This window comes from Papio anubis, chromosome 10 (genome assembly GCF_008728515.1).
Source record: "Papio anubis isolate 15944 chromosome 10, Panubis1.0, whole genome shotgun sequence".
In the NCBI taxonomy this organism is placed as follows: domain Eukaryota; kingdom Metazoa; phylum Chordata; class Mammalia; order Primates; family Cercopithecidae; genus Papio; species Papio anubis.
The window spans coordinates 30,358,320-30,430,408 of NC_044985.1; positions in this window are offsets into that span (position 1 = coordinate 30,358,320).

The window sequence follows — 72,089 nt, forward strand, 5'->3', positions numbered from 1 at the left end:
CATCCCTGAGAAAGAGAATGCTCCCCTGAGGGTAGGCCTATGAATGGCCCTCTTGGAGGCGGCTGTCTTTTACGGTTAAAGCCGAAGGGATGAAATAAGTAGCGCTCCAGTAGCGCTCCCAGGCTTATTAGGATGAGGAAACTCCCACCTAATAAATTTTGGTCAGACAGGTTGTCTGCTCTCAAACCGTGTCTCCTGATAAGATGTTATCAATGACAATGCGTGCCCGAAACTTCATTAGCAATTTTAATTTTGCCCCATCCTGTGGTCCTGTAATCTCGCTCTGCCTCCATTTGCTTTGCGATATTTTATTACCTTGTGAAGCATGTGATCTCTGTGACCCACACCATATTCATACACTCCTTCCCCTTTTGAAAATAGCTAATAAAAACTTACTGGTTTTATGGCTCAGGGAGCATCACAGAACCTGCCAATATATGATGTCTCCCCCAGACATCCAACTTTAAAATTTCTCTCTTTTGTACTCTTTCCCTTTATTTCTCAAACCAGCCAATGCTTAGGGAAATAGAAAAGAACCCACATTAACTATCGTGGGCGGATTCCCCTAATATCCACCCTTGAAGCAAACTTCTGCCTGGGCATCAAGGAGTTTCCATACATCCTCTGAAATCTAGGCAGATGTTCACAAACCTCAATTCTTGACTTCTGTGAACCTGTAGGCCCAACATCACAAGGAAGATGCCAAGCTACCTGGGGCTTTCACCCTCTGAAGCAATGGTGAGAACTGTACATTAGCCCCTTTTACCCAGGACTGGAGCAGCTGGAACCAAGGGACAGGGCACCAAGTCCCAAGGCTGCGCACAGTGGGGGGGAGCACTGGGCCCAGCCCAGGAAACCATTTTTCACTCTTCGGTCTCTGGGCCTGTGATGGGAGGGGCTGCCATAAAAGTCTCTGACCTGCCCTGGAGACATTTTCCCCATTGTCTTTGCAATTATCATTCAGCTTCTCATTACTTATGCAAATTTCTGCAACCAGCTTAAATTTCTACCCAGAAAATTGATTTTTCTTTTTTATCTCATGATCATGCTGCAAATTTTCCAAACTTTTATGCTCTGTCACCTCTTGAATGTTTTTCTGCTTAGAAGTTTCTTCTGCTAGATACCCTAAATAATCTCTCTCAAGTTTAAAGTTTCAATGATCCCTAGGGTGGGGCCAAATGCTGCCAGTCTCTTAGCTAAGGCATAGCAACAGTAATCTTTGCTCTCCTTCCCAATGAGTGCCTCATCTCCATCGAGAACACCTCAGCCTGCTTTTTATTGTCCATATCACTATCAGCATTTGAACCAAACCATTCAACAAGTCTCTAGGAAGTTCCAAACTTTCCTAGATCTTCTTGTTTTCTTCTGAGCCCTCCAAACTGTTCCAACCTCTGCCTTTTACCCAGTCCCAAAGTTACTTGCACTTTTTTTGGTGTCTTTATAGCAGTGCCCTACTACCTTGGTACCAATTAACTGTACTAGTCCATTTATGCACTGCTATAAAGAAATACCTGTGACTGGGTAATTTGTAAAGGAAACCATTTTAATTAATTCACAGTTCCACATGGCTGGGGAGGACTCAGGAATCTTACAATCATGGTGGAAGGTGAAGCAGGCACCTTCTTCACAAGGCAGCATGAGGGGCTGAGTGAACACAGGAAAAAACTACCACTTTTAAAACCATCAGATCCCGTAAGACTCACTCTCTATTATGAAAACAGCATGGGGAATACTGTCCCAAGATCCAATTGCCTCCCACTGGGTCCCTCCCTGGAAACATAGGAATTACAATTTGAGATGAGATTTGGGTAGGGACACAGAGCCAAACCATTTCAATGATGTTGAGTATTTTTTCACATGAATATTTTCATGTTGGCCACATGAATGTTTTCTTGTTGGCCACATGAATGTTTTCTTTTGAAAAGGGTTTGTTCATACCCTTTGCCCACTTTTTAATGGGGTTGTTTTTTTGCTTGTAAATTTGTTTAAATTTCCTATAGATTCTGGATATTAGACTTTTGTTAAATATACAGTTTGCAAAAATTTTCTCTCATTCTCTAGGTTACCTATTGTACTCTGTTGATAGTTTCTTTTGCTGTGCAGAAGCTTTTTAGTTTAATTAGATCCCCTTTGTCAGTTTTTGATTTTGTTGCAACTGCTTTTGGCATCTTGATCATAAAATCTTTGCCAAGTCCTATGTCCAGAATGGTATTTCCTAGGTTATCTTCCAGGGTTTTTATTTATTTAGGTTTTATATTTATATCTTTAATCCATCTTGAGTTGACTTTTTTACATGTAGTGTAAGGTAGGGATCCAATTTCAATCTTCTGCATATGATTGACCCATTATTCCAGCATCATTTATTGAATGGAGAGCCCTTTCTCCCATTGCTTTTTATCAACTTTGTCAAAGATCAGAAGCTTGTAGGTGTGCAGCTTTATTTATGAGGTCTCTATTCTGTTGCACAGGTTTATGTGTCTATTTTTGTATCAGTATCATGCTGTTTGGTTAGTGTAGCCTTGTAGTATAGTTTGAAGTCAGGTAATGTGATATCTCCAGCTTTGTTACTTTTGTTTAGGATTGCCTTGGTTATTTGGGCTCTTTTTTGGTTCATGTGAATTTTAAAATTGTCTTTTCTAGTTCTGTGAAGAATGTCATTGGTAGTGTGATAGGAATAGCATTGAATCTATAAATTGCTTTAAGCAGTACGGCCATTTTAATGATATTGATTCTTCCTCCTACCTATGAGCATGGAATGGCTTCCCATTTGTTAGTGTTATCTCTCATTTCTTTGAATAGTGTTTTGCAGTTCTCATTGTAGAGATCTTTTACCTCCCTGGTTAGCTGTATTCCTAGATATTTTACTGTTCTGGGGGCAGTTGTGAATGGGATTGTGTTTCTGATTTGGCTCTTGCCTTGGAAGTTGCTGGTGTATATGAATGCTACTGATTTTTGTACATTGATTTTGTATCCTGAAACTTAGCTGAAGTTGTTTATCAGCTCAAGGAGCTTTTGGGCTGAGACTATGGGGTTTTCAAAATATAGAATCATGTTTTCTGCAAACAAGGATAGTTTCACTTCCTCTATTCCTTTTGGAATGCCTTTTATTTCTTTCTCTTGCCTGATTGCTCTGGCCAGGCCTCTCAATACTATGTTGAATAAGAGTGGTGAGAGAGGGCATTCTTTTCTTAAACTGGTTTTCAAAAATAATGTTTCCAGATTTTCCCCATTCAGGATAATGTTAGCTGTGGGTTTGTCACAGATGGCACTTATTATTTTGAAGTACATTCCTTCAAAGTCTAGTTTATTAGGGATTTTTAATATAAAGCAATGTTGGATTTTATCAAAAGCCTTTTTTGCATCTATTGAGATAATCATGTAGTTTTGTTTTTACTTTTCTTTATGTGGTAAATCCCATTTATTGATTTGTGTATTTTGAACCAACCTTGCATCGTATGGATAAAGTCTACTTGATCAGGGCAGATTAACTTTTCGTTATGCTACTGGATTCAGTTTTGTTAAGAATTTTTGAATCTATGTTCATCAAGGATATTGGCCTGAAGTTTTCTTTCTTTGTTGTGTGTCTGCAGGTTTTGGTATCAGGATGGTGCTGGCCTCATCGAATGAGCGGAAAGGAGTACCTCCTCAATGTTTTGGAATTGTTTCAGTAAGAATGATACTAGCTCTTCTTTATACATCTGGTAAAATTCAGCTGTGAATCTCTCTGGTCCTGCACTTTTTTTTTTTTGGTAGGTAGGCTTTTTACTACTGATTCCATTTTAGAACTCATTATTGGTCTATTCAGGAATTCAATTTGTTCCTAGTTTAGTCTCAGGAAGTTGTATGTGTCCATAAATTTATCCATGTGTTTCTTAGATTATCTAGTTGGCATGCATAGAAGCGTTCACAGTGGTCTCTGATGTTTTTGCTTTTGTTTGTATTTCTGTGGGGTCAGTGGTAACATCCCCTTTGTCATGTCTAATTTTGTTTATTTGGATCTTCTCTCTCTTTTGCTTCATTAGTCTAGTTAGAGGTCTATCTATTGTATTTATGTTATCAAAAAATCAACTCCTGAAATCATTGATCTTTTGCATTTTTGTGTGTGTGTCTCAGTTTTCTTTAGTTCAGCTCTAATTTTGGTTATTTCTTGTCCTCTGCTAGCTTTAGAGTTGTTTACTCTTGCTTCTCTAGTTCTTCCAGTTGTGTTGTTAGGTTGTTAATTTGATAGCTTTCTAACTTTTTGATGTGGGTATTAAATGCTATAAACTTTCCTCTTAACACTGCATTAGCTGTGTCCCAGAGATTCTGCTATGTTGTATTTTTGTTCTTATTAGTTTCAAATAATTTCTTGATTTCTGTCTTGATTCCATTATTTACCCAAAAGTCATTCAGGATTAGGTTGTTTAATTTTCATGAAATAGAAATTTCCATTGTATTGTTTTGAATGATTTTATTAGCATTCATTTATATTTCTATTGCACTGTGGTCCCAGAGTGTTGTTGGCATGATTTTTTTTTTTAAATTTGCTAATATTGCTTTGTGTCTGATTTGTGGTTGATCTTTGAATATGTGCCATATGGCAATGATAAGAATGTTTATGCTGTTGTTTTGTGGTGAGTAGTTCTGTAGATGTCTATTAAGTCCATTTGATCAAGTGTTGAGATCAGGTCCTGAATAGCTTTGTTAATTTTCTGCCTCATTGATCCATCTAATACTGTCAGTAGGGTGTTGAAGTCTCTCACTATTACTGTGTGGGAATCTAAGTCTCTTCACAGGTGTCTAAGAACTTGCTTTATAAATCTGGGTGCTCCTGTATTGGCTGCATATATATTTAGAATAGGTAGGATTTCTTGTTGAATTGAACCCTTTACCATTATGTAATGTCCTTCTTTATCTTTTTTTATTTCTATTGGTTTAAAGTCTGTTTTATCTGAAATTAGAATTACAAATCCTGCTTTTTTCTGTTTTCTATTTTCTTGGTAGATATTTCTTTATCCATTTATTTTGAGCCTATGCGTGTCATTGCATGTGAGATGGGTCTCTTGAAAACATCATACCATTAGATCGCACTTTTTTATTCAGCTTGCTACTCTGTGCCTTTTAAGTGGGGCATTTAGCCCATTTACATTCGATACTAGTATTGATATGTGTGGATTTGATATTGTTATTGTGTTGTTAGGGGGTTATTATGCAGACTTGTTTATACTGTTGGTTTATTGTGTCACTGGCCTGTGTGCTTAAGCGTGTTTTTTTGTGGTAGCTCATAATGGTCTTTCCTTTCCATATTCAGCACTGCTTTCAGGACCTCTTCTAAGGCAGGTCTATTGGTAACAAATTCCCTCAGCATTTGCTTATTTGGAAAGGCTCTTATTTCTTGTTCACTTTTGAAATTTGGCTGGATACAAGATTCTTGGGTGGCCAAGTGCAGTGGCTCATGCCTGTAATCCCAGCACTTTGGGAGGCTGAGGTGGGTGGATCATGAAGTCAGGAGATCAAGACCATCTTGGCTAACACGGTGAAATCCCTTTTCTACTAAAAATACAAAAAATTAGCCAGGCGTGGTGGTGGGCACCTGTAGTCCCAGCTACTTGGGAGGCTGAGGCAGGAGAATGGCATGAACCCAGGAGGTGGAGCTTGCAGTGAGCCTAGATCGTGCCACTGCACTCCAGCCTGGGTGACAGATCGAGACTCCATCTCAAAAAAAAAAAAAAAAAAAAAAAGATTCTTGGGTGAAAAAATTTTTTGTAGTAATACTAAATATAGGTTCCCAATCTCTCTGGCTTGTAGCATTTCTGCTGATAGATCCACTGTTAGCCTGATGGAGCTGCCTTTGTAGTTGACCTGCTGCTTCTCTCTAGCTGCCTTTAACATTTTTTCTTTCATTTTCACCTTACAGAATCTGATGATTATGTGTCTTGGGATGGTCTTCTTGTATAATATCTCACAGGGGTTCTCTGAACTTCCTGGATTTGAATGTTGGCCTCTCCAGCAAGGTTGAGGACATTTTCATGTACTATATACTGAAAGATGTTTGCCATATTGCTTGTTTTCTCTCCATCTCTTTCGGGGACACCAATGAGTCATAGATTTGATCTCTTTACATAATCCCATATTTCTCAGAGCTTGTCTTCATTCTGGTTTATTGTTTGTTCTTTATTTCTGTCTGACTGAGTTATTTCAGAGAGCCCATCTTCAAACTCTGAGATTCTTTCCTCAACTTGGTGTATTCTTCAGTTAATACTTGGGATTGCATTATGCAATTCTTGAAATATGTTTTCCAGCTCTGTTGATCAGTTTGATTCTTTATTGTAATGGCTATTTTGCCTATCACCTCCTGTCTTGTTATATTGTGATTCTTAGCTTCTTTGGATTGAGTTTTGATGTTTTCCTGAATCTCAAGGATCTTTGTTCCTATTCATATTCTGAATTCCATTTCTGTAATTTCATCTATTTCAACCCAGTCAATAACTTGCTTGGAAATTAGTAGAGTAATTTAGAGAAAAGAAGGTGCTCTGAGATTTTGAGTTGTGAGAATTCTTGCATTGCTTCTTTCTCATTTGTGTGAGCTAATGTTTCTTCAATCTTTGCAGCTGCTGTCCTTTGGATGGATTTTTTTTTTTCTTTTTTTTTTCTTTTTTTTTCTTTTTTTGCCTTTGTGTGTGTGTGTGGATGCCCTTAGGGGTTTCATTATGGTATAAGGATAAGGTAAATTCAGTTGACTGGCTTCTATTCTCATCCACTCCTGGGTCTTGAAGGAGTCCCCTGCAGTTACCTTCTCCATGCCTATCTTTCTTTTGTTGGGTGTTGTAGTCCACAGGGATCCCTCAGGCAGAGGCAGCAGTTGGCAGACAAGCTGCATCCTTACCAGGTCAGCCCTATTCTGCTGTTTGTGTGTTTCCTGGGGAAAACGGGGTTGCACCCACTTGCAAAGTTCAGGCAGAAACGAGGCCCCTGGGTTGTAAGCTTTAGTGGGTGTGACCTGTCTGGCTAAGGGAGGCAGGGATGGAAGGACTTGCGGCCCTGCCACCTGGGTGTTTCCAACGCAACAATAGGCTGTGCCCTCAGCAAATTCAGGCAGAAGCAGGGCTACTGGGCCAGAAGCTCCAACATCTGTTGCCCACCTGGCTTTTGGTGACAGTGGTGGGTGGGCTCATGCATCCTGCTGTCCTGCTGTCCTGTTTCCTAAGAAGCTATTTCCTCCAGGTAAGTTCACACAAAAGTGGAGCCACTGGGTGGGAAGCTCTGGCAGGCATTGCCTGACTGGCTACGAGTGATGGGGTGGGGAGGTGGTGGAGTAGCTGACTGAGTTTGGGCCGAAGCAGGACTGCTGGGACGGAAGCTGGTGCCAAGCTCCATCCAGGAAGGGGGCATGGAGGAATCTTACTGCTCTCAGGCACCGCAACTGCGGCCTGTGTTGGGGCTATGGCGCGAAGTACTGGAGCCGCGTGCTTGTGGGTATGGAGCAACGTTAATGCTCCCAGGCACTGCAACTGCGGCCTGTGTTGGGGCTATGGCGCTAAGTCCTAGTCTGGGGTCTGGAGCCCTGTGCTTGTACTGGTCCCTTTGGACTTGAGAATTACCTCCGTAAAACATCGAGGTGGCTCTGTGCCTCAGTCTAGAAGCATGGTGGGAGAATGCGGAAGCAGGGGTTGGCAGTGGATTCTCTCATCCGGAGTCTTGCACAGGTCCCTGTGGAGAATGTGAAAAATCCTGGGGGCTTTCACTCACTCATCTTCCCCGTTTTGGAAGGGTTCTACTGGCTCCGCACTGAGCCCAAACAGGCTGTGCCCAATTTGCCTTCTCTATACTACCTGTGATTTCCTGCTGCCTTGATGGATCTCACTGTGGTTTCTCAAATGATTGGCCTGCAGGATCAGTGTTCACTAGCCCTTTCCTTCCGCCCCATGAGAGCTGAGAAGATAAATTGCTTTCATTCTGGCATCTTGGTCCTATCCTCCCATGTTAGCATTTTTACTTATTGCTGGAAACCAATATTGCTTTCCTCCCTGAAGTATCTGGGACATGCTTGTCCCAGTATCTAGAATGGACTAGACTGTTGCATCACTAACTCCATCTTTACCTTGAGGTCATTTATTCAAAGAAGTTTTCATTGAATATTCTACTTTAATAGGGTTCCTCTATTATTCTCTCAGTTCTTTTTCCCTTTATAGCATTTATTATAACTTAAATGCACTTTGCATTGTTAACATTTTGCTATATTTTGTATACTTCTATGCCATTTTATTACATGTAGAGATTCATGCAACCACCATTTCTATCAAGATAGAGAACTAGTCCATCACCACAAGCATCTCCTTCAGGATACCTCCCTTCCTTGCCACTTACCACACCTTCCCTAACTCTTGGCAACAGCTTATCTGTTTCTCATACCTATAATTTTTAATCCACCTTATTTTTAGTTATTTAATTTTGGCATGTCTCCTCTAACATAAATTAAGCTCCACAAAGGCACAGACATGCCTGTCTTATTCACCATTTTACCCCAACTTCTGAATTTTCTAGAATCCAAAATTAGTCTATTGTAAGATTATCTGGTGGATGTCCCTAATCAAATTTCAATGCTCTATTTAAAAGCAAGGTTTAAAAAAAAAAAGAAAAAAGAAAAAAAGTAAAGAAGAACTCTCAATCAAGGCAGTGCCCTGCCAAAATTTTAATTACAGCTCTTTTTATTAATAAACACTCTATTATTCACTGGCAATAGGCAGCAAACTTTATGTGATAATGCCAATCGATGTACTGAAAAAAATGCATCATAAGTGAAACACAAAAGTTAAGTGGCAACTATATTAATATGCAGAGAACCATAGGGCTTTATTTAAACATCTATCATGTTACAGTGTTTTGGAAGTATTATTTGTTGTAAAACTTGCACAGTTTGGGAATAGCTATGTAAAATTAACAGCTAAATCGAGTTACGGAATCATTTACTAACCAGTTGTGTCTCATGAACAATTGCTCCAAATGCATTGACTTGATTTTAAAAGAGATGCTGACAACTTTGTGAAGACCTTAAAAAGCATTTTACTCAGAAACAACTCTCTTAAGGCTGTATATGATTTCTGTGTTTATTTTATGTGCCTTTTATTGACAGTGTATTTTTGTTTCTATTGTTAACTTCAGAAATATTTACCATTCCTTAGAAAAATGATTTGCATCACAGTAGCCTGTTTAGCTGTTAAGACTTCATCTGTCCTGCTACTTACTTGTCTCTTGACATCATCTTTTGTGTCAGAAATCAGGGCCATTTGAAATTGGAATGACTGTAACTTTATACACTGTGAATAATTGGATAAAGATTCCAATTTGTTTTACCAACTTTCAATTCTATTCCTAGTCTATTCTGCATTTGTAAAGCACCCGTTGACTTACCCTAATGATCACTCATAAATTCAAGTTGTACAGGCATCTTTATTTTCCTCAACAATCCTTGTAAAGATGCAGAAACTGAAGTCATAATAAACACTTGGGTTATAAGCAACTTCCATTTTTTACAGCAAAAGAGGAGAAGAAAGTACCAAAAATTATTCTCTCATACTTAACTAGCAAGAAAGAATGCAAGATATTAAAATATTTTGGATATAAATGGAAATTTCCAAGAAAAAAATTGATAACATTTTCCTTTGTACATAGTTTCATTTATGCAATTTCAACAAATATTGACAAAGAAAAATTTTAACTTCTAATGCTATGAGAAGAACTATGATAAGAGTGTTAGCAAGTCAAACTCATGAGAACTTTATGAGAAGAACTGAAATATAAAGTAAGACTGCGTGTAAGCCATACCTTTAGAAGATATAAGGCGAATTTCACTGTCACCTATTAATCATTTATAGTAAAAGCAAAAGCATCATAAATTACGTATTAAACACCATTAGGTAATATTACTATTATCATTTTGTTCAAATACATGATTAAGTCTTAGGAAGATTTATAAGCCCTATTACTCTGTTTCTTTCCAATGTGTTTCTAATAAAATCTCATATTTGTTCTGATAATATATCTAGATAAGTATCTAGATGGATCTAAAGCTAAAGACAGATAAGTGAAAGAAACACTACTGAAAAATGAATACTATATTTTTAATTGTTTCAGAACTGACACATGACTCAAATAGAGCAGTCTGTTTAGGTTGTCAAAAGGTTTTTCATCGTTGCTTCTGTTATATGTAATGATATACAAATAAAAGAAGTTTTAATTTTTGTTTACTTCTCTGAATCCTTTCCTAGAATCTCCAGTTCTTTAATGTTAATACTTCACAGAATTTTGACTTAATCTTATTCTTTTGTCCATCTGTATTTTCTTTCAGGAAATCTCATATATTTCCATAATTTCCATTATTAGTAAAGGTCAAAGTTTTGTCTCATTTCTCTCGACATTATGTCTCTTCTGACTTTGTTTCTCCTTACTTTTAGCTAATATTTCTGAATGTCAGAAGCCACCTCAAAATGATCATATTCTGACACATAATAGTGATCACATTATCACTCCCCAAACTCACTCTTCTCTCACTAGTCTATATATCTGTTGTCAGTAGCACCATTTTCTCTGTCAGCAAAACAATTCAGAAACACTCTCTTTTTTGTGTTGCCTTCACAACATTATCAGTTTGCCTCAATCCCATCTCTGGGAGGTTTTTCGTTCCTGTCTCTCATCCACATCACTATTTCCAGTGCCACAGTTTAGGCCCTCCCTCATCCATTCTACAATCCCACTGAGCCATTTATTATAAAAGCCATATTTTTATTATTTTAACAATCTCTCTCCATAATCTACAGAATGAAACTGAGATATAAATGACCCCAGTGTGGCTCATCACCCATCTTCACTTTGAGGATGCTCTTCACGCAGATGCCACGTTTGCTCTTCTGTTTTACTAAACGAATCATTTCCTTTTCTTTGAAAGTGATAAGCCCTTCGCATCCTTCCAAGATTAGCTGAAATAAAGATGATTTTCTGTTGTGAGAAGCCTTGATGGCATCTTACATACAAAGTTAGTTTTGTTCTCCTTTATTCTCCAACAGCAGTTTTGAAACATTTACATTATTGCCCTTTCCCTATTGTACATATTTATTTGTTTATGGGTTTATATAAATTATATATTCCTATATTTTCTCACGACTTGGGTAGCTCCTTAAAGATAAAGCTTTGGATTTTATTCATGTTAAGTCACCTCTGTAAACTATACTTTGGAAAAATAAGAAGCCCTCAGTAAATGATGTTCATAAATGAGTTTTGTGGCATCCTCTCGGCCTGACATGCAGAGATACTAAATAAATGTTTCTTGACTTTAAATAAAATGATATAATATTAAGAAGGTTAATTTCTTCTTATGGGCTACAGAATTTTACGTACCAGGTACCAATTTCCATTTATTTTTTAATATGTGTTTTAAAACTAAAAATAAGTTAGCAGTTTGTGTTATCAATAAATAATTTATCATCCCCAAACAATCTGGCATATTTCTCAGAACTGCATTTTACAATATATTTCCAAAATAACCAATATATTTTAAGCAATTTTCCTTTGAAGAAATCCCTCAAAATGTGACAGAAAAACATTTTCCTTGTGGATTTTTATATACCTTTGTTTTTCAAATCAAACACTGTATTCAAGCAAAGCCTAACTTTGGAATCTTATATTAAGTAAAACAGAAAAATCCCAAGCTGCTACAGAGCTCCAAATGCTTAATCCCCCTTTCTGCAGCCCAGCTTCTCCCCATCTGCTGGCTTTCCAAAAGGAGCCTCACAAAGCACCACTCTCGAAACAGGATGAATAGTGTTGCAACGCTCTGTTCTAAGAGACCACTATCCGTAGCAGATGCTCAATGATTTCAGAACTAAGAAATTGGGTGAGCAAGGTAGGTAGAACTGATTTGGTCATCAGTTAAATTTGCATCTCTACTATTTTTTTATGCAAAATTTTTCTCCGTGATATTACATCTTCAAATTTGTATCCCCTCTTGTGCCAAGTGGCTGTCCAAAACCTTCAATTAGAATCTATATTAATCTAGTTTGTTTATGAGAAGATGAGTGGCCTGCCGACGCCCATAAATGCATTAGAACATGTCCTGGAAATTTTTATTATTTCAAAAATGCTAACATGGTTTTTATTTATGACCTTGATTTTATCTCAAATTTGGGCACACGCTATGAGGACATGACAAACAGGGAGGATAATTTGTGTATTATCAAGGACAGAGGAACATTGAAAGTATTCAGAAAAAAATGGAAAATTATCTATTGCAAGTTATCTGCAGCTCTGGGAGAGAGAGAACATTTAAAATATTCTTTTTGGATATGAATTTTTATTTTATGGGTTAATACTGCAATATTTCATAATTTTTTATATAGATTTCAGAATTTTCTTTATTCTTTTTTCAACAAATGATGTTTGCTCTGATTTAGGCACTGTTCTGATTCCTAGTGGTACAAAGTGTACAAACAAAATCTCTAGCCACACAGAGCTTATATTTCAGCAGTGGTAACAGACAATAATTGAGATAAGTACGTAAAATATAGAGATTTTCTTGTTAGTAATAGGTGGTACTTATAAATTGCTGTCAATATCATACTAAAATATTTTTGTATTTCCCACCTTTGACCTAAAACATTTAATAAGCTTTCAGTGAATTTTTCTTGCTCTTTTATTTTCCAAACATTTTAGGTTTTCTCTTTATGTTCCCTACTTTTAACTCTGATTCTTCAGCCCCTGCACCCTATTCTTCCGAACAATTTCTCTCTCTAAATGATTTGTGTTCCACTGGCAGCTCAGTGCTAAAGAAAGTGATATATCCTGATGAAGCCATTAAGCACTGTACTATGGACGTTAAGAGGATGATATAGGCGTGATTTCAATCATGCAAAAGGAAACTACCCTCGTTCTAAGAAGGAAAAGCACCAGAGAGCTTAACCCACTGTAGTTTACATTTTCATTTCATTAGATTCAAATCTGGGGATGTCAGAAGAAATTAACACTTTTCCCCCACGAGGCAATCACTGTAAGTGTCATCATCATCAGACGTGTGTTGCACACCCTCAGAGAGCAGGCTGGGACTTGGAATGCATAGCGCACTGAGAAGAACCAAAGTACAAATGGAGGAGAAATGGGTTGATAAAATGGAAAATGTATTAAAAGAAAGTTGGACTCTTCACCTTGTGCTGTCAAGATTTTCTGTAAAAATCACTGTTTTACAAAAGTCATAATATTGTTTCCAAGCTCTGTTATAACCCTAAGTTATGTTTAAGTATCTGTTTAGTTACCCTTGCACTTAAAGTGTTACAGTACTTAATTTTCTTTGAAATATAGATGTAACCTGCTTTATGAAATAGATCCTTAAATGGCAAACAGAAATTATGTATTTGGGGTAAATTAAGTTTCAAATTAAGAACAGGTCATAGAGCTAAAGTAAGGTCTATGAGAAAATGTGTTTACCTAATGCAAAATTAGAGTAATTGCGCTTTAATTTGATATTATTATGGGGATGAATATGAAATAATAGGATATTGAAGCCACTTCACCTATATTGTCTATTTTGTTAAGGCTTAATTTCATGTTTATTGAAACATTTCTTGATTATATGATACATAGTATATATACCATTTTGGTATACACATGGTATCAAATTAAATTCTATAAAGTATATAGTACTTTGATTAGATTATTAACAAATCCTTTCTAACAGATCAAAGATATTTGCTCTTAAGCAGGGCCAGCCCAAAGTAAAAAGAAATTAGAAATAGCTTTAATTCCTTTAGCAAACACTATTTTAACAAAGCCTGCACTGTCTTTCATAATGAAAAATTCTGGATAATGAAATGTATATAAGTATTAAAAACAAAAATTAAGCATTTAAAATTAAAATTATACTATAATATAAAACTCACTGATATTTTTACTGGCAATTCAAACTAGTTAAATACCAAGATTTTTTTCAACACAAATCTATTTTCTCTGGAAAATATTAAATATATTTCAATCTTTTTTTGAAAACTAGGTTCATAATTAATAATATCAATTATTTCAGTGAGCTATATTAAAAATAAAACCTTAGGGCCTGTGGAACTATGAAGGGCCATTTACCTCTCTAGAAAATAACACTGTTTAAAGCTTTAAATCATTGGCCTGCTTTTCTTACCTTATTTTTCCACCTCTTTCTTTCTGTTATATCAAAAGATTTTAGTTTCTAATGCCATTTCTGTAGCTGATAAAAGCATTTCCTCTCTTTGGGATTATCATTATAAATTAATGTGACCTTGGAAAGTAGAAATCAATCTCATTAGAATTAAGTAAAAACTAACTATATAGACCTGAGTAAGAATTCTAGGGTCTTTTCTGTAAAAAGTATAAAGATAGTGAAATTGCCTTAAGCCAATCATTTTGGGTGTGTGGGTGTGTCTGTGCATGTATGTGATGCATTACTAATTTGTCGTATCTTGATAAAAAATAGAGAGCTTATTATTTGGAAATACATGAACTAAAACTATAATTTAAAAATCTATTTAAATTTAAAGAAGCACTCAGGTCTGCTAATTGGTTGATCTGTGCAACTTGTTCTCATAGTTACTCTTTGGAAATTATTATTATTAAATTTGAAAATATTTTGTTGCTTTTTAGATAGGTGGTATCTCATACTGGTGAGGTATTTTTATATGTGCTCAACACCAAATTAAGTTATTTTTAGTTTTTTTTGGAGAAGAGGAGACAAATATAATCAATGGGCTCTTTCATAAAAGATCTTAGATGCTGCCCGAGGCCATGGGAGCCCACCCCTTGCATCAGCACACCCTGGATGTGAGACAGGGAGTCAAAGGATATTATTTTGGAGCTTTAAGATTTAATGACTTCTCTGCCGGGTTTCAGACTTGCATGGGGCCTGTAGCCCCTTGGTTTTGGCCAATTTCTTCCTTGTGGAGTGGGAACATTTACTCAATGCTTATAGCCCCATTGCATCCTGGAAGTAACTAGCTGGCCTTTGATATTACAGGCTCATAGGCAGAAGGGACTTGTCTTGTCTCAGATGACACTTTGGACTTGGACTTTTGAGTTAATGCTGGAATGAGTTAAGACTTCGGAGGACCATTGGGAAGGCATGGTTGGTTTTGAAATGTTAAAAAGAAATAAGATTTGGGAGGGGCCAGAGGCAGAATGATATGGTTTGACTCTGTGTCCCGAACCAAATCTCATCTTGAACTGTAATCCCCACACACATGTCGGAAGAGGGGCCTGGTGGGAGGTGATTGAGTCATGGGGCAGACTTTCCCCTTGCAGTTCTTGTGATGGAATTCTCACAAGATCTGGTTGTTTGATAAGTTTGTAGTTTTTTCTCCTTGGCTCTCTCCTCTCTCACCATGGTAAAGACTTGCTTGCTTCCCCTTTGCCTTCCACCACGATTGCAAATTTCCTGAGGTGTCCCAGTCATGCTTCCTATTAAGCCTGTAAAATTATGAACCAATTAAACCTCTTTTCTTTATAAATTTGCCCAGTTTTAGGTAGCTCTTTATAGCAGTGTAAGAACGAACTAATACAGATGCTAACTGGGGAATAGGGAACTATGCAAGTGAAAAATGGAATAAAAATATAGGAAGACACTATGAAGAGTTGGTGTTTTGAACTATGTGTGGTTCCTGGCCTAGCAGCATCTACTTCACCTGGTAGCTTGTTACACAGGCAGACCTGAAGCCCCACCCCATACCTGCTATATAAGAATCTACATTTTTATAGGCTCCCCAGGAGGCCCATTTGAACCTTAATATTTAAGAAATAGTTTCATAGTACACCACTGTAGATTTATTCTGATTATAAACATTTTTGAACTACATGGAAGATACCACACAATGCACAGCAGAAACACGGAAAGGAGTACACACCATAAGAGGCTCTGGATCTCAAAGACCAAGTAGCGCCAACTCTATATCCAAGAAAATACACACCTAGGGAGACTACTGGGAGAGGAAAGGCTGAGTAATCTCTCAAATTATCTCTTAGTGGTAAATTCTTGATAGTCTACTAAGTTCAAACCTTTTTCTTTGAGGACATAATCCTTTTAAAAAGAAAAATACACCCTAACTAAATTCCACTTTACCTGTCGAAATCTTACCAGCCCTAGAAACCCAAAGTGAATTCCCATCTAGAAAATTTTCTTGATACTGATTTTCTTGATCTTAGTGCTAGATAGGGCTATCTGCATGTGTATGACCGCATATGCTTCTGTGTATTTAAGGTTAGAACATAAAGCAAATTATAAAATCCTTCATCAGAGCAGATACAACATATGATTCCTTGCTTTTCTATCAGCATAGAGCATAATGTGTGTCCCACAGCAACAAGAAGGAGAGAGTTGAGTGTCATAAAGGACAGCTAGAGAGACTACATGCCTGGGACTGGGAGGCTACAGAAAAGAAGATGGGGTTTCATGGCTCTCTATTTTGCCCAGGTATGCTCCGGGGTACTAACAATCTCACTCTTCATACAAGTTTTTTTGGGAAACTATAAGAACGTTGTGAAGGGTTAGCACAGCTATTGATTTAGTTGGCAACTGTGGAAGTATTCAGGGTTAAGTGTAATCCTTGCATCCCTGTTAGTAACCTGCTTGTCTTCTAAACCATCTCCCAATGAATGCTTGCAACCCTGGGCATTCCCCAAATGCTTTGGCATCAGTATTTGGCATTCACTGTTGTTTCATAAAATAACATCCTTCTTGAAACCAGATTGGGAAAAAAAAAATCAAGGGAAATCCTTGGCAATTTGCCTTGAATCCCAGTAGATCTTACACTTTTCTACAGAGAGCACAGGCAGGTAGACTCAGAATGAGTCAGCCTTGCTCAAGGACCAGATGCAGGTGAAGAGAGAGCAAGAGTCCCAGGATGAAGCCTGTCCTTCCTCAAAGCAAGCCCTCATTTAATTTACCTCTTCCATTTGGTGGGAGTAAGAAAATGAACAGGCTTACTAATGCCATCATCCAGAAATAAAAATTTAATATGTCTAAAATTTTTGCATTGAATCATCTTATTTTCATTGTTCACATCTAGGTAGTTTAGTAAAAGCAGTACAATTTTTAACGTGATTGACCATGTGATGAAAAGAGTAAGATTCTGATTTTAGAGACATTCTAGATAGAACAAATCCTCTCCTCTACTTAAGCCAACATTTAAATGTATATGGTGGCTGGGTTTGGTAGCTCACGCCTATAGTCTCAACATTCTGGGGAGGCCAAGGTGGAAGGATCTTTTGATGTCAGGGGTTCAAGATCAGCCTTGTGAACATAGCAAGACCCTGTCTCAACAAAAATAAAAATAAAAAAATAAAGTGGGCATGATGGTGCATGACTATAGTACTAGACACTCAGGAAGGTGAGGCAGGAGGATGCTTTGAGACTAGGAGTTTGATGCTGCAGTGAACCATGATCACTGTACTCTACTCCAGCCAGGGTGACAGGAGACCTTGTTTCAAATAAATAAATAAATAATGTACCTGTAATCCCAGCACTCTGGGAGGCCGAGGCGTGTGGATCATGAGGTCAGGAGTTCGAGGCCAGCCTGGCCAAGATGGTGAGACCCTGTCTCTACTAAAAATACAAACATTAGCCGGGCGTGGTGGCACACACCTGTATTCCCAGCTACTTAGGAGGCTGAGGCAGGAGAATGTCGTGAACCAGGGAGGCAGAAGTTGCATTGAGCTGAGATCTTGCCACTGCACTCCATCCAGCCTGGGCAACAGAGCGAGACTCCATCTCAAAAAAAAAAAAAAAAAAAAAAAAAAAAAATTGTGCCTGAGAACCACTTGGGGAGTATATAAAAATGCAGAATCTTGGGCCCCAAATCTCAGTCATTCTGATATGCTAGGTCTAAAGCAAGGCATCAATATGAATTTTTAATGAGAACCCTTTGTCATTCTAATAAAGAGAAAGACTACCTGCCCCAGATCTTTGTTACAAAGATCTGTGAGTCAAAAAGCATAATTTTAGCTGCCAACCAATCCTTTAGAAATCAGCCTACTTCCTTTTTTAATGCTTTTTGTGTTTCTGCAAGTTTTTCTGTTTGTTCCTTACTCCTGGAGTGAGCAGCAGAGAAGGTAAAATACGAATGTATTCACAGTCTGTTGATATGTATTCAAAAATAATCTTCTGGAGAGGGTGCCCATATGTTCTGGTTGCCCAATTTATGCCATTTGTCCCAGCAACGCATCCTGTATCACTCTCAAAAGTGTTCAAGTTTGAACAATGAGTTTCATGGTCACCTTAATCCTAAATTACAACTATAAGTGAGAAGCATGGAGAAGTGCATTCGTATCTAAATAATTCTATTTTCTGCTTTTCAAAGCCATTCCTTAAGTAGAGAGCATGAATGTCATTCAAAATGTGTTTTTTAAAAGGGAATAATTGTATAAGTTTTAAAGGGTTTATTATGGTTTCCAAAATATATGCTGAATGACAAATTCTCTACTCTTATCCTTTTTTTGGAGGGATTAGGAAAACTTTCTAATGTCAACAACTGGGATGAAAATGTAATGTCAATAAAATGTCAAAACATAAATCTAAAAATACTTTTATTTAAAACAAATGAAGCCATCATTTATATAATTCCATTAGGTTTTCTGCCAGACCCTAATTCAAAATGTGTAAATTATTAAGCACATTACATTGTATTCAGTTCTTCATTTTTCACTAATAGGTGGCTGCCTAAATTTCTACAGTTGCTATAATTTTTCTTGAGAATTTATAGAATTTTAATATTAGATTACATGAAAAAATACTAGCATTTTTTTAACCTTACGTTTTTACTCACCCTTTTCAACTACTGAAACTCAATTTATTAAAAGTGTAAAAGCAGCCAGAGGAAGGAAGGAACTCTGCTGCAGCTGCTACAAAACCAAATTTCTGAAAACTGGAAATCTCTTGCAGTTCCTCTATACCTCAAAATTAATCAGAAAATAAACTTGCACTACAAATGGGTACCCTTTCTTCTTAGAAATTCAGGGAAGTGTCATTACGAGATCACTGTGATTCTAATTTAAATTCAGAATTTCTAACAAGCTTCCTGCCAGCCTTCAGAACTTATTTGTCTGTCCATCCCTCTACCTACCTGCCTGCCAACCCGGATGTTTTGCCATCCGCCAACTCAAATTCTCTTACCGGGATCCTAAATATGTCTACCCCCTGTAAAGCAAGACCTTATGCCTCAGTTCCCCCATTTGAGCTGACTTTGCTTCTTTAACTCTTAGCATGATGTCTCATCTTAATCAAAACCCTGCGTCCGACTGTTACTCCTCCATTCTTGAGAAATAGCACAGGAAAGCACCATGTTAACTCACATGCAACTAAGCATGCTGGAAACACTGTTTGCCAAGGCTGGAATACATTAATAGATATCATCATGTAGTGAAAGGCAGCACTGAAAATCAAGTTCCAAAGCTCAATGTGTAGATGTGGTTTCAAGTTACTCCAACCACAGCAGCATCAACAGAATGAAGATCAAAACAAGGTGATATCTGCTGAGATAACTACTCTGGAACATAAAGTTAGCTCCGAGAGTGAAAGGCAGGACTAGTTCACTCCTCTTTCTAGACTTCAGTCCCAAACATTGTCAGCATCAGGGAACCAGAGTTCATCTGCAGCCCATCTTCCATTGTCCTGCTTTCAGGTTCCTAATCCACCTGGTCTTCCTGCATACAGAGATTCTATCTTGTGGCCTACAGTAGGTCTTAAATTATACTCAACAATCTATAGGCTAATCCTTCTATTTGGAGGACTATGAATCTTACTTGACTCTAACACATCACCAGTTTCCTGGACTGGGGGCCACACTCAGTTACATGGGAACCAATGCAGGCACCAGTCTCAAGCTTGAATTTTAACTTGAGCTATTGAGCTTTTGGATTCAAATGATCAGTCTGCCTCCTGGAAGCTTAATTTCAATGCTGACTGCTTGAATCCTAAAGATTAGATATCTTTGTGGAAATTCCAGGTTTTGTAGACATCTCTACAACCCCATTCTGTGGGTTGTTTTAAAACATATTTTGCTGGACATTCCAGGTTTCACCAGGTGTTGATTGAGAGAATAAAATACGATGATGTTCACACTCACCAGATCAAAGCTCCAGGCAGGCAGAGAAGGAGAATGAAGGACTCTAAAAGGGCTTTGCAAGCAGCCATGAGAAATGGATAAGCACGTCTATTTTAAATCCCTGTAATTGTTTTAGATAATCAGTGGCTGTGATTTGTAAAGGGTTTAATATAAAGATCAGTGTGCAACTAAATACCATACAAAATCAAAATTGGAAGAAAAAGGAGAAAATGTCATGACTTTTTGTTTGTTTGTTTGTTTTAGGACAGTGTCACTCTGTCACCCAGGCCGAGTGCAGTGGCGCGATCTCAGCTCACTGCAACCTCCACCTCCTGTGTTCAAATGATTCTCCTGCCTCAGCCTCCAAGTAGCTGGGATTACAGGTGTGCCACTATGCCCAGCTAGGTCATGACATTCTTAAGCAGAAGTCTTGCAACATTTTGACTGAAACTGGTTTGAATCTTAAGAATAAACAATGTGTCAAATTTATTCATGGTTCATGACAAACCTCTAGTTAGCACTGAAAGAAAATTTCAGGACAATGTAAATTGTGCAACTAATTATCCTACATGGCCTACTTTACTTTGAAAATTATGCTCATGAGGGACTCTATTTCAGAGAACATCAGTGTGTATCAGATAAAAGGTAAATCTATGTTGCCATTTAATTTGTGCCAGACCTCAAAACTGTGATCTTCTATATTTTACAAAACCTTGAAATTCACCTCAGCAGGGATTCTTCTGTGATTTTAGGTTGGATATAATTATAAACAAATTTTAGAGCAACTGAGTACTTAACAAGAACGCTAACCTTGGAGAGAAGCTGCACTAAAACTACAAAACAACTGTGAAGACAGGGAGTAACAAAAGAGAGAAACAAAGAAGAGAGAAGAGAGAAACAAAATAACAATTCTGTGGTAATTTGCTTGAATAAAATTAGCAGAAAAAATGGCCTCATCAGTTGCTCTAACCCTCATGAATTTACAAACTGAGATAATTGTTTATACTTGTTAAATAGAATACATGTGTATATGTAAATCAAACTTTTCTGCCTGGATTTGGCTAATGTTAATAACTATCTATAAATGGTTCTAGCATAAAAAGAAGCTTGTAACTGGTAATTAAAATCTCAAAATTGAAGACCATAAATTAAAGACATCTTATATAAGTCATAGAAATTATAGACCTCTCCAAGTTGAGGTCTATAAATTAAATCTTACATTTTTGAGTTGATTATGTTGTTGATAGGACTACATAGTATGAAATATTTTAGTAACAGTTATCTTCCCAATTACCTTTAGATTTTAACCTAATACTAAAACATTTGGGTATTGCCATTATAAATTATCATAAAAAATCATTTGCTGCTAATAATGTATTTGCACAGTGCTTATTTGGTATTTAAGAAATATTTACATTAATTGATTGATCTTTTTGAATCAGATATCCTTTACAGATGAGGAAACTGAGCTTTGAAAGGCCCTTGTGATTTACTCAAAGTCATAGACAAAGTCAGACAAAGGACTCATAACCTGGAATTATGCTTAAAATCTAGATACTTCGATCAAGTATCTCATTGCATGAATTAGCATTAATGACTTCTTTATTTATTTTGGACCCTATTGATGCTTGGAAGTCTAAGAAGAGTAATACTGATAGATACATATGTACCAATACCTAAAAGAAACACTAATAGCAATAATAATAATAATAGAGGGAGTAGAAATGTAAAACAATGAAAAAGTAAAAAATATAAATGACTACATGTAATCAGAGTTTGTACTATCATGAACTATAAGAACAAATAAATTATATTTAATGCATTAGTTGAATTTAATGCAACAAGTAGTCATTTTCAAAATATCTATTTCAATTTAGGCAAATTTTAGTGTCCGTAGCTGCTCCAAATATTTTCAACATAAAGTTCTAGACCTCAAAACTGTGATCTCTGGTGTTGTACTCAACCGTGAATGCCACCTTTGTAGGAATTGTTCTGTGATTTTAAATAGGATATAGTTACAAGCAAAATGTAAATAATTTTTACAAGTTTTTGCGAATGGACAAAATAATGAGATAATTCATCCAGAGCAACATTGTCCAGTAGGATGTCTGCATGGAAATATTCTACATTTGGCAACTGAGCATTTGAAATGTGCCAAATAAAACTGAGAAACTGGATTTTCACTTTTATTAATTCAAACCATTTAAGTTGAAGCAGCCACATGTCGTAAGTGTTGGACAGGACAGGTCTAGAGGCTTCCCACCCAAAGTGTGATCTGGGGACCAGTGGCACCACCATCACCAGGGATCCTGTTAGAAATGTAGAATCAGGATGCCCTGAATCAGAACACTTATTGGCAAGCTCTCCAGTTGATTTCAAATGAACGTTTAAAATTTGAGAAGCAGTAATCTAATGGCATTGTCTATGCTGCATAGTTTCAAATTTTATGAAAAATAAAAATCATGACATTGCTTTCAAGAGTACTGTTTGTGACTATATATACAGAAAACACAGTATTTCCATGAACATTAAAAAGCCAGGGAATGAGTGGGAGATTTGCAAATATCCAGATATTTGGCATCATGCTTCCAAAATATCCAGCTCACACATACCCTTCATATGAAAGTTTGCCTCTGATGTCTGGCATCATGTAGGTGCCCAGCACTTCCCTCAGAGCTGCATACGGCTAACTTGCTCACTGTATACTTGTAAATTCTGATGATCTGAAAAAAAAAAGTAAACAATTTCCAGAATAGTGTCTGTCGTTAGACAATTAAAGGAGGGTAGGTACCAAGTGTGAAGGATTGTGCTTCTCAGCATTTGCCATTTCCTACACACAGACCAGAAACTCCAACTCACCAGAGAATAAGTATTAACACTGCCTGAAAATAAAAAATGTTATCACCATCTAAACCACTCTATCTATTCCCTTAATGTTCTAGTTTGGAGGTGTTTTAAGCTTAGGCAGCTGTAAAGTAGACAAGTAATTGCTGACTACTGGCCTCCTCTGACATGTCAAGGAATAGGAAAAGAATGTACTGTGCAAGAAAATGAAAAGCACACCATGCGCATTAAGAACCATAGTTAATGTTTTTATAAAGACTTTTCTTGCTGTTTATTTTAATTTCCTAGTATGCTAAATCATTCTAAGTAGAAAACATTCTGATTTTATCAATTTAATTGAATTACCAAAGCAAGATAATCGGTAACATTAGGCTCCTTGGGATTCAGCTTTACAGCCACTGGACAGAAGCAGAGCCGGTGGCCCTTCACTATTGTCATTTGAGGCATGTCACCATATATCAAACAGGATGCCACCGGCTTGTCACTTTTTTCTGTAAGTTACAAAACTCTGTTAAATTTGAAAAGTAGGTACAAAAAGAAAAATGTAATCTGTTATCCTCAGCCATCCTTCAGAAAACAAATAATCCTTCTATCCCTCTTTCCTTGACCTCCTAACATAGATTGTTTATTCAGTTTATTTTTATTTTGGGAGGCTTAGAAAACCAAACCTGCTTCTAATGGGGTGATATTGAACAAGAAGTTCCAAATAGAAAAAACTGAAAGGAGGGTGGCGTGCACATGGTTGGGAAGCACCCTGTGCACATAAGAGAAGCGTGAATCATTGAGAGGACTCCCAGCAGGAGAAATCGGTTCACTGCGAATGTATAGTCTCAGACTGAGCTGACCCGCAGAGGTACCTGCAAATATTTTATTTTTCTGTTGTCAGTTTCTTCACCCATTCTCCATTGGTGTAAGTTCAGAGCTGTAGCTCTTCTCTAGGACCACCACCACCCCAGGCTCTTCCCTCTTAAGAGATAATTTAGAGGTCATTAGGTGAGAAACCTTTTAACTTGCTGCCCTCCAACCATACGTGCTTCTAGATAAAATCCCATTTTTCTCTCCATTTCTCCCATTTCAGTGGGCAGGCGTTTCATTTTCTGTCCCAGGGTAATTGTTCCACTTATTTTCTGGATAATATACTCCCTACTTTGTCAAGGAAATCGATGTATTAACTAGTCCCTTTCACTTCAAATACTTAAGTGTATTCTTTAGTAATACTTTCCATTCAATATATAAAGAATCTTGTTAAAAATATCTATTAAAATATAGCTCCCTTAATATTATGTTTCATCCTGGTCATGCTTTATTTTCTGTATTTTAGGCAAACAAATGAAAGAGAAACCTAAATTTATAATACTTTCAAACACACCAAAATTCTACTTTCCTCTAAATATTTTTTTGCAAAACTTTCTCAACATATTTTCCAGTAGTCTATCGCTACAAACTGTGTACTTCCATGTGTGTGTGTGTTTTGCTTTTAATCTTAGCTAACCTGTCCACAATATCTAATCCTGATAACTACCTGTTCCATCTACATACTATTCCTTATGTAGTCCCCATGAGTACATTGCCTCTGATTTTCTTCCTGTTTCCGTCGTCTACTCAATTGTTATAGCCTCCTCATTCTGAACTCTATACATTGGTATGCTTTTCTTAGCCCTCTTTTCTTCTCTTACTTACTTTCCCCTGGTAGCCCATCTTACCTTTGCTTATAAGTTCACTTACATCATTTACACCGATGATGTAATAATCTCTCTCTCCAGCCTTTTCTTTTCTGAAATTAGCCCTATGTATTCAACAAACTATAGGGCGTTTATACTTTATCTTTACAAATATTGCCTTTTAAAATCAACATATCCAAAAAAACAGGGCATTTTCTCTCTCCCAACATTCTAGAAGTCCATTCAGTGAATTCTCAAGCTTAATCAATAAAAATAACTATCCCATTCAGGAAATGAGGAGAACTCTTCAAACCCCCATCTCCTTTGCCTCTCATATCTAAGAATTATTTTACTTCATGGACTCTATCTCCCATATCTTTGAGTCCCTAGTATATCTCTTTTCTTAGAGAAAACACAACAATTATGTGTATGGTATTTTAATTCACAAATTGTGAAACTGATTGTAAAATATTTATTGTATACTATTGGTATAATTCTGCCTGAGTTATGAAGAAAGAAAAGATGCCGTGTGTTCTAAGAGACACTGTATCAATCTTAAGTTTCTTGAAATTTTACAAAATTAGGTACCTTCATGTCTGTTATGTACATGTTTGAGGAAACAGGTGATGCTCTGTTCTCTTTTGTACTCCTAAACTTTGACACATGGCTCATTATTAATACACATATTAAAATTCACATTTATATAAATAACCAGATGACTAGGACTTTGTATATTGATAGAATTGATCTGTGCTCTTTAGTATCCTGAAAACCATAGAAGTAATGAAGAAGGTTTGACTTTCTCAGGGTTAGGGTTAAGGTCAACTTAGCTTATTTTGGTAGTTATTTTTCTCTTGTCAGAGGGTATTTTCTTATTGTTAGGTGTTATTATTATTATGTCTCTAAAAACTCTCACATGAACTCATTTTCTATATATCTCCATATCCTATCCATTATTAAGTCCAATATTTTTCCACTCCTAAATATTTCTTAAGTGTGTTCACTTCTATCTTTCTTAATTACAACCACTCTAATCCAGGTTGCCATCATTTCTGTCCAGATCTACTAAAATAACGCATGAGAGCACAGGTATCACTTTGATATACTGATTTCTAAATTTATCCACAGGTAAGGAAATACTTGTGCTCACATGTTTATTGCCCCATTATTCACAATAGTAAAGATACAGAATCAACCTAAGTGTCCATCAGTGGATGAGTGGATAAAGAAAATGTGGCCTATATACACATTGGGATACTATTCAGCCATAAGAAGAGAATAAAACCATGTCATTTGCAGCAACATGGATGGAACTGGAGGACATTATTTTAAGTTAAATAAGCCAGGCACAAAAAGACAAATTTGACATGTTATTGAGAGCTAAAAAAATTGATCACATGGAGGTAGAGAGTGGAAAGATAGATAACAGAGACTGGGAAGAATGAATAGGGAGAAGGGAGACGGATGAAGACAAGTGGGTTAAAGGGTGCAAGCGCATAGTTAGATAGAATGAATAAATTCAGTGTTAGATAGTAGAGCAGGGTGACTACAGCTAACAAAAATGTATTGTATTCAAGCAATGGACTCATTTAAATATCCTGACTTGATCACCACGTTTTATATATATGTAACAAAATTCCACACGTATCCCATAAATGTGTACAAATAATACATTTTTTTAAAAAAATAACAAAGTACTACAAAAATAAATAAAATATCCCTTATTTGTCTTCCTCAAGTGTCTGTGTAATAATTAAAGATGTTTTTCTGAATACAAATCAGTTTGTGTCATTTTTCTGCATTGGTTTCCATTTGTTGGCAGAATAAAATGTCAACTCTATACAATAGCCTTTTCAATCCTCCAAGACCTGTCTTCTTTCTCTCTACATGCGCTGGTTGGACCCATCTCTGTCTCTCTTACTATGACAGAGCCACTCTAGTGTCCTTTTGGTGTCTCTCTAACAAGCTGTAGTAGACACTGTTGGGGCTCCACAGAGATTTTTGAAGTCCCTTTTACCATACTCCGCACCCCTCCTCTAGCTTCTGTGTGCTTGTGCTTCTAACCTCCCATACATGCAGCTCTTTGTGGAGTATTACTTTTGGTCACCTACTGGAGTTATTTTCCTGGACATCCAAAGACTTGGAGTTAGTATCCTCCTAGACGGGTTGTTAACCAGTGACTGGCCGGTGTAACGAGGTTGAAAGCCAGCTCCATAGCTTCATGCAGAAATTGCTCCGAGCTGTAATTCATACTCTATGGCTTCACAGCTAGATCAGGCTGAGGCTGAAGCTGGGGCTGAAATTGCACCCTTGCTTGGCTTTTTCTCATCCCTTTCCCCTCCTGGCATTCCTATACTGAGATCTTCTAGGAGCATTTCCTTCATAAATCACTTGCACGTGAGCTCTCATCGCACAGTTAGCTTCTGGGGACCACAGATTCACACACAAACTCAGTTATTTCTACCTTAGACCTTTGTACATATGGTGTTTCCTCTGCTAGGACATTCTTTCCCTCAATATTTGACCTCTGGTAACTTCTTATCTTTCAAGTCTCATCTAGCATCACGTAATTATTGAGACCTCCCTGAATCACTTAATTATCAAACGTTCTATTGGTTTTTATAATAACACTTTCCATGGATTGCAATTATTACTTGTCTATTTGTTTATATTTTTAGCATACGTCTCTCTCATTAGACTATGTTTTCATGAGGAGAGGAACTATGTTGCTTTGTTCATAAAAGTATAACTAGCATCTGGCTCATAGTATGCATTCAGATATTTACTGACCAAATAAATTAAGTACTTCTAGTTTTAAAGTGAAGAAACAGTATTTGAGGTCACACCTGCTAAAGAAAACCATCTCATAAGTCATAAAACTTTTTGATGCCTAATTATCCCAAAAGTTTTTATCCTCATTCTTGGATAACAATGAAAATATAAGATGTTTGATAACAATGGAAATAAAAGATGTTGCATTTTTCTATAATGGACAAGTTATAGTAATTAAGCTTTCTTAATTATTTCCCATGCCAGTCTTATCAGGGACCTGATTTGAAAATAAACCTTTTATTATTCTCTGTGCCTTTTGGATTTTTAATAGTAGAAATCTGCACATTTGTTGTGGTGTGTTGCTTTCTTCCTTACATTATAATTCCAGGGGAAAAGAGCAATTAATTATTGGCTTTGAAGAAAGGATAAAAACCGTAAGTTCTCTTCTAGATTCTTTTAATAAAGGAGAAAAAAAGATTAAGTCAATTTTAAAATTTAGAGTCAGATAATGGCATATGTCATCTTGTGGGTGCCCAAGAAAGCACCTTAGTGAGAAATTGTAAGAAGTAAATAACAAAACAGGGAACAGAAAATCGAAGAGTAACAAAGTATTCACCACATAAACAATTTTTGGTAGCTTTCTAACTAATATACAATTTATATTCATATGTATTTCAATAACCTATTTCTGCCTCTTGTGCTTTACACAGAAAATGTATTGAATATGTTTCCACTGAATAAGATATTTTTCATTTCTAGTGAAGCCTGGTCTATTCTTGTCTTCGGCCTAACTCTTTGCTTTCAAACATTCCAGGAACCAAAATCTTAAAACCAGTATACACATCTCCTGCATTTATTCACTGGGATTATATTTACCACAAAAATGTCCATTGCTTATTTTTATTTCTAGATCAGATCCATGTTCTAAATTGATTGACTCTGAATATTAACTGTAATTTTAAGTGTATCCTTCCAAACTACATTTATAAAAAGACAAAGACATGTTATTCCAAAAATCTTGTTGATTCTTGTTGTTTTCTACTTGAAATATCTGCTTTTGAAACTCTTATATATCCACTAAACAAGAAACTTCCGAAAAGTGGCATGGAAATGCTATCTAAACATATAATGTTACATATATATATATGTATCAAGCTAAAGTTATCAATAATAAAAAATAATAGATGGTATAAGACTTGATGTTTATGTCTCAATGTAATAGTTTATTTCCTTCACTGATACTAATCTAAGCTAAAACAGTATGTTAAGATTTTTAATTTCATTGAGAAAGTATATTACAAATAGTGCCAAACCGGTATTTAGTATTAACTTGCAACTTCTTTGTTTTCCTAATTATTTTGTAACCATCAATTTTAGAAAATTAACCTCATTTATTGATAGTTGAATAATTTTATTATTATAAAGCCAAAGATGATACAAATTATCACATTTTATCAAATAAAATGATCCGTCTAACTTAGTCACTAATGCTAACAATGATCATAGCATCTAATCAATGGTACAGAATCAATTGATATTAATTAAAATATTAACACTTTGCATAGGGCACTGGTAGAAAATATTGCCTTTTGAAAGATGTGTCAGAATTATTAGGGTTGCAAGTAAGCCAAAATATACTGAATAAACTATGCCTGACAAAATGTTACAATTTATTATAGCACATAATCTGCATCAAGTAGAGCTAGGTTCAATGAAATCTAAAAGCCAGGTTGTAGTCTCCTTTTATCTTTTGTCTCAGTTATCTGTCATGTTGTTTCAGTCTTAAACTTCATGTGGTAGGAAGAGTGATAAAAGCACCTCTAGGCTTGTATTCTTCAAGGTTCAAATTGAGCTGAAAAACAAAAGAAGGAACAGAAAGAAAAGAAAAGAAAGGAGGGAAAGAGGGAGTGAGAAAAGGAGGAAAGGAAAAAGAGAGAGAGGCAGGGAGAAAAGGAAGGAGAGAAGAAAAGAAGGAAAAGAAAGGAGGTTTCTTTTTCCAAGAGTCAAAGCAAATCCATTGGAATTAAAACCTATTTTATTTTCTACTCCCAGTGATGAAGGAATAGCCCTCTTGCCAAAAGCTACATAACTGTATAAAACATAGGAGATATATGTATGTGTATGTATATGTATATATATACACATATATACATATATAATATTAGAAACTGTGTAAGATTATGATTTTTTAGAAAAGGGAAACAAACAGGGGAAACCCAACAATCCCTGGATTTTTTCTTGGTGACACTTTCTGGACCATGACACAGAGGGTGGAAGAACAAGCACAGCCCATCAATATCAATGACATGAGAAAACGGAGACCAGAGTTTGGTGCTATTAAAGGGAATGGGTTTCGTGGGGCAGCATGCTGCAGAGCAGGGAGGTCGGGAGAGAAGTAGCTCCAGAAATTTACACAGCGCTGCCCTTACCACTTTGGCTACATACTAAACCGTACATACTAAGGGTAAAATTCCACAAGGCCAGGTACAGAAGAACAATTGGTGAAACAAGTATGACTGGAGAATGGAGAACTGGTAGGGTAGCGTGAGCTGAATAACCAGTGGAGTTCACACAGCCTTGAAAACATTTAGTTCCAACAGCCAAAGGGCAAGATTTTCTTACATGCTTTGGACATTCAGTAGAGATCTCAGAAATGCCATATCTTAAAAGTTGGCATAATAATGCACAAGGAGAAAGGCTACTCTATATAAACTCTAATAAGGTAAAAAGAACTCTTAAAGGAAACAAGCTGATTTGCAAGTACATTAACTACATGCTGTGATAAAATTAAATTCTCTATTAATGAATAGAGAACAATCTAGACACATAATAATATAGGCTCTATAATGTCTAATATGCATTCAAAAGCTACTAGATATTAAATAAACCAATAGAAAAATAGGACAAATAACCAGAAGAAAAAAACAGCAATTAATAAAAATCAAGTTGGAAATGTCAAAGATGATGGAATTAGAATATAAAGCAATTTAAATAGCTGTCATGAATATATTCAAGGACTTAAATATTAATATAATAAAGAAAAATAGAAAATATTAATAGTATATCAGTATGTTTATCAACAAACTATAAAAAACCACAAAATAGATATTCCAAAACTTAATATCACAATATCTATAATGAAAACGTCAGTGGATCATTAATGCCAATTTTGGTAAATTACTCACTAATAAAAAGTGAGTGTATTTGAAAACAAGAAAAAAGGAACTATCCAAATTTAACAAGAGAAAACAAAAAGACTGAGAAAAATTCGAAACATAAAACAACTAGAAATCCATATAACTGAAGTACCAAAATGAGGGGGAAAGTTACAGAAGAAAAAAAAAGTTCAAAAAAACCATAGTTGAAAATATTCTAAATTTGATAAAAAAAAATTATAAACCCAGACCCAGAAATTATAAACTACAGACCCAGAAATCCTCATAAATGCAACAGGGATAATCAGAAAATGTCATAATTAAAAGTTTGAACAATGAAAAATAAAAACCGCTTAAAAGCAGACAAAATAAAAGATATGTCACATACAAGAGAACAATTAAAAAACAGATTTCTCATCAGAACCAATGCAAAATAGACAGTAATGGAATGGCAATTTTAAAGTGCTAAAAGAAAAAAAAAAATCTAAATTTCTAAATTTAACAAAAAGAAAAATACTTCCAAGAAGACTTATCTAGACCAACAAAAGGCAAGATAATGTGTCACCAGCAGGTTAAAACAACAAAAAATGAGAAAAGTAGTCATTCAGATAGAAGAAAACTAATACCAATAGAAGCTTGGAATGCCAAAAGAAAGGAAAAGCACTGGAAAGCTCAAATATTAACTAAGTTGAAAGATAAATATTTTTTTCCTCAAGTTTCTAGTTTTCAAAGCTAATTGACAGTTGACAGCGAACATAACACTACTTTGTGAGGTTAATAACATATCTAGAAGTAGAATGTATAATGGTAGAACAAAAAATGAGAGGTGAGAAATGGAAGAATATGGTTGTAAGAGTTTTTACTTGAACAAGGCTTCCCACAAGAGTACATAGAATTGGCCAATAAGCACATGAACGAGTGCTGAATATCATTAGTCATCAGAGATGTGCAAATTAAAACCACATTCACACTAGTATGGCTCAAATTTGACAGTGACAACAGCAAATGCTGGTGAGGATGAGGGTCACTCACAACACTCATGCATCACTTGTGAGAGCATAAAATGATGCACTGTCTTTGGAAATTTTTTTCTGGCAATTTCTTATAAAGTAAATTGTGTACCTACTCTATAACATAGCAATCCCACTTCTGAGTCAATTTAAGGTAAAGGAAAACATATGTCCAGAAAAATTGTAATAAAGAATGTGAAGAATAACAGCTTTTTAAAAATAAAAGCCCAAACAAACGTGTGTCCATCAACAGAAGAAATAAACAACTTGTGATATATACTGAGCAATAAAAAGAAATGAATTAGTGAAACATGTAACACCATACAGATAAAACTCAAAAACATTATATTGAGTTAAAGAAGCCAGGCAAAAGAGTATTTATGGTATGGTTTCATTTATGTGATGACCTAGAAATAGACAGTTTGTTATGTGATATCTAGGTGATCTAGAAAGTTGTAAAAAAAAAAAAAAAATCTAGAACAGGCCAAAATTCAACAGCGGATTAAATTGTAAAACTGGTGCCTCTTTGAGGAACTTGGATTCACTGAAAGAACAAAGGGCATTTTTTTGGATGATAAAGATATTCTGTATTTTGATAAGAATGTTAATTAAATGGTATATGCAATGGCCAAAACTTATCAAACTGCATATTTAAAATCTATTCATTTCAGCATACCTACATTAAATATCAACATAAGAAAAAAGCTAGCAACAAAGTGGGTGACTGTTGTACAGTCCCCATCCCTTTGCATATCAATTATTGTGGCTGAGGGACTGGATATTTTGCCTGACATTGCCTGAATCCCATGCCCATCAGTGAAATCCTCCAAGAGAACAGAATGAGAGTGGAAGAAGGGACTGTGCATTAGATAAAATCATAGCATTGTTGGAAGTGGGAAAGGCACTAAATGCAGAGAAAGATATAACAACATATCTAAACTATAAAAGCTCAGAATTGTTCTCCATAAAGTCAGCTTCAAATCACAGCAAAGTGACTGAAACATGTTTAATTTCTCCCATTGATCTGTCTCCAAGGAATTTAATCTACTTATTGTTTCTGTATTTGTTATTTGGGCCAATGAGGTGTATAATTTACTAGCAACCACAGGAAGAAATAATTTAGAAATGGCTCCTATACATAATCATTTCAATACATAAGAACTTAGCAATATCATCTATCCTACTATTTATAATGACTATGACAATACTTAAGTCCTCTCTCTCTCTTTCTTTCTTACAGTAAAGCAAGTCAGAATGCTAATTGTTGTCCCTACTGTTTTACATATTATTATGAGTAGCGTGTCAATTCTATCAACTCTATCCTTAAGGCATTTTCATAAAGGTACAACATTTTATAGGGTATCACTTTTAATTCATAGAAATCAAATTATGTATGTGTCTATTCCACGACCAATTTAACTCACGCATCGCTTTAAATAACTCTTCATCTGTCATCTTTGTTTACCTTAGAGAAGCATTTGTTTCTAGGAAGTTGGGAAATCTTTTTAACTTTCTGCCTTTAATCCAGGGAAGTGTCAAGTTTATAAGAGCTTCAATTATAAATGCTTCTGAATATTGGTTATAAAAAGTGGTAGTTTAGTTCTGCTATATGTTACTATGAAAGGAATAATGTTAGGCCTCTGTCAACTGTGCAACATTGGATAAGTCAGTTCTTATCTCCTTAGTTTTGTAAAATAAATAGTTTGAAGTAAAATATTTGTATTGCTCCAAAATTGCCGTAAGTTTTGCTCATAACAAAATTTTGCCTTAAATATATCCAAAGGATAGAGCAATACAGAATTAGAAGTCACATTATTTTATGGCCAGTCAGATCACACCCTATTTACCTTAATAGCTTTCATACCAGAAAACAGTGTATTTTATGATGTTGCTTTTTAAATTATGTCTTCCTTGCTAAACTACAAACTCTATGAAAGTAGGAATTGCATTTGTCTTACTACTCATCATTACATATTCATGACCCCTAGTACATTGCCTAGAATAATATTTATTGCCATTACTAGCATTTAAATTGTGCCTTAGTTTCTCAAAACCTTGTATGTTAGGCATTGGTATAAGTATTTTTAAATTTTTCATATATCACACTATTCACATTTTGTTTGGTGTGCTCCTTATTCTACTTAAAATAAAATAATAATGCAACTTTTGTTGCCCTTCAACACATTGACCCTTATGGACTTTTCAAAGAGTTTCTCATTTAGTCCTCAGTACAAACTTATGAGTTAGATAGTGCATTGCCTTTCACCAAAGAAATTAAGACACAGACAGGTGAAGTCATTTGTCCACAATAATCTAGTAACCGGTAAAGTCAGAATTTGAACCGTGAGGGTAGAGATTCCACTCTTAGCTTCTACCCAGTACTGCCTCCCTAATAATTATTTATTGAATAAATACATTTCTGTCACTTTTTATTATCCTTTGCTGCATATCATTCCTATCTGTATTTAGTAAACTTCATTTTTGTTTCATTTCCCTCTCAACTCTTCATTTGTACCTAGTTTCCACTTTTGGGCAGAAGAAAATACATGAAAAGGAACAATGCTCCTTAATTCTCTAAAATAGGTTCCTTGATTAAGAGCTAGAGTCCAATTTACAGGTTTTTCTGGATCAATATTTTCCCCCACTTTTGGAAGAAATAGTTTATCCAATGAACAATGACAACCTTGGCAGGGCTGAACTTCAAGATATTCACATCTTGTGCTTTTTCATTTCAGCACAGAAAAACAGAGGGTCAGGAATCTTACAATAGTTCATCCTTAAAAACTTCCCCATTCTCATTTTGTACACTGAAGCAATTTGGATAACCATATATATTCCCAGATGTTTCTCCACATCGATTTTCCATAGAAAAATATGCAAAGTCACCCAAAGTATCTACAGAGAAGCATAAACACACACACACACACACACACACACAAAATCTCCCTCTCCAAGGAAGGAGAGGACATATCAAGGAAACAGCAATTCCTTGCTTTACAAACATATTTAAAAAGTGAATTATAACAATGATAGACGTTTTCTACAGAAACCACATTAGTGATCTCATGAGACAGCTGGATTTTTCTTCATACTGTATATCTGATTCTATATAATATAGAGAAGAAAAGAGAGCGGTATATAAAGATCCGGGGGAGTAGATACACAACTAACTTTTTCTATAAAATAGACTACTTTGTGGTGAATGTCTTGTTACAAATATTAGAGGTACCAGATTAGATTGCAGGTGGCCCAAGAGGATTTTTGCCATGGACTTAAACCACAGCCAGAAAACAAAAGTTTCTACCCATTGCACTCCTCTGGTCTTCATAAACCAAGGACAGAAGTAGGAAGACTTATATTTGGAAGGATTATTTTAAAAACACCAAAGACTTGTCATGAGTAGAACAAGAAGTTTCTAAAGGGAAAATATTTATTTTCACAGAAGCATCAGGTGGAATCTATTGAAGCAGAAACTTATAGCCTAGAATAATCTTTTAAAGAGTGAAGTATTCATTCACACATTAATTAATATATTCATTTATTCAATATTTACATATCTGTACCAGGTTATATGGGTAAAATAGAAATGGATGTCATGCTGCCTCTCCTCAAATAACTCACTCTGGTGGAAATGTTTCTGGATCATGATTTTGAACATAACGTAGCTGTAACTGTCCCACTTTCACAAATTCATTTATTTACATTTTGGTCTGAAGCCCTAGGATAGTTATTGTGCAGGAGTGCAAAATGCTATTTTACCCCTTGTATTAGTCCTTTCTCTCACTACTATAAAGAAATACCCAGGACTGGGTAATCTGTAAAGGAAAGACGTTTCATTGACTCACAGTTCCACGTGGCTGGGGAAGCCTCAGCCTCATGGTGGAAGGTGAAGCATGCACCTTCTTCATATGGTGGCAAGAGAGAGAAGAGCAAGAAGAGGACATGCCAGATGCTTATAAAACCATCAGATCTCATGAGGACTCACTCACTGTCATGAGTACAGCATGCGGGAAACTGCCCCCATGATCCAATCACCTCCCACCAGGATCCTTCCTCAACATGTGGGGATTATGGGAATTACAATTCAAGATGAGATTTAGGTAGGAACACAGCCAAACCATATATATTCTGCTTCAGTCCCTTCCAAATCTCATGTCCTCACATTTCAAAACACAATCATGCCTTCCCAACAACCCCCCAAAGTCTTAACTGATTCCACCATGAACCAAAAACTTCACATCCAAAGTCTCATCTGAGATAAACAAGTCCCTTCCACCTAGGAGTCTGTAAAATCAAAAGCAAGTTAGTTCATTCGAAGACACAATGGGGGTGCAGGCATTGGATAAATGCTCTCACTCCACATGGGAGAAATTAGCCAAAACAAAGGGGCTACGGGCCTCATGTGAATTCGAAATCCAGCGGGGTAGCCATTAAATCTTAAAGCTCCAAAATAATCTTCATTGACTCCACATCTCACATCCAAGGCACATTGATGCTAAGAGTGGCCTCCCACAGCCTTGGGCAGCTCTGCTTCTGTGGCTTTGCAGGGTACAGCTCCCTGGCCCAGACACTTTCATGGCTGGCATTGGGTGTTTGTGGCTTTTCCAGGTGCACAGTGCAAGTTGTTGGTGGATCTATCATTCTGGGGTCTGGAAGATGATGGCCCTCTTCTGACAGGTCCACCAAACAGTGCCCCAGTGGGGACTCTGTGTAGGGGGTTCGACCCCACTTTTCTCCTTTGCACTGTCCTAAAAGAGGTTCTCCATGAGGGCTTCACCCCTGCAGCAGACTTCTTCTTAGACCTCCAGATGTTTCCATACCTCCTCTGAAATCTAGGCAGAGGTTCCCAAACATCAATTATTGACTTCTGTGAACTCACAAGCCCAACACCTCATGGAAACCACCAAAGCTTGGGACTTGCACCCTCTGAAGCAATGGCACAAGTAGTACCTTGGCCCCTTTTTGCCACAGCTGGAGCTGGAGCACCTGGGACACAGTGTACTGAGTCCTGAGGCTGCATAGAGCAGGAGGCCCTGGGCCTGGCCTATGGAACAATTTTTCCCTCTTAGACCTCCAGGTCTGTGATAGGAGGGGCTGCTGCCAAGATCTCTGACATACCCTGAAGACTTTTCCCTATTGTCTTGGCAAATAGTATTTGGCTCCTGATTGTTTATGCAAATATCTACAGCCAGCTTGAATTTCTCCCCAAAAGATGGGTTTTTCTTTTCTATCACATTGTCAGGCTTCAAATTTTCCAAACTTTCAGGATCTGCTTCCCTTTTAAATGTAAGTTCCAATTTCAGGTCATCTCTCTCAAGTTCAAAGTTCCACAGATTTCTAAGGCAGGGGCAAAATGCTGCCAGTCTCTTTGCTAGAGCACAGCAAAAGTTACCTTTACTCCAGTGCCCAATAAGTTCTTCATTTCCATCTGAGACCACATCAGCCTACACGTCATTGTCAGCATTTTGGTCAGAATCATTCAACAACTCTCTATGAAATTCCAAACTTTCCCACATCTTCTTGTATTCTTCTGAGCTCTCCAAACTGTCCCAACCTCTGCCTGTTACCCAGTTCCAAAGTCAATTCCACATTTTCAGGTATCTATATAGCAGTACCCCACTCTCTGTGGTACCATTTAACTACATTAGTTGGTTCTCATCCTGATATAAAGAAATACCCAAGACTGGTTAATTTGTAAAGGAAAGAGGTTTAATTGACTCACAGTTCCACTTGCTGGGAAGCCTCTGGAGACTTACAACATGGCAGAAGGAGAAGCAGGCACCTTCTTCACATGGCAGCAGGGGAGAGAAGAGCAAGCAGGGGAAATGCCAGACATTTATAAAACCATCAGATCTCACTCACTATCCCGAGAACAGCATTAGGGAAACTGCCCCTATGCCCAATCACCTCCCACCAGAATCCTCCCTCAACATGTGGGGATTGTGGAGATTACAATTCAAGATAAGATTTGGGTGGGAAAACAGCCAAACCATATCACTCCTTATATATTATAATTATACATTATAATATAAATTTTAGAAAAATTATAATATGTTGACTTGTCCCGTAGTTATTGGTATAAGTAACATCTAGCAGTGTAGGCTCTAGGATGTAGAGAAGCCCTTGATCCAACTGGGATGATCAAAGAAGACTTCCTAAAACATTGAGAAGAAACTTGAATGGCTCAGAATTTGAAAACATGTAAGGAAGGACATGGGGACAGCCCATGTTAGAACTCACTTCACCCACAGAGTGACACCACAGAATCAAGAAAATTTAAAGAACAACAATTTGCCTAGATTATCTCAGGAACATATTCTTTGTGTATCTGTCATTAGAAATGTATTTCCTGGCCGGGCGCGGTGGCTCAAGCCTGTAATCCCAGCACTTTGGGAGGCCGAGACGGGCGGATCACGAGGTCAGGAGATCGAGACCATCCTGGCTAACACGGTGAAACCCCGTCTCTACTAAAAATACAAAAAAACTAGCCGGGCGAGGTGGCGGGCGCCTGTAGTCCCAGCTACTCGGGAGGCTGAGACCGGAGAATGGCGTGAACCTGGGAGGCGGAGCTTGCAGTGAGCTGAGATCCGGCCACTGCACTCCAGCCTGGGTAACAGAGCGAGACTGCGTCTCAAAAAAAAAAAAAAAAAGAAATGTATTTCCTGAGCCCAGGAACAATTTTTGCTTTATTCTGTACTGAATTTCTAATAGCAGCATATTGCCTGGCATGGAATAGATGCTCAGTAACAGTTTGATGAATTACAATGAAAGTGATAATGAATTGGGACAAGCATAATTTAATAATCTTCGAATTATAGGAAAGGGGGAAATTATAGTGAGCTATAAAAGCAAGATGTAGAAGTTTGGACTTCATGTAATAATGGAGATATATCTCCATCTAACAGGAAAATGTCACGATATATTCCAAGTGGTCTTATTGGAAAATTAACCTGAAGAGATGTGTAAATTATAAAAGGGAAGCAATTTCAGAAATGTAGAAAAGAACAGTGCAAATTGTATCTATTCAGATGTCATTCTTATGTAATATTCTAGACCTTAAAGTCTAGAATTAGTTAATAATTAGAACCACACATTGGTTTTTGTAATATCATATTTACCTTCAGTTTTGAAATATCATATTTGCCCAAGAAGTTAGTGAATATTTGAAATATTGTGAATTGGTGCATATGTCTCCTTTCTCTAGAGAGGGATTATTTTAAACAGATTTTAAAGGAGTGTGTTACCCCCAAAGATTAAGAAATATCTCTGTAGGTTAAGCAACACTTTAACACAAAAGAAGAGTATATCTCACTACACAGAATGCCAGCCAATATATTATCTCTACTATAAAATTTGCTTTTCCCTATCAAAGGCAGAATTAAGCATATATATTTGAATAGCTGTTTGTTCAAAATTTTTTACAAAAGTTATTATATTGTATTTTTAGTTCATTGCTTATAAATGTTATCTGCTAACCCCTCTCATTAAACTAGACTCTTGAAAAATAGAAAGTTTGAGTTACTTATTATTTAAGCCCAGTATCTAGCACAAAGCTGGCCCAAAAATCTGTCTTTTTATTTAAGGTATTTCATTTAAGCAGCCAGTTCTTTTTATAAACATTTTTATGAGCTACTAAGGCTCATCATACCTTGCCTCCATATGGTCACCAGAATTCAGAATTTGTAGGGCATTTCCACTTAGAGCAAACTAAGCTTATCAAGACTGTGGCCCATAAAAAGTAATGTTATCTGTCACATATCATAAGAAAGAAAGCCCTTTCATCAAATCTCTTATGTGGTGAATTCTCAATACCTATCTAGGCTGTAATTGCTTCAAGGGAAGCCCTCGCTTTTTTTCTTCTTTCCCCCACCCTCTTTTATACCACCTCCTTGGGACACTATCCTAGTATTTCTGGAGTAATAATTTAATCTTGTTCGCTGGATGCTTCTCTGGTTTTATCCTCAATTTCTCTGCTTTTATCCTAAGCATCTTTACATTCTAAATAATATTTCCTATTTCCTTGGCTTCAGTTATTATCTGTAAACTGACAACTCTCAAATGTATGTTTCTATTGCTAACCCTAACCTCTCTTTGTAATTCTGGGTTTTCATAGCTGGCTGATTTATCATTTCCTCTCAGATCTGCTTCTCCTTCAGTGTCTCCAAGCTCAATATTTTCCTCACAACATGGCATCTTACTGAAGCCAGACATGAGAGTCATCTTTGAATTCTCCATCACCTACACCTCCCACATCCAATATGTCAAAATTGAATGTTGGTTTTCCTCACAATGAGTTTGGAAAAAGTCCTTACTGCCTCTCTCTGCCCACTAACATGACCTAAATCTTTTCCTTTAGGCCTTCTGGTTTCAGTGACTGTTATAATGTATTCCATCCAAAAAATTGAAATTATGCCTTATACTTTTCTTTCTCTTTTTCACAACTTCAATTCTTGTCAAGTCCTATTAAGTCTAGCTTTAGAATATATTCTTAATCGGTTTAGTTTTGCTAATAACACCCATAACAGGAAAAATAATCATTTCTTTTCCTGTAGTTTGTTCTTCCTCTGATCCATTCTATGCACATAAGTCAAAATTATCTAAAAGAATGGAAACAGCTGGCTAAAAAGAGTAAAGGGGAAAAACATTTCAAGCAAAAGAAACAGCATTTGCTAAGGTGCTAAATTGGCAAAGACCTCAGTGAGGTTTTAGAACAGAAGACAATTTGTTGGCATGCAGTGAGGGGTGGTGAGGGATGACTCAACATGAAATAAGCAATGAAAGGTGGACTAGTTTGTGTACAATATTGTAGAACACATAAATAAACAATAATAAAGATAAGTCTTATTTATTATCTTAAAACATCATTCTCGTTTCTATAAAAAGAATGGATTATGAATGAAGAGAGGGTAAGAAATTAAGTTGGTTAGATAACATGTAAGATATGACAATATCAAAGAAAAATCTATGGGTGTGAAAATGAAGAAAGTACTTGAAATTAGATGTAATTGGGATGTAAAATATATAGGATTGTCCGATGGATTGACTATGAGATATGAGAGAATAAAGAATGACTACTGTATTTCTTATAGGAGCAACTGCGAAAATGTTGATGCCATTTACAAACGTAGAGACAGAAGAAAAGATTTCAGGAAGGGAAGGTTATAAAACACAGATTCAAGGTGGAACACATTAAAGTTGAGATGCTTTGAGACATCGAGGTGAAATGTCATACTAGTGAAAGAATGAATAAGTCTTTCTTGATTTCTACAGCTTCTTAATATAATGCTATTATCAAGTGAACAGGTGAACTAATAATGTTCTGAAAAGATTTTGAGCATGTGCATAGCTGACAGGCAGATTTGGGGAGAAAGGGTAATTATCAAAGTAATATATAGTAATTATCAACATAACCAAAATTTGGGACTCAGATGGTCTTTCTTGGAAAATAAATCTTCTAATTGAATAGTGAAAATAAATGCCTGCTGAATATTTTTAAGATGGCAGTCTAGCAAGCAAAACAGACACAACGTAGGAGAAGGAAAAAAAGTGATCATTCTAAAAAGCAATGCTTCCACTAGATAACATGTAAGGCAAATAATGTATTCAGCGTCAATATTCCCAGATAATGGTCATAGTTCCTATGAGAACATGATAATACTCTCAATACCAAGAAGTTTCCACCAAGTCTTGCACTAAGGCTTAGAATCCTGAGGGCTTAGATAAGAACATATGAGGTATACATCTTAAGTAGCTGAAAACAAGTGTATGCAGTTTTGAAAGAGGAATGAGGTATTACACTCAGGGTGGAAATTTGGAGATCAGAAACAGTGAAATAATGCATGTCACACCTAGGAGAGGGGAGGAAATCATAAACAGAAAAATAAAGTTAAAATACAGAAAAAATAGAAATCAGAGTGAATCCTATGTACAGACCAACTGAATAGCAATAGGACATTGGCTACTATAGATTTGAGGCACACTTTCCCTTCTCCACAGCAAGCATGGCCTTTAGTCGACCTAAGGAAAGCTAGACAATTTTTAAGCCTATTTATAGTAATTCAGAAACATATATCACCCATCATTTTCCTAAAGTCCATCTCAAAGGGACATATTTTGAATAGGGTTTAAGTAGTGCACAGAACTGCTATTTGTGATATTAAAGATGATCATTTCTTGATAAATAGCTCCTTTAATATTTTACAACACTCAGGACCTTCATGTGTCACAATTCTTCTAAAATTCTCTGTTATCTAACTTTCTGTACAAGAGAAGAAAGGAGATTCTAATCTGGTGAAGCTGTAGGGTGATGTCCTAAAATAATTAGTAAGTTAGTGGTTTTCTAGTCTAATAGTCTATTGGTATAAACTGGAAACTTTAAAAAATTATGGTCACTTGGGACCCACCTGTGACAGGTCAGGACTCACTAATACAGGCCTCCATAACAACTATGTCAGTGCCAATTGAGTGGTTTAGTTAAATATTAAAAGCCAGTAAACTTACACAAAGGCTGGGATGTAACAAAAGCCCACCAAGGGTTTTGCCTAGGCCTTTCCTGGGCCTTAAAGCATGACAAAATAACAAAGGAATTCCTAACTGGATTCATTTAGGATTAAACAAGTTTTATTGTGGGTCTGAAGAAACTCCCCAGGCCTCTACAAACAAGTTTATTGGGGGTCTAAAGGAAGTCCCCAAACCTCCATGATTTAGCAGAAGACAAGATAAGGGTAATCACTCCAGCACCTGGACCCATTTAGATTAAGTAAATTTACTGAGGCACCAGAAGAAGGTCTTCAGGGCTCAGACCTTAGTTATACATTAAAAGAAGTTAATCACTTATGTCTTCAGATGAATGCACACTTACATATAGACACATAGCTTAGAAGGTATATAAGCTCTGGAAAACTTTGTAATTTTGAGTTGGTCAGGTCATAATTTCCAGGCCTTCTCCCTGTAACCAGTTACAGAAATAAAAGCTCTCTTCTGCCCCAGTTCATCTGCATCTCGTTATATAGCAGCGCGACCCTCTGTTTGGTACAGTAACACAGCCATGCAGGATCTGGGTAAATCAGTCTGAGATGTGCCTCTACGGTTAAAAACTTCTGAAATGGACTAATGAAAGAAAAGAAATCTATGCATATTTCTGAGTATTTCAGACATTTGAGTCTTAATACAAGTTAAACATTTTACTAGAAATGATGTATTAAAAAATGCTGAAGTGTTCTTGCTTGCCGGCATTGTGTACAATTTGTTTTAGAATTAAATGTCTACAATCTTAACACACGTTAACCCTGGGCATTTCTTTCAATGTTGTGCCAGTTGTATAATCTGCTTGTGTACTGGCCACGTTAAATGGGACCATACGTGAATAAACAGATTCTAAAACTCAGATTTGTGTTGTGAGCAAGCGATGGAGGAGAGGAGGTTCTTTTCTTTATTCATTCTTCTGCTCTCCTTTTCCCAGTGCTGCATAGGCAATACATTGAAAATATTATAACTTGACCAATTCTCATGTTGTGAACAGAAAAGCCTGAGTAGAGGTAGAAAAACACAAATGAAGTCTGATTGCATATTAAATATACAACTAAAAGATTGTCTAAATAAAAGGTTTTCTAAATCAATGTAAAGATTCAAGTTATCAGATGGTTGGCTGAGTTTTTAAAGTGGGCTTTTAGAAAAGAAATTTTAAGAAAATAAATGTTAAGATTGAATCTACATTATTGTAATACAGAATCTTCAGAGACTGATTCTTTATAAAGAGTAATGCCCTACTGAAAATGAAATACACCTTCCCTTTGAGAGGAATGTAAGTTTCTTCTTTCAAAGAAAGAGAGGCCGGGCGCAGTGGTTCAAGCCTGTATCCCAGCACTTTGGGCGGCTGAGGCGGGCGGATCACGAGATCAGGAGAGCAAGACCATCCTGGCTAACATGGTGAAACTCCGTCTCTACTAAAACTACAAAAAATTAGCCGGGCGTGCTGTTGGGCGCCTGTAGTCCCAGCTACTCTGGGGGCTGAGGCAGGAGAATGGCGTGAACCCAGGAACCGGAGCTTGCAGTGAGCCAAAATCGCACCACTGCACTCCAGCCTGGGCAACAGAGCAAGACTCCCTCTCAAAAAAAAAAAAAAAAAAAAAAAAAGAGATAGGAATGAGCACCAATTGCTTTATGCATATGCAGGCCCAGAGAAAACAGATATGTTAGAAATTCAAAAATAGACAAGATTTTTTTCTTTAGTAGTCACGTATACAACGAAATGCTTACACAGAGAGTGTTACCAGACATTTCCTCTCTGTGAACAAAAGCAATTTCCTTAAATTCAAAAGTAAAAAGAGATTGGAGGAAATAACCTAAATAAGTCAGTAAAACAACATAATTATTTAAAATAGAGGCTAAGTTTATATAGGAAAGAGACCACTGGATTAACAGATAAAATACTTTAATTCTTCTAATGAAGTCTCTAATTATACATGTCCTTAGGCAAGACATTTAGACTCTGTAGCCTGGGGCACAATTTCTCAACTAAAAAATGAACACTTTGCAATATATCAACTAAAAAAGGAACACTTTGGACAAAGCAACTTTTAAAATAGCCAGCTGTGGAAAACAACCGTAAATTGCAAATGAAGGCATTATGGCCTTATTAGTGATAAAAGCAAACTTTTACTCTTATATCCATGGATCTGTACAGATTCCAGGGCCCCACCTAAGCTATTAAATGAGAATTTTAGAAGTGGGGCCAAATGATCTGTATGATTTGAAACTTCAAATTTTCTTGCTGTAGTAGAATTACTAAGTGGCCTTAAATTTTTTTTGTCTCTAATATTCTATGGTACTATAAAATATTTAATTATAAAATTCTCCATTTAAACAAGCACTTATGGATTACATCCATGTTACATATTTTTAACTAAGAGAAGGAAGGAAGAAACTTCAATGCTAAAGAAACCACACAATAATAATTTATAAATTGTTCGATTAACGCTTAATTACAGGAGGAAAAAAATCGAAGGAATGTTGCCCATCCCATACTAAAAAGTAAACTCTGCAAAGGAATCTAAAATTTACCCCTGCTATGTAGTAAAATGCCTGATACATGAAAGATTCTCAACATGTGTCTGTAGAGTAAAATATCACAAAGTTAAAACCAAATCATAAAACAATTTATTGATTTGCCCAAATTCAAACAGTGGCTCAGGGCAAGAGAATGAGAGCATAAAGCAATCCAAATCATTGACTACATGCTTTTTTTCCTGTTTTGTCAGCTGAATTCCAAAATTTATAGAAAGTCAGGTTTATTTTACATGTGCACCAGCCACTCACTCACCAGTGTAACAGAAGCTGTATATCATAGATCATCCAACATTCAAAATGTTCAAATTCAGCATTAGAAGAATGTTCTGGAAGCAGCCAACATTTATTTGAAGAGTTTACACTAGGTCTGAAGTTTTGCAAAATTCTGAGAGAGAGGGCAGCAAGCTTGGTACAAAATCCTTGATTTCGATTAGCTGAAGTCAGTGGACAAAAGGCAGAATTTTGATGAGAAAATAGAATTTGCACTCTGAAATTATATTGAGCAGTACATAATTAACTGCTTACATAGATGCTACTGTGAGCACCACACTTTTCTTGTTCAGAAAAGTGTGATTTAATAGATCTCTAAGAATATATACTATGAGACGGGTATGCACATATTTTAGGTAAGTGAGAAAGTTCTAGGTTAGTTTGAGCCTGGAAAGAAACAGAGGAGGAGGAGTGTTTATGTTGCTTCATGTTTGACCATTTGGGTATAAAATTTAAAAATGTTCTTCAAAAGTCACCTAGCATAGTTTCCAGTAACATTTTTTTTTTTTAATTCTGGAAGAAAAATATTTACAAAATTAGCGTGACCTCTATGCCTTCCTATTTAATAGTTCATACAGGAACTATAATATTAAATACATAGATATGGCTAACTTCACTTGCATTCTACCTTAGAAGCAGATGCTTTTCTCATAAGTGTTCCTTTATGTATTATTCACCCATGTTTCCGTCTTTCTTAAAAGTGTGACCTTTATTAAAAAAGTTTCTAATGTGTCGTGTGATCAATAGATATAAGTACCTTCATTTTTTAAATTAGTCTAAGGCTATTTTCCTTTTACTATTGTATAAACAGGGAATTGAAGGGTAAAATAGTTAAAACTTAATGCTATAGTGCTAATGCGGCTTTTAAATCACGTCAGCTGCAATCACTGCATTATAATTAACAATTTATTGAACCAGCAATAAAATGAACATCACATTACTTCTTAAAGCAGCAGAATAAAATGGCTAATAAATAGCATAAGCCAGACAAATTGCAGAGTAATAGAAATTTTCTTAAGATTTATGGTGTGCAGAAAGATGGATGTGCTATTAGTAGGAGCTCCAATACTTGACAAAATTCTTTTACAAAGACATTGTTACCATGCATGTCAGAGTTCACAAGTCTAAGTGGTTTATCCAAATTTCAGCTCTCTGCTATTACAGTGGAAAATACTCATTACAAGGTTTTGAAACTGCAAGCAATGTGTACATTTGCCAACATTCAAACTGCTACTGCCAAAAAGATACTAAAATATTTTATAAACTGTCAAATAACAAGTCTGCTAGCTTAATCTGAGTCTATTTTATACTATACAGACTGTAAAAACTATTACATTAATTCACTTCCTGCAAAACTTTTTAAGAGCAGAGAACAGCTAATGTAGAAGCTGAAAAAAGTAACTGCTTTTTACCTTCTGAAACCCTAACAATATCATACTTCTGTTGGGGAAGCATCATTGTTTTCTTGAAATGCAATCACACTCCCTTTAACAATCGGCGTATGAACAGAATCCATTAATGAAGAGAGATCACAGAAATAAATTAGAGTCAAGCTAAATGTTTCACTATGACAAGGGGGAGATAGCTATGGGAAAATTACATATATTCAGTGTTTCCACTGGTAACTTGTATTGTGATACTTTGTTTCTGACAAGGAGCTGTATGTTCATAAGGTAGAATAAAATATAAAATCGTTTATTATGTGACAATAGGCACAACAAATAGTAATATTTTATAAATAACCTGTTTTTCTGTTTCAAAATTATTATTATTAGTAGCAGTAGTAGTAGCAATTATGGTAGAAGCAAGCAGGTTCTGCTGTCTACTAAAATGGCAAAAAAGATTGGCTCCCAAGATTTTTGTCATTAATTAGTTCACTCAATAATGAGGATTATTTTTAATATGTAAATTTAAATGTATTCATCAAATATTTATCAAATATCACAAGTCCAAATCTAAACACTTAAATTGAAATGTATAGTAATATCTGCATTAACTACTTGCTAAAAAAGTTCCTGTAGATTAAGTTTCATGGCACTTTCTAATGATGTATTCTTGTTCATAACAGATGGTAAAATATGATTTGCTTATCTTCTCATGTTATAATACCCATGGAAGTGTATGAGTTAAGGTCAGAGAGCTGTTATCAATACAAAGACAAATGTAATGCAGAAGATAAAATTAAACAGAGACAAAAATTTCTTTTATTTTAACACTTTAAGTAGCTTACAATTTTCTAAGTGAGATTAAGTAAACTATACAAATACAAATAATGCAAATCAAGAGGAAGACATGCTAGAAAAGACCTAATAAATGCGGCAGGATAGTCGAAGAAGGAAATTTTCAGATGTGATGTGATCAGAGAAATTTCAGAGGAATGATGTTTTATTTCAATCTTCAAAAATACGTAGAATTTTGATCAGTATGTGAGTAATGCAAATGTTAAAAAGCTTGATTTAGTGATTCCACAACGTATTCATAAATCAAACCATCATGTTATACAGTATAATGATATACAATTTTTATTTGTCAATTAAAAATAAAGAAACAATAAAGAGGTCAAATATAAGGTGGCCAGTGTGATTCTTGTTTTACATTGAGAAACAATTTTAATGGTACAAAAGGGCGAAAATGCACTTACAATAAAACCCAAAAATCCAGTTCAAGATTTACACAATGATTATAATAAAGATGAGTCCTTACTCCTCAAGTGAAAAACAATAGCCCTAACACGTATGTTAGAATATTAATCAAATTTAATCATGAAACTCCTTGAATAAGAGAGGTGAAATGGTTTTGCAAAAATTAACTTTAGTTGTTCCTAACAAAGAAGAGGTAGTCTTATTTGCTTCCCTAGAGAAAGAAGCCTTAAAAGTGGAAACAACTCCTACAGACAAACACACGCACACACATGCACACACACACCCCCACATACACCCAGCCATCCCTTCTAATAGATGGAACAGAATGGGTCAGAAGTTCATTTTCAGATTCTTTCACAGATTCGGGGAAAAAAGACCCTGTAGCCTGCTAAAGTCCCTTTCAAGCAAGGATCAGCTTCAGGTAATGAAACGTTTTCTGAAAGCCCTGCCCACCCCTCCCTAGAAAATGGCTACATTTCACCTTTCTGTTTGAGAGTAACTAACCATCCTATTTTGCCTGGGAGTAGGGGCAATCCTGGAACAGGGAACTTCACTACTAAAATCAGGAAAGTCATAGACAATTTGAGATTATCTGGTAATTTTATACACTTCCCAAGGGCAGTTCTGGGATGGCCAATAAGTCTCATTAAGAATTATGTCATGAATAATTTTGATCAACCACTATTTCTATTAAATACTATTAAGGGCTTTTCTCTTTTCCATTTCTAGCAATAAGTTCCTCGTTCAAGAAATCATTGGTGTGAAATCTATCTCCCTTTTTTCAGAGCCCCCTTCTCATTTTGTCTGGCTTACCCCACTTCTATCCTCCCTCCTAGCTTCTCGACATTTACAAAAAAGTATGTATTTAGGAAAGCATCTCATAGACTCATTCATGGTAAAGTCTAAATGTCTGCTAATACTTAATTAACATTGTTGCCAGAATTTTAAAACTTAACATTTGAATTTGAAGAGGGAAAATCTAATTTATGGGTAAACACCAAAACTCCAATTATATAATTTCATGTATTAGAAAATCCAGCAGGCCAAGCATTCTCTTTATTTCCCTCTCGTGACTTTACCAAGTATTCCCACAGCTAGGCCTTCTGATTTCTTTATTTGATGGTTCACCTATATATCACCAATTATTGGGCCAATGTACACCTAATGATATACTCTTGTTAATAACAGAGGGTAAAATACTATTTGAGTGCTACATTGAGTACTACTATTTAAAGAAGTGGCCTCAAAATCCATACTTCATCTCCAATATAAGAAGTCTTATTGTTTTGTTCTCCTCCCTGTTCGGTGTGCCTTTTTGAAACTCTGATAAAGAAAATTATCTGTGCCCAAGTGCCAAAGGCCAGTTCATAGGACCAGTACCCATAAGACATTCATTTTCTCATAACTGATAAACTCTTTTCAAAGAATAAAACCCTGCCTCATGCTAGTATTTCTTGTTTTGTTCTGAATTTTGATAATGAATTATAGGTGCCATGTTTTCAAACTTGGTTTTTGTGAACAAACTAAAGAAAAATGTTAACCGTCAGCCTGCCTAGTGGTCTTGAGTACCACAAACCTGTGTTCCCAAATCCTGTGCAAGAACCTGTCAGGAAACCCCGTACAATAAACTTCAACCATTTGGACCAACTAGTTGCTAGGGTTGTAAAGATTCTTTAGTTTGGTTAAGCACTGACGAAGTTACTTAATAGATGAGCTAAACTTCCATTAGTCAGATATAGACCCTTATAATTATCCAATTATACAAGGATATTTAATTCAGGAATGAAAAAAAATTACATGATCTGTGTCAATAACTCACATTTGTGTGCCCATGTAGACATCACTAATCAATCACAAGACACGAAACTGTTGGGTTTAGATAAGATCTTAGAGTCCTTTTGTTCACATCTTTCCAAGCAGCCACTACAAATCAGCTAGACTTGGCAGCCAAGATGAAAGCTGTTTGCCATCCTTGATCTAGTGGCATGCTTCCCCTTTCTAATGACCTGCCCTGCTGTGAATAAATTATCTTACTAGGCCAGTGACTTTAACAGCTTTCTCCATGCTACTCTGAAGATGGATATATTTCTCAAAAAGCTGCATAGCCCTTCCTTTATGAATTCAAAAATTTCTCTAGACTCTCTCTTTCACGTTTCACTTCTAGTCATCCTATTTACCCAGTTCTAACTCATTGGATTTCACCAAAATTATCTTTTTCTGCCAATTCTATCATAAGGAGAAATCACCTAGACAGTCTACCTAGATATTAATTTGACTTTTCCTCAAGCCCACCTCTTAGATCTTCTCCTTACTCTCCAGAATACAGGCAAGTAGCAGCCTTCCACCAAACCTGACACAGATTCCAAGGGGAAAATACCAGTGTTAACCATAACTTAATGCTTATGAGAAGGAGATATCAGATAAATCCCAGGATAAGACAAAAGTGTGGGTCAGAGTGATAAAACATAGACAACCATATTTACCTACTCATGAGGCTGATGCCAATGCTTATCATTAAAAGTCTTCATTTACAATGCAGGTTAGATCAGTTAGGGGTGTGTTGTGTGTGTGTGCGTGCGCTTGTGTGTTTGTATGCACACAGGAACCTTTATATTACAAATATAAGTACTCTAGAACTCTTTCATTAAAATCACAATTTAGCTTATGCATAATTTTAAAATATGTAGATAGGTAGATAAGTTAAATTTATCTAATCTCTCTCTCTCTCTATGTATATATATATACACACACACACACCCTTAACTGGTTTAACCTGCTTGTAAATTAAGACTTTTAATGAGAGGCATCAACAGCAACCTTGTGATTAGTTCAGTATATAATATATATATATGTCTTACATGAAGTTAAAGATCAATGACATGTCATAATAATCGGGTACATGTGTGAAACTAGTATCCTTCATCTCTGTGTGTCTGTGTAGCTGAAAAGAACAATGTGAGGATATCTTTCAAAAATGAATTTGTGCATGTTCAGTAGTTGGAGGCAAGAGTTTTCATTTTTTATTTAAGCCAACAGGCTTTCCAATACTTTTTATTTTTAAAAAAATCCTCTACATATTTGAGTACTGTGATCCAGGTTGATTTGTCTCCCGAGGCCCTCATAATGCATCTCATATGTGTGTGTCTACTGACCAATTCATCTCTCATTAATAGCTCATTTCATAAGTCTAGTCCAACTAGCATCACTTTTGACTGGTTATATTCCAAGACTCAACAGATAATAAGTCTTTCTATTATTGTATTAAATAATAAATGTGGTTCATAAGTGATTCTGACGAACCCTCTAGACATATCTTCTAGGAGAAATTTCAAGTCTAACATCGACTCAGAAGGTGACTAGCAAGAGTGGCTTGCAGACTTTCATTTTTGTCTTAAGTTTAACAAATCATCAGCTCTGCATACTGTGACAATCTTCTGACACACACATTAAAATAAAAGAAGTCGTAAGTGTTCAGCTGTGTATCATCAAATGATGTGAGGCCTAGGAAAAAATTCTCAGGAATTGCCATGGTTCTATATGAATGCTGATAATGCTTGCAAAAGCATAACTTGCTGATGAGAGTTAAGAAGTGACTTGGTGTTCCTCAAGCTAATCTTAGGTCCATAGTACCTTATGTACACCAGAAAAACAGATGTTCCAAGATGATCAGGAAGACAGGAAAGTAAGAATTGTCTTATGTGGCCTTCAAGCAGTGGAACCCTATAATATTCTGCTGAATCCAGAAGCTAATAAATGGCAGAAATAAATCTAATCCACATGAAAATGATATATCTGTCTTTTCATTTTTATGTTTCACTAACTTTTAGATGACATATTGGAAGAGAGGATAAGTACCAGGAGGTCAAATGGATTTCATTTTGGGATTCCTCCTGAAATGTTCCTGAATGTTAAGCAAAAATGTAGTTAGGCAAACATGTAGCAAGTTTACCACATGGGTGCATTTTTAAACTGTAAGCATAATTAAGTATTCAAAATAACTTGTCTAATTGACTGGCAACATGATATAATTGAATGTTCACTGAGAAAAGAACCAGAAGATTGTTTATGTGTAGAAGACTGTGCTTCTGAGTTAAGCTGACCAGTATTTGACCCCCAAGTCTGATTTTCATTCCCTTTAACAATGTGACTTCATAAGCATCATTTTTTCATCTATAAATGTTAGAATTAATTGTGAGAATGGGAGCAAAGCACCTAGCTCCCTACCTGATATATTTCAGGTTTATTACAAATGTTACTTGCTGTTTTTTCTCTTACTTGTGTCTCATCTTGTATAAATTGCTTCACCTCTCTGGACCCATTTCTTTATCTGAAAAACCAACGGCTTAGTTTGGATGACCTCAAGTTTTTCCTATAATTCTATGATTCAGTTATGTACAACTTGGGATGGCATGGCCATGTAAGCAGGGGTTGCAAAACCAGGATTCAATATCAGGCAAATAAAATCAATGTGTAAAACTGTGTGTTATGAAAAACAAGGGGGAATGATAAAGAATACATAGATCTGCCTAAAAACATTTAAAAATCTAAAGCGTTAAAATAGTGTGTCTGTCAAACCAAATATATTCTTGGGTCAAATCTGAATTCTTGGCTCAAAGGTTTCCAATTTTCAATCAAGAGCTTTTAAACATTAACCTCCATCACCCCACCAGCACCCCAGATTGTTGACAGGGCAGTCAGAGAATGGATCAATCATAATTTTAAGTCAAATCAATCAATTACAGTCTATGCAAGAATTTTTCATGGCAGCTGTCATCTCTAGAAAAATATACATATGAAGCCACCCAGATCATGTCAAGGAAGAAAGAATTGGGAAGACCAAATCAGAAGAGAACCAAGCATAGTTTTTGCTTCTGGCTAAGCCGTGGTTTGGCTGTGAAGATATGACTTCACAGCATCCTATTGAGAATCACGTCTTTGCAGTGGATATTTTTTTTTCTTCCCTGCCACGAACGTGTCTGAGAAACTGCAGAATAAAAATGCAAAACAACAAGTATATTTAGATACACTCCCACACAGACTGTAAAGCTTAATATTTCACTGAACACCACATGAAAGACTGAATTAATATCCATAACTCTTCCACATCACTCATGCTTCAAAGTTCTGTCATTATAGATTTCTTTGGCCTATATAGTTGCAAAATTAGCTAACAACAGTAATCTTTCTTTAGTGTACCATTCAATTGTACTTCATAAGAAAAAAAATTTATTAGATTTATTCATCTTTTGGCTCTGTATATTCACAGAATTTTTATTGATGTTGCAATAAACAACAAATTTTTACCAGATAAAAATTAAACACAAGTCATTTTAGAATAATTATTTATAATCCAACTCTATGTATCAAGATAACCATAAGATCAAAATCACTTTTGATGTAGTCTATTCTCAACTCTGCAACCAACTAGTTATGTCACGTTGCATAAGTCATTTAACTTCTCTGATCCTCATTTACCTTTTATGTAAAATGCAATGTTGGTGGAAGTGGCTTCTAAAGTCTCCTCTTACTCTTACATTGTGTGATTCTTAGTGGGATACATTCCCCAAATCTGTCATTGAATAGAGTTCAAAAATTATAAGACTGCAACCATACAAAACTGAGGAAGGCTAAGGCATCAACAAGTAGCAGAGACTTGACCCCTTATTAAATTGCATATTCACACAATGCACATATGTGAAACAAGAGACAGAAATATTAAAGTATAACTTCAATTGGAAAAAGTAAATTTCTAGAAGAATATACACCAAATGTTATCAGAGATTATCAATGGGTAAAGTTATACAATAGTTTTTATTTCCCCTGAGCTTTAAATATCAATTAAAAAAAATTCAGCCTCGACTACTAAAATTAGTCTCAAGTTTGGGGACTGGTTAGAGCAGTGTCATTAACAATATGGTTTACATTATAAGCCAAATAGAATACAATTCACATTTTTCTAATTTAAGCCATATTTCTTATAAATTATTTTACTATTCTATTTTTTAAAAATTAATGCGCAACAATAGTACTAGCAAACAACTTTGTATAGACTTTTTTCTTCATTACCCTGGGATCAAATTTCTAATAAGGAATAAAACAAACACTAAAATTCTAGTCATCCTAACAAATCTTCTAGAACCACTAAACAAGTCTGCATGCGGATTTTTTTTTAATTAAGGCATTGTTTTAAATATATAGCAATTTTCAGCATCAATGTTTTCTTATTGCTCATATCTTATTTTAGATATGCAAACAAAATTCTGAATGTCATTTCAAGGAACCAGATTCTTGTATTCATTGATTCATTTAATAAGCCTTTACTGAGCACTGTTACCCTTCACAACATTGGGTATGATAATATCCATGAGCCCTCCTAAATGATTGCCCATGAGATTTATAATGTTTTACAGAGAGTGTCCTGACAGTACCCAAGCAGCAGTTCGTTCTTCCCAAATAATAGTTTTTAAATGACCCTCCCTATGCCACAGCTAAGAAAAGAATTCTGATAAATGGCAAAAAGAATATAGTAGCAAATAAAACAGTGGCATGTCCTGGGAGGAAAAAAGAGAGACAGAGAGAGAGAGAGCCAAAACAGCTCTTCTCAGTTTTCTTTCATTAAGAAAAGAGGAAGACACAATTTTGCAGAGAATATTAAAAGAAAGCAAACGTAGCATAGAAATCAATCTATTCAAAACCTAGTAATGAAAGATCATTCTTTGAGCAAGTGAATAATAAGCAAAGCCTAAGACATGTTCTGCAATTAGTAATGAGGTCCTTAAAGTAAGAAGCCAGCTTTGCATAGAAAGGCATAAGACAAAAAATAATGTAGATTGTACCTTGATAATACTCTTTCTTTCTTAGATGAACTATCATCAGATCTTTAGTGATGAGTAAGTGTAAATTTATAACAGAACAAAAATAAATACATCTCATTGAAGAGTTAAGGGTTCATTTTTTCTCACTACCTGATTTGACAACCTGATAATGTTTCATGTTACAGAACGTTCTTCTCTAAAGGAGGCTTTTGATTATTATGTCAAGATTCTGATGCCAAGAATGGGTGAATAAGATAGGTAAGTGCCTCTTACTGAGTCCTCTCATGTATAGGAGCCTATCATGAGGACATGAGGTTAGGATGACCTTTGGATAGATGACATAAGAAGGTTCATATCTTGTTCTGTCAATTAATCCTTCATCACAGAGGTTGCTTCCAGGGATATATACTTTAAAAAATGATAGCAAAATGGCAGAGACGTTTTAGCCTGGCCAAAGCCTAAAGGCCATGACTTACCTACTGCCCTACAATCCAAACAAGTGTCCCTCACTCAATTTATATAACCAGTTGCATGAAGGAAGTAAGAAAGCCGGGCGCGGTGGCTCAAGCCTGTAATCCCAGCACTTTGGGAGGCCGAGGCGGGTGGATCACGAGGTCAGGAGATCGAGACTATCCTGGCTAACACGGTGAAACTCCGTCTCTACTAAAAATACAAAAAACTAGCCGGGCGTGGTGGCGGGCGCCTGTAGTCTCAGCTACTCAGGAGGCTGAGGCGGGAGAATGGCATGAACCCGGGAGGCGGAGCTTGCAGTGAGCTGAGATCAGGCCACTGCACTCCAGCCTGGGAGCACAGCGAGACTCCGTCTCAAAAAAAAAAAAAAAAAAAAGGAAGTAAGAAAAACAGAAGAGGGCAGAATGTAAAGGTGTAGTCTATTGAAATATATGAATCCCACCCACTCATTACTGTAGCCTAATGAATAATTTGCAATGTCACCAATCATATTGACTCTGTCTCCTCTTGAGATTGGCATGGGCGAAGGGATAGAATTCTCTTTCTCTTCCTTACTGCTTTAAACAGATATATTTCTTTACAAATATGTATTAACTTGTATTCTGGCAGATAACAAGATTATAAAGAATAATACATTGTGATTTCCTCCTCACATTCTAGTCAATTTTGAAAATTGAATGAAGCTATTATTAATTCAACTTTTATTATTATAAACTACTTGTGTACTCTATCATAGATAGAACAGAGAGGTGAATGTTGAAATGACCAGGCAAGTCTTAAGTGTATTAAAAAAAAAACAGAGAATAATAGTGTCTGGAATACATTGGCCATTTTCTGCAATATTCAAAGAGGACACACATTACTCAGTGTTGGTCAATCACAGTCATGTGAGAATACGTGTTGGGTATTTCCAGATCTTCTCATTTCTAGTAGAATCTATAAATCTAAATATTTTATGTAAAATGTCTATAATCTATAAATATTACTAATTTATTCAAAGTGAAAATAAGCATTTACATGCCAAACAGAGCTATAATTTACAAATTTAATTTTAGACCTAGATTATAGATGACGCTCAAAAAGTATGTGGTGAATAAGTATGAAAACATAAGAAAAATGTGTTCTACAGATTTCTAGTAAACAAAGTACACTAGAAAGATGGATGTTAAATAACTGTAGCATAATTGGCTTATTTGGGGGCATCATCAAAGAAAGATTACTAATATGAGATAATTCAGTATAGATGACAATATTTGTTTTGCAGTCATTGAAAAAATCAGTTTCATTTTATAGTTCTTATATGCACGTTAAGCTAATATCATAAAAATGACTAATGTTAGACTGCAAAGCCTGTTAAGTTAGTAAACAAATATGTATGAATTAGGTGTGTTTTATAAGCACAGTTCTGATAATATTTTCATTAACTGAGGATCCCAAATGTATGTCCATGAATTCACACTGGAATAGATATAAATGAAATCACCTGAAAAATCAGGAAATATATAATTTATCAAACTCCATCCTGAGTAAATCTTACATGGCATATCTAAGATTTTTGTTTTGTCCTGTTTTGTATAAAGATCCCATGTAAGTCCGATATGCAGCTAGAATTGAGACTTACAGTCACAGGAGCTTCCAAAGAAATACAAGACATATTTCCTGACCTCGTTGACATGATGCTACTAAAGAAAATGCAAAATGAATACATATCAAAACATTAGGACAAATATAAGCTATGATATCTAATTATATAACCACATTTGGTATATATAGTCCAGTGCTTAGGAACTTAGACTGAGGTCAGGTGTGATCAGGAATGCCTGCTTGAAGTAGATGGAATTGGGACGGGATTTTGTAGAGAAGTTCAGATGTGGACATGGAGGTGGGAATGGGAGAAGCTTTTATGTTAGAGCAATAGCATGGCTAAAAGTTTCTGAGCAGAAATGGCTATTCATATGTTGAAGACAAAAAAAATCTTATTTGATAGGTGATGGAAACTTAGAATTCAAATATAGTTATTTAGATTTTTTTTCCACTTTTATTTTAGGCTCGGGGGTACATATGCAGGTTTGTTCTATGGGTAAATTGCATGTTGCTGAGGTTTGGTGCGTGAATGGTCCCATCACCCAAGTAGTGAACACAGTACCCAATAGTTAGTTTTTCCACCCTCATTCCTCTCTTATCCTCCCCTCTCTAGTAGTTCCCAGTGTCTACTGTTACTATCTTCACGTCCATGTGTACTCAACGTTTAGCTCCCACTTATAAGTGAAAGCATTTGGTATTTGGTTTTCTGTTCCTGTCTTAGTTTGCTTAGGATAATGGCCTCCATCTCCTTCCATGTTCCTGCAAAGGACATGATTTTGTTCTTGTTTATGGTTGAGTACTATTCTGTGGTGCATAGGTACCACGTTTAATTTATCCAATTCGCTGTTGTTGGAATCTAGGTTGATATTGTGAATGGTGCTGTGATTAACACAGGAGTGCATGTATCTTTTTGGCAGGGCAGTTTATTTTCCTTTGCTTATATACCCAGTAATAGGTTTGATGGGTCAAATGGTAGTTCTGTTTTAAGCTCTTTCAGAAATCTCCAAACTGCTTTCCACAGTGGCTGAACTAATTTACATTCCAGTGGTTCAGATTCAACAGTAGAAGATAGTATCTGAGGACAATGAAATTGGCCAGATTATAAGGTCAGATTCCAGTGTGTAAAGTTTAAGTTAGCACAGGGTCGTAAACATGTAGATTGAAGAAATAGAATTTAATGACTGCAAAAATAGCAGTAGGTCAGTTTAAGAGGAGAAAAAGGTGCTAGGAACAGGTGAATGGTTTTACTTAATAAAGTGAACATTACAGATTTAATTTAGTGGCTTGTACATTGGATAATAATTTTATTCCATGAGATTTTTTTTATACCGATCCCTCTGTTTCTGTGTTTGTCTCAAAATTTCCAGAATAACATGTTTAAAAATTAGTCCAGTTTGCAGTCCAGTCAAGAGGCAGTATAGACACCAACAATGTCATAGTAATGAAGGTACTAGGGGGAACCTAGACTGTAGATGCATCTGGAAAACCTGCCAACATGCCTCAAGAAAGCAACATTGAGTAAAGACAGACATACACCACCACCGCCTCACATGTTCATACAAGACTTCACTCCCCACTTATCTGCAACTTCCAGAAGGAAGTGACCCACGTGACCTTGTCTCTCTCTCCCTGGTGGTTGTCAGAAGGGTGGCCTGGAGGGCCAGAAGAGCTGCTCCCCAGCACATTCTGCAGAAGTAGAAACGGTGTTCGTTCCCTTCTCAACAATTCCTAACTTTCAGGCTGCATCTTCCTGTGGCTGGAATGCTATTTCTTCTCAGAATTGTAATAACGTATTGGAGGAATAAAACAAACCAGTCACTGCCCCACCAGCTGTCTCTCTAGGATTTGCATTCTCACTGGAGACCCAAATATGTGCTTCTTCCTGATATGGAAAATGTCTTCTGCACTGCAGAGCAGTACCGAAGTTTTCTGAACTCCAAAGCATCTGTGAATAAGTGGGTCTACACTGGGTTCTGCTCGGTACCTTTCCCCTACAGCAAAGGGAAAATGAAATGAAGTGTAAGACGGAGCCTCAGATTCCTGTTTGATCCACACACACGGGAGATCTATTTGAAGGATTGTGACATTTTGGATTCCCCTAATTCTGTTTTTGTTTTTTACTTTCCCAGGATATCATGTAGTGTCCCAGAACAGTACTTTAAAATTCAGAAGGTTTTTGGTTTGTTTGTTTGTTTGTTTGTCTGTTTGTTTGTTTGTTATTTGATGATGAATTCTCAGCTCAAAATTTAGGGAATGGGTTTGTCCTTTTACCCCCTGCCCTACCTTCTTCTTTGGAACCTTTAATCCCAGTGTGTGAGCATCTTACTACAAGCAATAATTTTTAAGTCTTCATTGCATTTTTTTTCTCAGTAAACTCTTTAATTAAGCAAATATTGATTAGGGGCCCATCATGTGCCAGGCATTGTTTATAGGCATTTGGGGCACATCTCTGAACAGAAGAGATGAAGACTTCAGGTCTTGGAACTTCTATTTTTATCAAAGAGTGCAAGCCAATACACAATAAATAATCTTCAAGTTCATAGGAGGTAGACATGGCCTTTCATTATGGGAGTGTTCAAATGTAGAAAAGTGAAATATTTTTTCCATTTTGCCCATATGCCTAACATAATCTAACATCTAGATTCTTTATTTAACATTTTGTGACATTTGTTTTACCACATAATATATCCCTCTATTAATCCTTCTTTTCTATAGGTAGAATTTTGAATAGCACACTTGGGTGCACCCCTCACATGTTTTCTGATCCAACCTTAGAAGATGTTGTTTTTTATAGAAGGGGATACAGGCATATGGATAGTTTAAATTGGAGCTATAAATATAGGAGTTCTATATACAACAGCACAAGAAGGCTAATGGAGAAATGCCGGAGAGTGTACGTTCCCCTCCAATACAAAGAGTAGTATCCATGTCTAGAAACATGGTTAGCTCACCCTGAGAGGCCATGAAGGGGACTTCAATGAAGAAAGCAGGAGTATTGTAAGGAAGTCACTAACAATCTCTGAGTTCCTTCCCCAGGGTCAGGAACATGATCACAGTAGAGACGGAGATAAGCAGGAAAGTTGGAAAGACCTGGTCACTTAATGGGCAATTTCGCACATTTGTTTAACTTCAATTTGCCAAAATATAAATTTAGAATAACAAAACTTACCGTTGGACATTACCGTTATAAATTATATAAGATAAAAATATTAGAGGGAAGTAGATGCTTAATAACTATTAGCTATATTAATGTTACTACTATAACTAAATTCCTATAAAAATAATATAGCTAGGGAAGGAATAACCTTCTGGGTCTTAGGGATCCCTGAAAAAAAGTATTCATAATAAAGCAATTATTTTAAGGATAAAAGAAAATCACAACTAAAGACTGGACTGCAGCTTCAATTAGATTGGGATAGATATAGATCCCACTATCTAATGGTTATGGGACCTTCTGCAAATTATTTAATCCCCCTAAACCTTGATTTCTTATCTATAAAGTAGTATCTACCTCGAAGTTCTTATTGCATGGGCTAAATGACATATATTACATCTGAACTGTGTCACTGTGTCAATAAGAACTCACCACATATCATCTATTATTCTAGAAAGACTATGTTACCTATCGATGCCACATTACCCCGTAGAGCTTCACCAATTTCTCATCAAAGAAACAATCCAGTCCAACAGCCTAAAGGGCAGTGAATGAAACAATAACAAAAAGGACACTGGGTCATTAACACTGTTTTAATGTAGGTAGCTCCAGTTTTGAAATTCTTTCATTCCCCGGAAAATTAAATAAGGGTATGTTGGAGCACCTACATAGATTCAACTACATTTCTTCATAAACACTCAATCTTAGATTTATCTTGGAAAAGAATCTATGATATGTAGATAATATCTATCATTTAAATCTATAGACATTTTATTTGTCACTAAAATCTTTTTAAAAATACTTTGGCCAGTTATGTCTGGTTTTCTTATTTTCTTAAAATTATAAAAATGTTGTAACGAATTCCAAAGATCTACATTGTAGGATATATGATTGGGAGAGTTATTCATTGGCAGCAAAATTATTTTTTGGAATTTTAAGATTCAATGTCTGAGAGTTTTTTTTAATTTCTGAGATTTTGGTACACCCATCACCTGAGCAGTGTACACTGTACCCAATGTGTAGTCTTTTGTACCTCCCCTGCCCCCTACCCTTTCCCCCAAGTCCCCAAAGTCCAATGTATTATTCTTATGCCTTTGCAACCTCATAGCTTAGCTCCCACTTATGAGTGAGAACATATGATGTTTTTCCATTCCTGAGAATACTGGGAATATTCACTTAGAATAATGATCTCCAATTCCATCCAGGTTGCTGCAAATATCATTATTTCATTCCCTTTTCTGACTGAGTAGTATCCCATGCTATATACATACCACATTTCTTTTTGCACTCATTGATTGATGGGCATTTGGGCTGGTTCCATATTTTTGCAATTGTGAATTGTGTATGTTAGCAGCAAAAGTCATTATTAACTTCTCTCTTACAGACACACACATGCACAGAGGGTTATTTTCTTTAATGAAATCTATTATTTTCTTTACTCTGTCAGAAAAATTATCAAACACTGGAAACACACACCCCCTATTCACTCATTCAGTGCCATGCTAGGCTTACCTTGCTATTGATCATCAATTTTATACACTTTAGGGGCAGCAGTCAACTTGTAGATTGTTGTCCAGTAGAGATGCAAATAATCCCTATCTGGTGGAATAGAAAACCTCAAAGTTAGAATACCCTGGAAGGCATTAGCCAGTTTTATATGTAATCTACAAATGTATCATAGTATTGCTTTTTATCTAGTTTCTAAAAAAGTTTTGAACTGTTTCAACAGCTTACTACCTCATCTCATTAATTAATAAGTTGAATAAAATCCTTGCCATGTGCTCATTTTATATTTGCAGAACAGCCAAGCCTTTTAACCTTTTGAAAATCATTCCTTAACACCTGTATATCCTTATTACAATGACACCAAAGTCAAAATCTGTGGTTCCTGCTCATTTTCAACATCACCTAAAAAAACATGTGAACTCCTCATGAAGTTCATAGACTTAAAATTTTCAGAAACTCAGACACTCAAATAAATAAACGCTATACAAATACAGCATAAGGCTCACAAAATACTCTTGATTACAATACCATACCAACTTATGTTTTGCTCAAATAATTTAGTTCTATGAAGGCATAGATTCTGTTAGCCAGATCTCCATTCCATTATCATTTTCTCTCTCAGACCCAAATTTTTAAAATTCTGGAATGAGTTCTGCTTTATTCTCACTGGTATCTGAATTTAGTGTTTCATTAGCTTCTATTTAAAATGCCACCTTTTCTAAAATTTCAAAACAAGTTAAGAACATTCTCTAAGTCACTTAATCTATAAATAAAGATCTCCAACCACATTCTTCCCTGAGCAAATATTGATAGATCACAGGTAAGTGCAATGTACTCTACTGAGACCCACAGGTACACTGGTAAAGAAAATAGAGACATAAACTGTCCTCATGAAAAGCACACAGATATCTATATTTTGCTACATCCATACATACTATTGCTATTTACTAATTATTAAAACTATACCAGGGCTATGAAAGTTACTAAAATAAAAAGAATTTAGATAACAGAATTGTTATCCTGTTATCTGTTATTCTGTTTAACAATAGAGGGAACATATAAAATTAAAACTAAAAACAAGAAGGAATGAGGCATTAGAAGGACTTTTTTTTGGTTCTAGAAATACTTGAGCATGGAGAAAGAAATATTGCTAAGAGAAGCCAATTTATTATGTATACAGAAGCCATATGAGCTTCAAGAGTAGTTTGTCAGATACAATTTTCTGGAAAACCATCAGTTTGAAACTGCTCTAGATGATAGAATAATCAATTTTAAAATATACAGGGTTTTATATGTTCCTAGTTCTCATATGTTATAGTCTATTCTAGGAAGAGACATTAAATATATACTGACTTATCAATAATTAGATAATTATTAGCATGTAACTTTCCTCCACTCTTGGTTACCTTTTCAACATTCTCTCTCTCTCTCTTTTTTTTTTTTTTTTTTTTTTTGAGACGGAGTCTTGCTCTGTCACCCAGGCTGGAGTGCAGTGGCCCCATCTCAGCTCACTGCAAGCTCCGCCTCCCGGGTTTATGCCATTCTCCTGCCTCAGCCTCCCGAGTAGCTGGGACTACAGGCGCCCACCACCTCGCCCGGCTAGTTTTTTGTATTTTTTTTTTAGTAGAGACGGGGTTTCACCGTGTTAGCCAGGATGGTCTCGATCTCCTGACCTCGTGATCCGCCTGTCTCGGCCTGCCAAAGTGCTGGGATTACAGGTTTGAGCCACCGCGCCCGGCCCTCTCTCTGTTTTACACACACACACACAAACACACACACAAACACACACACACACACCCCTCTTTCACCACTCCTTCAAACATAGCCCCAGACCTTCTTAAAGAACTCTAAAGAGCAATCCACTCTTTTCCAAGCCATATACTGTGGGAAAGCCTGTCTCTATTTGGTGTATCAGGAGGAGGGTTCTTAGAGACATAGTCATCTCTAGTGGTCTCTTTGCCAGTGATTGGTTTATGACTAAGCTTAGGATATAATTCTAGGCAAGACCTAAAAAGTTGGCTGGGGAGCTTCCAGGAAGCTTACTTTGGAAAGGAGACACAGGAAGAGATCATCTTTTATGCTGTCTCTGGGGATGCTTATGTCTGGATGTACAGCTATCTGCAAACTAAACCAAAAGAATCACAGAAAAACTAGCATCACTCTCTGTTGCACTTCTTGTTATGTGAAATATAATAAATTTCCTAAAGTCTGCCGAGTTGACTGAAGATATCCTAACTCGTATACCCATGTTCAAATGGTCACTTATCCTTGCAAATTTGATTTGCAAATAATTGTTCAATTTATCCCTTTCTGCTTCCCCTATTTTGGCCCAAGCTGTCATGCTCTCTTAACCAGGACCACAGAAGAAATTGTTGAGTCCCATCTAAACCATTTTCCAATTCATACAATTTTGTTTCTACTACTCCTCAATTTTCAGTCTTCTAATAGTTCATCATTTTTTAAATAATAATAAATTTCAAGGCCGGGCGCGGTGGCTCAAGCCTGTAATCCCAGCACTTTGGGAGGCCGAGACGGGCGGATCACGAGGTCAGGAGATCGAGACCATCCTGGCTGACACGGTGAAACCCCGTCTCTACTAAAAAATACAAAAAACTAGCCGGGCGAGGTGGTGGGCGCCTGTAGTCCCAGCTACTCGGGAGGCTGAGGCAGGAGAATGGCGTGAACCCGGGAGGCGGAGCTTGCAGTGAGCCGAGATCTGGCCACTGCACTCCAGCCTGGGCGACAGAGCGAGACTCCGTCTCAAAAATAAAAAATAAAAAAATAATAAATTTCAAATTCCTAGCATAGATTTAAACCCTTTTGTTATCTTATTTTTTTTTTATTTTTTTATTTTTTTACAGAGTCTCTCTCTGTCACCCAGGCTGGAGTACAGTGGTGCAATCCCGGCTCACTGCAACCTCCACCTCCCAGGCTTTAGAGATCCCCCTATCTCAGCCTCCTGAGTAGCTGGGACTACAGGCACACACCACCACACTGGACTAATTTTTTGTATTTTTAGTAGACATGAGATTTTGCCTTGCTGTCCAGGCTTATCTCAAACTCCTGCTCCTGGGCACAAGAGATCTGTAACCTTAGCCTCTCAAAGTTTGGAGATTATAGGCATGAGCCACAGCACCTGGCCTCCTCTTTTTTTAAACTTTTTTAGTTCAGGGGTGAATATACAGGTTGGTTAGATGTGACCATGTGTCATGGGGATTTGTTGTACAGATTATTTCATCATCCTTGTATTAAGCCTATTACTCATTAGTTATTTTTTCTGATCCTCTCCCTCCTCCCAACCTTCTTCTTAAAAAGAAGAAGATTGTTTCCTTTGAGGGGACATGGATGGAACTAGAGGCCAATATCCTTAGCAAACTAATATGGGAACAGAAAACCAAATACCTCACGTTCTCACTTGTAAGTGGGAGCTAATAATGAGATCACATGGACTGTGGAAACAACACACACTGAGGCTAATCTTCTTTTTAACAGTTGCATAGTATTCCATGGTGTATATGTACCACATTTTCTTTATCCATTCTATCATTAATTGGTATTTAGGTTGATTCCACGTCTTCGCTGTTGTGAATAGTGTTGCTGGAAGTATTCCCTGTCTCTTTCCAGCTTTCTTGCTCATCTTATCATCTCACAAACAATTTATTCCATCTATACTCAACTACTGATGGCCCAATATCCCAATTTGCTGGTAATAATTGTAGTAATGACAGCTGGTACTCACTAGAGTATGCCATAGGCACACATCCTGATGCAAAATAAGGTATATCAAAATTCTAGGAGCTCAGTGATCAATGCCAAGCAAATGAGAAATGATAACAATTAAGCAAACTACAAACCTAGGAGATAGGTATTATATTTCCATTTTACAGATAATGAAACTGAGGCTCAGGACATTACATTCTGGCCCTGCTTGCAGAATGAATTACACTGTTTCTGTACCGGGACAATGTTGAGCATCTAACACAGCTCAGGATGGGCAAGAACAAACATAGTCGGCATCTCAGGTTTCCAAGATTGAAACCATTACTTTGCCCTAAACTCTTACTTTTCTTTTGCTTTCAATTCTAATTTCAAGCCAGAGAACCTTAGCGGCATTAAAGAAAATGATGAGTGTTGCTATTCAAAGTGTGGACCACAGACAGCAACAACAGCATCACCTGGGAGCTTGTTAGAAATGCAGAATAATCCTGCATCTTCTGAGTTAGAATCTGTATTTTAACAAACCTCAAGTGATTAGCAAGTACATTAAAGTTTGTAAAACACTAATTTGGAGACCTGAAAGATGTTCTAGTTATATTCAGTATTAAAAACCCTCTCTTTTTCCCCAAGTCCTGTCTTTGAAATATCACTTGCTAACGTCATTTGCAAGGCTAACCTGGATTATAGCACTCCTTTGAGAGAAAATGTGCTAATTATTCAAACAGTAAAAATAAAATACTAATATAGAAGTTAAGGAATGTTTCAATTTTATGGAAAAATAAATGAGGCCAACAGGTAGAAATCAGTTTTGTGGTTTAACAAATAATATATTGCCTGACTGTAATTTTTTTTTCTACTTTGTACTTTATTTTCCCTGAAATTCACTTCTATATTAAATCTAAACCTAATCACATGTAGTTAACGGCAGATGGGTTCCTCACTCAAAGCATTAGAAGAAAAGCAAGAAACTTTCTTTTGGACATTGGTGCATAAATTCAAATAACTGAAAATCAACTAAGAGGATTTTACCAAAGAAGATAATGGGTATTATTTAAATATTTCCAACATCATTTTATTTTCAAAGTAGAATGGAATGTGAACTAAACTTCATTTTAATATTTAAATCATATCTTTTTCTTTCAAAGTGTCTGTGGAAAAAAAAAAAAAAAAGAAGTTCCTGTATGCATTATTTGTAATAGGGACATGTTCACCTATAAGCTGATCTAAAACATGTCCCTGTTTGGCTGTGAGTGCCTAAGTAACGAGGCAATGGGGAGAGTAAAAGTTCCCATTCCCACACCCGCCACAGGCACCAGCATTGATTTCATGCAAGCTCTGTTTAACTGTGAACCTTTCCTGGGACTAAACATGCACAATGCATGAGATTGTATATTTGCTCTTTAATTCTTTAGTTTTTGTAAATAAAAATGTCCTGCAGCTTTTAGCTTTTGTTCATTTTAGATACAACTGTAAAAGTGGAAAATAACGTAATTTCATTCAACTTATAGTAGGTTCTGCTTGCTGGAAAATAATACTGTTGTTCAGTTGAGTCAGTCCTTCAAAGTAATCAAACCAACTAAACTCCTAGAATATTCCATAAGAGTAAAATTGTTTTCTAATCTTCACTGAGATCCTATTCAATAAGGCCATTTTCTTATCAAACTATACATTTGAGAACAAAATATCATATTCTAACAGGTACTATAAACATTTTAATTCTGTTAGGGCCAAAATAATGATAAACATGGATAATAGTAATAATCTCTTTCCCCAAAGAGTCTTAGAAATCCTAATTTACTGACTGGTAGCTACTTTCACTAAGTAGAAATACAGTAATTTAATAATCTTACCATAGCAGTTTTCACTAAAGAAAATTAACTAATTCATTATTGCTTATAATTTGCTGAGGCATAGCTGCCATATTTGTGAAATCAGCAGGTTCTGGAAAAAAATACAAGTTTTTAAATGAATGTTCAATTTGTCCCTAAACACATAAATGATACAATTACTTAGCTCCCTCTAGTGCCAATTTCTAATATAAACTTAATTATAATAACTATATTCACCATGCAATTTTGAAGCAAATTAAACTTTTACTTGGCAATAATTAAGTAAACGTTCAAGGGTTTTATAGGTTGAGTTTGAGATCAGAGCCCAGCAAGATTCATGGATGACGACGCTGTCACAGGGAGGCTTGTGGCTGCAGTTAGAACAGTATTTCTTTGCAAATTGTATTTCATATGTTTCAACTAAACACAAATAAACCAATAGAGTGTAAAAGAATGTTGATAAAAGAAATTAAGGCTTGTCATTGAATATCTTTGTACACTCCACATATATTTTATTTTCAAAGTAGAATGGAATGTGAACTAAACTTCATTTTAATATCTAAATCATATCTTTTTCTTTCAAAGTGTCTGTGAAAAAAAAAGAAGTTCCTGTATGCATTATTTGTAATAGGGACATGCTCACCTATAAGCTGATCTAAAACGTGTCCCTTTATGGCTGTGAGTGCCTAAGTAACGAGGCAATGGAATATCTTTGTTCCTACTCCACAAGTTAAGTGAGCTATAACAATCTCACTTAACTTGCGGTTTATATTGATTTTTCTTTGAACAAACAAATTTAAAATCCAAGAAGAAAGACACATTATGCTTCTATCAAGGGATGCAGAATAAAATTTATAAAATTTAATTTTCAATTGTAGATGAAAACAGAGTAGGCAGAACATATTTTTTTTTAAAAAATTGTAACAAAAACGCCTAACTTAATAAAATGACTTATTAACGTATGTTTCCTGGGGATTTCCCTTAGACTGAAGCATACAATTGAAGAATTTTATTTCTAAGTAAAGGTAACATAATTACTTTTATTAAGAAAATTGTTTTGTATTGAGTGCATTTAAAGAAAAGACAACATGGTTTGGAGGAAGAGGAGAGTAGTCAAAAATAGAATCTCATTCAATGAAAAATTGTAATAAAACTAGTGGATTTTCCAGGAACACAACTTTCCACAACAGTTTGTATATTCATTGCTCTTTTATTTTTAAATATAGTCTGAAGGCTGAGAGGGATGAGAGCACGAATTTAGGAATCAAGTGATATGTATTTGATTAACAGAACTATGGTTAGTCTGTAAAATATAGATATTGCTTCCCAATTAATAAGGCTCTTATGGAAATTAAAGAAAACGTATATGTGAAACACACAGCTGAAAATGACAGTTAATAACTTCTTTTCTGGTGTGTTAGTAATTTTTAAATGCTCACAGAATAAAAACACATAATTGAATTGTATTTGTGATCATTGGTAACATAAACGTTATTCCTTAGTGCTGAGAATTAGTACTTTTAAAAATTAACTTATTTTTATTTCAATAAACATTTTTGTCCCAAATAAAAAGAGGAAATCTTTTCTAGAATAATAGATGAGATTTTTACTTCTGATTATTATTATTATTATTATTATTATTACTGAGATGGAGTCTTGCTCTTGTTGCTTAGGCTGGAGTTCAATGGCGCAATCTCAGCTCACTGCAACCCTTGCTTCCTGAGTTCAAGTGATTTTCCTGCCTCAGCCTCCCAAGTAACTGAGACTATAGGCACCGGCCACCATGCCCAGCTAATTTTTTGTATTTTTAGTACAGATGGGGTTTCACAATGTTGGCCAGACTGGTCTCAAACTCCTGACCTCAGGTGATCCACCTGCCTCAGCCTCCCAAAGTGCTGGGATTGTAGGGGTGAGCCACCGCATCCCACCTACTTCTGTTTATTTGTGTCATAATGACCCTGATTCAATTTGAATGACTGGACATAAATTCTCTGTGGAAGGCAAGAGTCTTGGCCCCTGTATTTGTTCCTACTCCTTCTAATTCCTTCTGCTTGCAATTTCCATTTGGCAAGGTTAGACAAGTGCCTTTCTTTTTGTGCAGCATTATGGGTAATTGCCTTCCCGAGTTGTTCTAATAAAAATAAATAAGTAAGCCACATGCAGCGAGAAGCTTTGGAAAATGCTCTGTACTAATACAAAGGGTTAATTTTATTGTGATAAATGTTAATGAGACAACTTACCTGCAATGCTTGTAGAGAGAGCTCTCCTCCTTTCCCCAGCCATTGAAGTTCCTTCAGTGACTACCTTTTCACCTGTCCTATTCCTGATGTATCTGCTTGACTTTTGAAACATTGTGGTAGATGGATTATTGAAATAATTTATCTCAAAAAAAGGAATAGATGACATTTTTGTGCTAAAAAAATTAATAAATATTATAAGCTGTCTTTGCTCTACACTGAATGCAGAGATGCCACAGACAATATTCTGAAAAGTGTACACAAGCATATCTCATTTTATTGTGCTTCATTTTTGTTTAAATTTTACTTCACAGATATTACTTTTTTAACAAATTGGAGGAATTATAGTAACCTTGTGACTAGCAATTCTTTGGGTGCCATTTTTTCAAACTACATGTGCTCCCTTTGTGTTTCTGTGCCACATTTTGGTAATTCTCACAGTATTTCAAATGTTTTCATTGTTATTATAGCTGTTATGATAATCTGTGATCAGTGATCTTGGATGTTACTATTATAATTACTTTGGGGCACCACAAACCATACCCACATAAGACAGAAAACTGAATAGATAAATATTGTGTGTGTTCTGAGCACTCCACTCACTGCCCATTCCTCCATCTCTCTCCCTTTCCTTAGATACCCCTATTCCCTAAGACACAGCAATATTAAAATCAGGCCAATTAAAAGCACTACAGTGGCCTCCAAGTATTCAAGTGAAAGAGATGCATGTCTCTCACTCTAAATCAAAGGTAGACATGATTAAGCTTAGTGAGGAAGACATGACAAAAGCTGACATAGACCAAAAAATAAGACTTATGTGTCAGTTAGTCAAGTTGTAAATGCAAAGGAAAAGTTCTTGAAGGAAATTAAAAGTGCTACCCCAGTGAACACATTAATAATAAATAAAAGCAAAAGAGCCTTATTGATGATGTGGAGAAAAGTTTCAGTAGTTTGAGTAGATCAAACCAGTCTGAACATTCCCTTAAAAGCCGAAGCCTAATCCAGAAAAAATATTCTAACTCTCTTCAATTCTATGAAGGCTGACAGAGGTGAGGATGCTGCAGAAGAAAAGTTAGAAGCTAGCAAAAGTTAGTTAATGAAGTTTAAGGAAAAACACCATCTCCGTAACATAAAAGTGTAAGGTAAAGAAAGAAGTGCTGATGGAGAAGCTGCAGCAAGTTATTCAGAAGACCTAGTTAAGATTGTTGATGAAGGTGGCTATGCTAACAACTGATTTTCAATGTAGATGAAACAACTTTACATCTACTTTGGAAGAAGATGCCATCTAGGGCTTTTGCAACTAGGGAGGAGAAGTCAGTGTCTAGCTTCAAAGTTTCAAAACACAGGTTGACTGTCTTGTTAGGGGCTAATGCAGCTGTTGACTTTAAGTTGAAACCAAGGCTCATTTACCATTGCAGAAATCCTAGGACCCTTAAGAATTGTGCTAAATCTACCTGCCCGCGCCCTATAAATAGAACAACAAAGCTTGGATTACAAAATATCTGTTTACAGCAGGGTCTACTGAATATTTTAAGCCCACAGTTGAGAACTACTACTCAGAAAATATTTCCTTCAGAGTGTCACTGCTCATGAACAATGTACCTGGTCATTCAAGAGCTCTGATGGAGATGCAGTAGGAGATGGATGTCGTTTGTGTGCCTGCTAACACAACATCCATTTCGTAGCCCATAGATCAAGGAATATTGTCAACTTTAAGCCTAATTATTTAAGTAATACTTTTTATAAGGCTCTAGCTGCCATAGATAATGACTCCTCGGGTGGCTCTGGGCAAAGTAAATTAAAAACCTTCTAGTAAGGATTCACCATTCTAGATGTCATTAATAACATTCCTGATTCATGAGAAGAGGTCAAAATATCATCAAAATTAACATGAGTTTGAAAGAAGCTGATTTCAACCCTCATGAATGACTTTGAGGGGTTCAAGATTTCAGTGGAGAAAGTAACTGCAGATATGGAGGAATTAGCCAGAGACTTAGAATTAGAAGTGAAGCCTAAAGATGTGACTGAATTGCTACATTCTCATGATAAAACTTAATGGATGAGAATTTGCTTTTTATGAATGAGCAAAGAATGTGGTTTCATGGAATGTAATCTACTCCTGACAAAGATGCTGTGAACACTGTTTAGGTCATTATTTCGGCAAAGGATTTAGGACATTCCATAAACGTAGTTATTAAAGCAATGGCTCTAATTTTGAAAGAATTTCTACAATGGGTAAAATGCTATGAAACAGCATCATATACCAGAGAGAAGTCTTTTCATGAAATGAAGAGTTCATCAATCCAGCACACTTTGTTGTTATGGTGTTTTAAGAAATTGCCATAGCCACTGTAACCTTCAAGCTACCACCACCCTGATCAGTCAGCAGCCGGCCATCAACACTGAGGCAAGACCCTCCGCAAGCAAAAAGATTATCACTCACTGAAGCCTCAGAAGATTATTAGCATTTTTTAGCACTAAAGTACTTCTTAAAGTGTGGTGTGTCTATTTTTTGGGCATAATCTTATTGCACATGTAATAGACTACAGTATAGTATATACATAACTTTTACATGCACTGTGAAAACAAAAAAAATCTATAACTTATTTTTGTTATGATATTCAGTATAGAACCAAACCCTTGATATCTCTGAGGTATACCTGTGTAAGTATCTAAAATTTTCTGTGAGTTTACAAACTTAAGAGCATTTTAGAAATATTTAAATAAACCTATGCTATTAAAATTGTCTTTTATTTTTAGTTCTAAATCTTAACAGATAAAGCCTAGTAATTAAATATTACAACTCAGTTACATGACTAATATTTAAGAATTTCATCTTTCCTCCCCTCCTTTGATGCAATGAAAGAAACACTTGTAAGTCACCAGAAAGATAAGGTTTTTCTTCTTACTTGCTGGAAACTAGAGTCAGTCTCTATAATTTTCAATGAGGTTGTTATTTTCCCATCTTATTTACCTGTGACCATAACTTTGTTGATCAATTACCCTTGTCCACTATTCTAAATGTTCCCTGTTTTACCACTGGATAGATTTGCAGGGCTATCAACAGTGAAATTAAATGTACATCTTAGAAAAAATCTTCCTTTATTTAGAACTGAAAAAACAAGTTAGATTTTTTTCCAGTGGAAAGTTGAAATGTGATTTTTCTATACTCTTGAAAAATTAAAATAATTCCCAAGATGTCAGCCCTTTCCACTCTCAAGTATATGGAGGAGGTACAAATTTCTAGGAAAAGAAAGTTGGTTTGGGAAAAAA